The sequence below is a fragment of the Anastrepha ludens genome, chromosome 3 (assembly GCF_028408465.1).
Source record: "Anastrepha ludens isolate Willacy chromosome 3, idAnaLude1.1, whole genome shotgun sequence".
In the NCBI taxonomy this organism is placed as follows: domain Eukaryota; kingdom Metazoa; phylum Arthropoda; class Insecta; order Diptera; family Tephritidae; genus Anastrepha; species Anastrepha ludens.
In genome coordinates, this window is record NC_071499.1 from 101,895,413 (window position 1) to 101,967,501 (window position 72,089).

General features: G+C 38.6%; 2 protein-coding genes across 2 annotated transcripts; both read right to left on the bottom strand.

Moving 5' to 3' along the window:
* Positions 1–8,955: 8,955 nt before the first annotated feature.
* On the bottom strand, positions 8,956–22,806 carry LOC128857623 (piggyBac transposable element-derived protein 3-like). The gene is made up of 3 exons (XM_054093373.1): positions 22,437–22,806; positions 21,925–22,275; positions 8,956–9,077 (listed from the first exon to the last, which is right to left on the bottom strand). The coding sequence occupies exons 1-3, from the start codon at positions 22,804–22,806 to the stop codon at positions 8,956–8,958; spliced, it is 843 nt and encodes a 280-aa protein (XP_053949348.1).
* Positions 22,807–64,604: 41,798 nt separating this feature from the next.
* Positions 64,605–65,615, bottom strand: LOC128856655 (frizzled-4-like). The gene is made up of 2 exons (XM_054091968.1): positions 65,387–65,615; positions 64,605–65,325 (listed from the first exon to the last, which is right to left on the bottom strand). The coding sequence occupies exons 1-2, from the start codon at positions 65,484–65,486 to the stop codon at positions 64,841–64,843; spliced, it is 585 nt and encodes a 194-aa protein (XP_053947943.1). The 5' UTR covers positions 65,487–65,615; the 3' UTR covers positions 64,605–64,840.
* Between the last annotated feature and the right edge of the window lie 6,474 nt (positions 65,616–72,089).

Sequence of the window (72,089 nt, forward strand, 5' to 3'; positions counted from 1 at the left end):
TGGCCAAACAATATCGTGTAATCTTGTGCTGGGTTCCAGGCCACAGAGATATACAAGGGAACAGTAGGGCAGACCAACTTGCAAGGGAAGGTACCTGTATGCCAGACATAAGTAATTTTATGGAGATACCTCTCGCAACTTGTAAGCTTCTCATTAAGGACGCACTAATCAATTCTGCAAATCAGAGATGGATTGGCGTTAACACCTGTGAAATTGCTTGGCAAACATGGCCAAGGCTAAATTTACGTCTGTCCAAGAGTGTTATAAAACTAAGTAGACTTCAAATTTAGTAGAGTCCCTCACAGGACATCGTCTCATAGGAAATCATGCAAGGAGATTAGGCGCTTGCACGCATGATTTCTGTCGGAGCTGCAGAAATGAGGAGGAGTTGGAAACAATTCAACACCTTTTTTGCCCATTCCCGGCTCTAGCCAGAAACAGGAAACGATTTTTAAAATCCTACTTCTTAACGAATAAAGATAATCTATACACTTTAGGCATCAACAACCTTTTACGCTTTGTCAAAAGCTCAGGATGGTTTAATATGGAGAGGAAAATGTAGCCCAGCCCCCGCGGCTCCCAACGGACCCATTCCGTGGTCTAAGTGGCATCGTTGTCTCTATGTGCGATACGGCTGCCAAGCCCACCTGCCTAGAATGGGAGATTGCTTACTGAATGATCGTTTCCAAACCGATTTTGACCATGTTCGCTGGCAGGCCTTTCCATACATACATACATTTCCCCAGAACTAGGGTGCAAATTGCATTTGACACACGTTTTAAATATGGGTGGTGACAAGTAGATGCAACTTCTGACGTATTGCATCAGGACAGTAACGGATGTTGAGCTTAGTGATAGGTAGGAGGATTAATTCAGCTTAAAGTCTCACACTGACGAGGTTAGGCTTTCGACTCTTCCTGCTCATAAAAATACATGCACGCATACAGTTTTTCTCAATGGCCCAAGGCCCTTGGACAGAAGCTAGTTTCTATTTTATTTAGACAACTTCTACCAAGACCAGTAACAGTCTATCTTTCCACAGTCCAAACCTGCTATGAAATACTAAACCATCTATGCGAATGGCTGCATTTTGCACTCCTTTTCCTGAATGTACGGTGTTAACATTACTAGAGAAGAGCATAGAACTCGCAAAGATTCCAAAACAATCGCTCAGTATATGACATAAAGACAACAATGCCCGTTCGCCCTTCTCGCTCGGTGGTGAGTTCGCTAATATGATTTGTGCTATTGAGCAATTTGATGCCTTTGCGCCATGCCCCACATCCAACGACACAATCACTTTATTGAAAATGAAAATATCGGTAATAGTTTCGTGTGCTATTTTATGTGGGTCATCTAAAAGATAGTGTTTATATGAATAAACCGAAAACGACTGAATTTTTCAACCTAAGTTGCAGCGAAAATTTCATTACTCGATAGTTGTCCGGGCTTCTCCACTTTTTGTAAATATACGGTATTGACCAGACAGAAATGCTATATACCAAGATCCTTTAACATTTATTGGGGAGCTTAAGTTGGGGCGTAAGGGTTACATTAGATTAGATTAGATTTTTGGGGGGGTTGGACAAGTCCAAGCACTCAGTCAGTAGACCATTGTACTACACCCGGATAGAAATCAGTAAAAAGAATAGAGATAGGAAAGATAGAAGGTGGATAGTAAAAACGGATAGATTAGTTTGAGGTCACTCTTCCGAAAATCTCTTGGATTCATTGATGAATTTTAAGAGATCAGGAAGAGGAAGAGTATGAACTTTGCCCATACTCAATGTATCGCAACCCAATATCCTAAGTCTGATTCTGGCAAATGCAGGACAGCTACTGAGAAAATGCTCTGCAGTGTCGCCATTCTCAAGACAGGATAGGAACATCGGGCTGTCCAAGACCCCCATGGTAGCCATATACTCACCACAGACGTTGTGTGATTACACTCACCAGTACTCTCAGGTCCTTCCTGCTGAGTTTTAGGAGGAAGTTTGCTGTTTTCCTGATTGATTCTTTGACAAAGCACTTGGCTACTGTGCACGAATTCAACTCAGACCAACGACCTCTGTGAGTCGACCTCATGAAGTCGTCAATCCATAGTTGAATCGATGCGGAATTGACACCTAGAAAGGGTTCAGGGCCTAGTGGCATACTTGCAGAGCCCTCATTTGCCAATTTATCAGCCAACTCGTTCCCTGCAATACCACAATGTCCAGACACCCAAATAAGACTAACTTTGTTGTGTTTTGTAACACTGTTCAGTTTTGTCTTACATTCACCGACCAACTTCGAAGAGCAGCATGGGTTAGCAAGGGCTTTCAGTGCAGCTTGACTGTCCTCAACCAGTAGTTTGCTTCCTCCAGGGCCCTGAATTTCAGCCCTGATCGTCTTGGTGGTGAATGAGTTTTGGGCCTGCACATCCGATGCCCAAGCCGCTGGAGATCCAGCGGGAGGATTGCCACTAGTGTGGGTACCCCATGCAGAGTAGTCCTTGTTTGAACTTATTTCCATTTTTTTGGCCCTATTCTTCAAGGGAGCCACTGTTGAAGAGGAACCGCTATCGACAGTTCAAGTCTAGATCCGTAGTGTCCTGTTTTAACTCATAAATCACTCTATTTGTCATTCGACAGCAAGGGATCTTACTGAGTTAAGTAGCAGGGTTACCTCGCGCAGGATCTGATTCTTCATCACGCACTAACGGTCTCGGCTTAGTAGAGGCTATCCACGCCCTGTGTCGTCCTCATAGTAGTCATACTCAGTCCTAAGAAAGACTCATACAGTGAGAACAAAACACTTAGCCCCGTAAGGGTTACAAGGATACAAACCCAATTTTTTTGCGTAGTTTTGTATTTATCTATCCATCTACACATAACTAGGTCTACTGTCCATTATACAAGTAAAAACTAAAACTGATTTTACATAGCTTTTTTTAATCCCATTTTGGGAAATTAAGTCCGAAGATATTACTTATGTGAACATATTATATGGGTGCATAGACTTGACATTTTGCTACGAGGACTCAAAAATTATTTTCCATATACTCCAAAGTCATCCCTTTCTGATTAAACGTGTAGGTAGGTAGGTTAGATGGCAAGAGTACCACAGGCGCACCACAAGTAGAACTGGAGTGACGTTTTCATACCAGAATGTAGACCACTACCTGCGAAATACACAACTTAACGGAAAAAAAACCATCTACAGCCATGTAGTGGAGGAAAGAAACAGGATGTAGGCTGGAGAACTGCCTCAGGCTATCCCCAAAAGTCACACTAAGGAACCTCAAGCGCCTAGCTGCCAAACTCAGATATTTGCAAAGAGGGTTCAACAGTCTCTTTTTCGGCAGGATCCACACAGCTTCTGCAATGAGGGTTGTATGGAAGTCCAAGCTTCTCTGCATGAATCCCGTTCACCGGTTAACACAGCTGTAAGTTGAGAAATGGAACGGCGGGTATCCCCAGCACTTTAAGCTTCCTACCTCTGACGTACTCAGGCCAAAGTATTTTTGAGAAAAGGCCACGATAAGATAGAACTCCATCTGTCCCATGCTTGTTTCAGAAAGAAATTGTGCTGTTTTCCTTTAACAACGGTCAAAGGGGACACCGATGTCTGAGATGTGGACAACTGAAATCGGTTCCGTCGACCACTTGCTGGGAAGCTAATCGGCAATTTCATATCTCCCTATGTTCTATACCCTCGAACCCAGATAGGGGAAATGTTTCCTGCACATTCGAGACATATGATCTCCTCCAACGGCCCTAATACTTGAAGGTCTCCCGAGAGGCGACCACCATTAAAAACAAACTTTTGCTGTAATTTGATCTTTCATGTCCACAAGCGACAGACAAAACCACACAAAACCTACTCATAGCTGAGCTGACAGCCACTTCTACTTATGACAATAAACGGAATTGACTTGAATTGACGTCCAAAAATGTATTTGATTCGAACTTAAATAAGGAGCTCGTACTTGACAGAATCTAGAATCTATGATGTCTTTCCTAGCTTGAAATTCACCGACGCCATGCAATATTTTGGTATCTATGTATCTGATGCCTCGTAAAAATGCCAACACCTTCAATTTACTATTCTCCACTTCACTATCAGCTTTCGTACTATGTAGCTGTAGCAAACTCTTCGACGTACATACATAAGTCCATATGCATGTAAATTACGTGGAATTCGAAAATACATACGTGCAGGCTAGCACTGAGTGGAAAATTTATTGTTCATAAAAGAGCTGTTGGGCATCACTTTCGCCGAAAGTACAGCGATAAAAAAATATAACCAAAAAACCTTTTCGTATATTGAGTTTAGTGATGTGTGTATCGATTCTAATATAGAGCGTTTCCATGTCAAGTGTTTTGGACATCGTCCATGTCGGACCGTAATTGAGATACACAGAAAGGCAATTTATTTGCTAAATTTCCCAATCAACAGTTAATGATAAGATCTCAAAATATTTCTTCACTTTGAAAATATCTGAATAAAGCTTTCCTCTATGAATTAAATTAAATTTACGTATGTATATTCTTACTTAGCACATCTTGGGCTAATAAGGCCATTTTTGAGAAACTCCTAATTTCTATTTCAAGAAGTTATAAAGGAGTCAAGTGGGCCCCGAATTTTCCATCAAATTCCCGATTTTAAAATCAAATGCATTTTTGGCTAGAGAACTTGTCACATAATAATTGCTGTGAATAGTTTTTTTTATTTCGCTTTTTGTTTATGTTATTGACAATTGAATTTTTTTACAAGATATTCTTGTAAAATCAATATCTCAGAAACTACAATTGATAATTTGATGAAATTTATTTCGGTTACCGAAAAATGTTTACTCTATCGATTTAACGTTCATAGACTGTGTATTTGTTGAAACAATAGTTTTTAATAATACTTTTTTTATAAACAATCACAATTATTTTTGCGTTCTTCACGCTCTAAATGGACAATATTACATTCAGATTAAGCGCACAATGCTCACTTTTAATATTATGTAAAAAAACTTTGTTCATCCAATCCGTTCTGAAGATATCGAATTTTTTGTCAAACTGTGTAAAGTTTTGATGCGCAGTATAGTCTGCAACGCGCCGCGCTTCGCAGTTGGCCTTGTATTGTCCCATGGGATCATACGCTAAAACGTATAGCACTTAAAAAGGCAAAAACGGATTAAAGATTCAAAAATGAGGTGTTTCATTACTAGAACTTTTATTACATACATCAATATCTACATGAAAACATAAAGAATTTAATTAGCAATAATACTCTCGAAACAAGATGTGAAGAGAAGATTTTACTTCGAATCTTTTTGTTACTTGCAGGCTCGAAGTGATGAAATTGCCGCGTTTTTTTTATAGCTATTGCCTCATTGAAGCTTTTGGAAAATCTTTTTTCATGTGCATCATGATCTTTTTGCGAACAAAAAACAAAATCTATATCTATCTTGTATAGTATACCTATATTATTACTCTAAGATACCATAAGCCGAAGGCCCTGGCAGCCAGTGCTTATTTCGTAAGTGGAATAGTTATTAATAACTGTTAGTCTTTTAAATAAATAAATAAATAAAATGTTAATATTCTTTAAATTTTTGTATGTGAGTACGATACACTTGGTGGTGGAAAGCTCTAGAGAGAGAATGCAACATCAAAATACTTGGCAGGATACAAAGATCAGTCTCTGCAATAACAGTCGGTGCAATCAGACCATGTCCTAGGGGGGACCTGAACGCACTGACACACGTTATTCCTGTAGATCTACATATGAAGAAATTAACAACAACAATGAATGACAATGAATGCATTTAGGTTAAATGAAGCGGGTCGCTGGAAGGAAAAAACTCATGGCCATGCCAGTCTATTACTGCGACAAACCCAGTTAACCTCGGCGAGCATTGACTACATCGTCCCGACGGTGACATTCAGCAGAAATTTTGTCAATCTCTTTCCATCTCGCAAAGAATGGAATAAGGGATTCGCACTAAACAAGTTCGACACTACAGTCTATACAGATGGCAGTAAAATTGATTGTGGTGTTGGAGCTGGTTTATATTCTCATATACTTAAAATTGAAAGATCTGTGCGTCTCCCTAATACCAGCAGTGTCTTCCAGGCGGAAGTACTGACGTTTGGGGAAACTTGCAGGCTACTAATCGCAGATTTCTCTTTTAAGGGTACTATCGCTATTCTCTCGGATAGCCAAGCTGCAATCCAGGCACTGGGTTCGGCCACAACAACCTCCAAAGTGGTGGAACAAAGTAGGAATAGCCTCACCATCTTGAGTGAAAACCATAAAGTTACCTTAATCTGGCTCCCGGGACATCGGAGCATCGAATGTATTGAAAAAGCGGATGAACTGGCAAGAAGGGGATCTGCCATGAATAATGCTCTTGCAGAATCGGTATTCACACCATTAGGTGCAGTCAAGGGTGCAATTTCCCTAAAATACCTTCGAATCGCGGATTGCAGATGGAGAGACCAGACGAAATGCAAAATTAGCAGAACGTTATGGCTCACCTACAACCTTACGCAATCGTCAATATTGATAAACATGAAACGACGGGACGCCTGGAGACTAACGGCAGTCATAACTGGCTTTTGGTCTGTGGGAGAACAAGCAGCCAAAATGGGCATCCCTCACAACACATACTGTCACAGTTGTAAACAACCGGAGAAAAAGGAAACAATCTTCCATTTCCTCTGCGAATGCCCTACCCTATGGAAGGACAGAATGTTAACCCTGGGCAAACCGCTGTTCGAGAGTCTTGAACAGCTGTCTGCCTGAACCGCACAGACCGGATATAGTCATGCTGTAAATAACTCGTAAACAAGTTGGTAACGAGGATGTGGCAACAAAATGAAAGCGCTAGTTGGTTTCTGGAAGAATCACCACTTAAACCAACCAACGATATACTTAATTAACAGCACTTTTTTGTTGTTCTTTATTACATTGGAGGAGCAGAGTAACCCACAACGTTTAACTGAGAGTAATTATATATATATATATATATAATTGGCGCGTAAACCCCTTTTAGGTGTTTGGCCGAGCTCCTCCTCCTATTTGGGGCGTGCGTCTTGATGTTGTTCCACAAATGGAGGGACCTACAGTTTTAAGCCGACTCCGAACGGCAGATATTTTTCATGAGGAGCTTTTTCATGGCAAAAATATACTTGGAGGTTTGCCATTGCCTGCCGAGGGGCGACCGCTATTAGAAAAATGTTCTTCTTAATTTTGGTGTTTCACCGAGATTCGAACCTACGTTCTGTCTGTGAATTCCGAATGGTAGTCACGCACCTCATCCATTCGGCTACGGCGGCCGCGAGTATAATTGCATACGATTATTATAGGTTTCGATAGATGCTTAGCATTGTTTGAGGTTTGAGATAGCAAGCAGAGATAGCAACAATTAAAATTAAGGCGCACATGGAAATTTAAATTACAAAGAATGTGCGGAAACACAAGATACCAGCTTTTATGATTTTTTTTTTAGTTTATTTAAAAATGCAAATAAAATTAAAATAACTATCAAGCATTGCAGGCGTTATAAAATTCAATAGATAAAACGCTCATCATCGGATTAGGTTAGGTTAGGTTGAAGCAGTTGTCCTGTGGGACACACTCACTCCCTATTTCTCCTAAAACCAGGGTATGCTTTTCAAAAATTTTAGAATACCTTCTATTTCTGCAGAACTGAGATCCTCCAATTCGTCAAAAAATTATCCGCCTTGAAAAGCAAATCTCCGTCTAGATAGAGTAGGTCAATGGCACAGAAGGTGCAAGATTGTTTCTTCTTCTTCCTCATCGAGACAACTTCTACAGAAGTCATGTTTTTGCACACCCATCCTTTGGGCGTGCCTACCTATTAGACACTGTCCTGTTATGACTGAAATCAGTGTGCTAAGACTGTGTTTGTTTTGGCTTAGCAAAGATTTAGTATTGAGAGTTGGTTACAGTTGAGGGGGCGATTTTGCAGGTAGCTTCATTACGCCATCATCGGTTTGCTTTCCTTACGATTTCTTCAAGGATAAGTAGATTACATGTTTGTAAGGGTATGCCTATGTCATTGTCTATGTACTCATCGGTCAACTTGGTGCCGAGTCTCGCCAGTTCATCGGCTCTGCAGTTACCCTCAATGTCGCATCAGATTTAAATAATTAAAATGTAAATACAATACATTCATCTGTGCTTATTGAGACAAAGACTCTACTCCGAACTCTACTATAAGCAATTAAACAGATTAAAGCAGTCGACTGACTAGAAGCTTACAAAATGGGCGAGTGAGATGGTGACCATTGGTCATACAAACCTTCAACAAAGCGCTAGAAGCTCTAAGAGACTAGACATGATTTATGGCCCTCGCCTCATTTGAAATGGTGTTTTTGGCGTGTAAAACGGATCGAAAAAAGATTTTTGTTTTGAGTATCTTTTTTTTCTTTTTTTTTTTGTTTTGATCTATTGTTAAAAAATAAAAAATTGTTTGGCCATACGAAGTTCGTTCAAATATATTAATATAGTTGTCAACCTTCAAAAAATGGTCTTCCAAAAAAATGTATGTCGCTGGCGTCACGGATTCCGGGACTCACACGTATCTGAAATCAAAAAGACAAAAAGGTTCTTGTTCAGTATGAATGTCGTTATCGTGTGAACAACGATCTCACAAAAAACATAAAACTTTACAAAACGGTGGAGATGATTTTTCAACGTTTTTTTATCCTATTTCTTACTATATGGTTCAAGAAAAATAATGAAAAAATTGTTACCAAATGATCGTAGTTCGCAGGATATCGACATCAATTCTACGTCATTGAAATTTTATTTTATCAAAATCGGTTCAGTAGAACCGCCAGCTCGAAAAACGTGGTGTCGAGAAAGTTTAAAGTTTTCGATTCATATTTTGCATAAGTCATAAGAACAAATGTAAAAATGGCCATAAAATACTTGCATATCGCTAATCAACTATCCTGGCACCTCGTTCATAAAAACTGGCTTCTGCTGCTTTTTCAATTCGGCGAGCAGATCTACTCTCTTTTGAGCATAACGCGGCATCAACATCAGAGCGGTGTAGACGATGTTCATCGCTTTTTAATGCATATGAATATGGATTATGTCCAATTGTAATGCTCATAATGGCCATGCTTTAGAATTTGCATGAAATGATCATTAAAAATGGAGGTGGCGAGATAATTAGCGACTTCCACAGTATGCGTCTCAATGTGCTTTGGAGCAAATATCCAGAGCAACGATTTATATGACTCATTATTATTTTGCATATTTCAGCGTAAGCACCTCCGAAGCAAATTTTCTGAGGACAGTGCTATATTGGCTTCAGCGCTTGTAGCACATTGTCTTACAGGGGTTTTTATGGGTGCACGGAGTCATCGACCGTACCTTCTGCAACAGATTTTTGATAAACGCACCAACTGCTCTCACCAGTGAGGCAATTCGCATGTTGTGGGCTAGTCTCAGTTGAACTTTTATGGAAATATGTGACCCATATTGCCTGCGCATATCCTTTGCCACCGATGGCTTTATTTCCTAATGAGAACTGCTTTTGAAGTTTTGCTGTAGAGGTTGCGTCATTAAAATGGCTATATCTCAGCAAATATTGGGAGTTTCGAAAAATCGTTTGGGGACGATATTTTTGAATATTGACTCTACATAAATAAGCAAAACAAAAATCGAGTTTTTTTTTTTCAAATAAGGCGAGGGCCTTATATCGCACAAGATGTTTAGTCCAAATTTGGCGCCTAAGACCCTTTCAAGCATTTGCAAAATTTTTTTAAAATATGATACAAAGCTGGCCTTGAGAGAGTCTACTATTTCTCCAATAGGGACGGGAATTTTGTCAATCATAACATTATGATGTTTCCTTGAAAACGGGCAAAAGTTATCGAACCCAACGACGTACATTATGCAACGAAAATTCCTCAAAATAGGACCCTTGAGCGTCAATATACCGCTGGTAGCGGTCCTTCCACCGCAGGAAACATTTTTTAAACACTTTTAAAACTTGGCTGTCACAGTTTTTTGGATCGCCTTGATGGAGTCGAAACGCCTTCCCTTCAGCTTTCTTTTTAGGCGCGGGAACAAGAAGAAGTCCGGAGGAGACAGGTCTGGGCTGTAGGGAAGGTGGGGAAGCACCGGAACCCCCATCTTGGCCAATGCAGAGGTGCAGAGGAAGGCGGTGTGCGCCGACGCATTGTCGTGATGAAGGGTCCAATTGTTGACGAGGTCGGGCCGAACCCGGGCGACGGGGTTTTCAGCTGAAGGAGCACTTCTTTGTAAAATGCCGCGTTTACAGTGCTTCCTGGAGGTAAAAATTCCTTGTTTGTCTGTTTGCGTTGTCGAAGGCCTTCCAGATCGCTGTTCGTCTTCGACGGCCTCCCGGCCTTCCTTGAACGACTTGTGCCACTGTTTTACCTGGGCACTGGTTAGAGATTGGTCCCTGTAAGCCTCCTTGAGTAGCCCAATTGTTTCGGTACTCGTTTTGTTTAGCTTTACGCAAAATTTGATCGAGTAACGTTGCTCCAACGATCGCTGCATTTTCGCCCCTCCAAAATCCTAACACACTTTTAAAACAGCTTTCACGTGCGGAGCGATGTTGACTGCACCGCTGTTGCCAGCAAACTGGGACCGGTTTCTAGTGGAAGGGGAAGGTCCAACGATCATTTTCCCCCACCAGCCGATTCGGTTGATCGCTTGGCAGACGCTCCGCGCGGGAAGGCTCATTACTTTTCAATCAAACCCTGTATATTTCATTTAATACGGATGATTCTAACAGCATACTTATGTGTCATACATTCATAGCTTTATCGTCAAAATAAAGCGAAAAACTGTTCAGCACCATTCACTTGACTTAAATGTATCTAAGATAGCAATTGACTGTGTATTGCACCATATTGGAAAATAACGAAGGCGATAACTTTGATGTTAATATACCAAAATATGTAATGCCATAAAAAAATGGACAAATCATTAAAACAGTTCCAGAATTCTAACTAAGTCTGAATTTGTATTGCTTGACAACGCATAGCCAAATACATGGATCACATTTTGCTTCCAACTTAACTCGCCTGACTCACTCGCTTTGCCCATTTGCGTGTTCTCTTTGTGTGTCTTTATCTCTTCATTAAGAGTCTTTTGTGTTTGAATACATTTATACCATTTACGCCTTTTTGTTGTGCCACAGTGCAATGCCGGCAAATGAAATGAGTACACAGAGTGCACACAACTACGAACGCACAGTTGAACAGCTTTAGAGCCACCAAGCCTTTTGTACTACATGACAGTCGCATATTGAAGGATGTATTTCATGTCACTAAGTTACTCATAACACTGCGAGTATAATGTAACACACGTACATTTCATCGCCTGCTTAGTCCTGCTCTTGCCATCTTATATATATATAATCTCATCAATTAATGCACATCCGTCGCGTCGGCTCGGTTACTTCGAAGTCGGTGATGCAAATATTCACCAAAATATGAACGCTTGCTTAGAAACCATATATTTTGCCTGTAGTGTTGTATATAATTTCTGCAGTCGACTCGATGAAACTGAGTGCGAACGTAAAATTTTGAGTGGAGGCTGCGCAAACTCGAGTGAAAACAGTTCGACCCAATTGTTCACCATCATTTTCTGTTGGTAAGTGCAATATAGATTTTTTATATGAAATTAAAAAGGCGGAAAAGTGGCTAAGCAATGCTATATTTCAGACTGAACAGAAAAATCGAGACCTTACAAACTGCACTCCTTCTAAAAAGGGAAGACTGCTAGTGAAAATAATTGTATAATGACTTCTAAATTATAATAAGCTTTAGCTTTAAACCTCCGAGCACTGATATGAATGTACAATGTTACAAGAATTATTACTCCACGACACATAAAGCATTTAATAGAAGTAAATTGCACTCAGCTGGCACTCATTTCGTTGCCATTCAATGTGTTAAAGTTAATTTCTATCAAAGCAATAATTCTAAACACCTTGGTAATTTATGTTGGTACCCGTTGGCTATATGCGAACTTGTAGCCTGCGGGTGTCGACTCTGCAAATATCTTAACATACTCGACACATTAGAACGGGCGATGGGTGGTTGATGACCTGATAAAAATTGCAGGCATAACTCGTTGTTAGTAAATAAATTCGAGGGTCGTTTGAAAAGGCTGTGCAAAAATAAAATTTTCTTCACAGTCTCCGACTAACACTCATAGCGATCGGTTCTCTGAGTTCTTGTCTGCGTATTGCTCTTTCTTATGCTAGTCCGCGTGTGTGGTGTTTAAGAATTTTCATTTATTCAACTACTCAGTGCTATTTAATATTTCTCACATAGAGACCTAGTGTATTAGTAAGTGAACGAAATGGCCTCTGGGTCTCCCATTTTTGGGGGCAATCGGTTTGCTATTCTAGCATCCAGTCGCACAGCAAAAAAAAAAGCTTTCCAGTAGCAAACTAATAGACGCTTTCCCTGCGCTCCCCAAAGTGCAATCACCAAATCCGAAATTTGTGGTAATATCTTCCCTCGAGGAAACCAAACCCATATCGGACTTCTCATGTTTTGCAGTTCAGCGATCACTACAATTAATCAGCAAAGAAATAATATCAATTTCCGAGTTGAGAGATGGCAGCCTATTACTGCTAGTGCAAAATAAACTTATCGCCAAAAAATTTCTATCTGCCAGACAACTACACGGACTTTGCAAAATCAAATGCACATTGCATAATTCTCTTAATTTAGTTAAAGGCACTATTTACGCCCCCTACCTCAATAAAATACCCGATGATGAAATCACGAAGGAGCTAAGTTCATAAGGTGTTGTATCCGTATTTAAATTCCCTAAAATCGTTGATGGAAAATCACAACCAAGTGGGGTACTCCTACTTTCTTTTGACCTTTATAAGCTCCCTGACAAAATTGACATTTCTTGGCATTCAGTAAAAGTACGTGAGTATATACCTAATCCAATGCGTTGTCGCAATTGCCAATTACTCGGGCACACCATGAAGCGATGCAAAAACGCATCAACTTGTGCTAACCGCAATCTGCTCAATATTTACAGCCGAAGCTTTAGCTTTAAAATTAGCTACCGATTCCGGAAAAAAAATAAGGGGAAATTTGTAATTCGTTCCGATAGCAAATCCGTAATCAATGCAATACGCAACATAGGCAACGCTAACAATATCGTATCCGAAATCAGAACGACATGTATTAAAAACAGCAATAAAATCCGAATCATGTGGGTACCAGGGTACAAAGGCTTAGAAGGAAATGAACTTGCAGTCCACGCTGCAGATGATACACATTTAACACCTTGCTTCACGTTTCACACAACAAGCAACAATGACATTTTAAACGCAATTTACAGAACATTAGCCCTTGATAAACAAACTAAATGGCTTAATTATAATAATAAGTACACATTGATTAATAAACATGGAGAAAAAGCTATTTTCCCAAGCACATCTACTCGACAGCAAACACAAACATTCATTCGCCTTCGTATTGGCCATACTCACCTCACACATGAACACTTATTACAAAATTCACAACGTACGGCATGCCCCTTTTGCAACAGCACACTGTCCACAGAGCATATTTTAAACGACTGCAGTCAACTAAATGTCTTTCGACTAAAATTTTTCGGAATTATTTCACCCAGCACACTTCTAACTACTATAAACCTTGAAAACATGTCTAAATTCATAAACTATCTTAAAGCTTGTAATATATAGGGTTTTTCAGTAAGAGCGCTTCAACTTTTGAACTTTTTTGAATAAAACACAAACGGTTTGACTTTTTTAACTAATTTTTTTTTTTATTATCGAGTTTGAACATATATATTTAAGTATGAAATTCGATTTCTTTTGCATGACCACCGCGTGCACGTTTTACGAAGTCCAATCGTTGAACCCAATTTTCGACCACTCTTTTGCATAAATCGGCCGAAATTCCAGCAATTTCGCGTTCAATATTGGCTCTGAGCTCACAAATCGTCGCCGGCTTGTTACTGTAGACCAATGACTTCACATAACCCCAAAACGGGACGGCTTGTTAAAAGGACCGTAAAATGGCCGTAATGCTCTAAAAGTAGCAGCAACAGAACGATTATTTTCATAAAAAATTTGCACGATTTGCAATCGTTGCTCAAGTGTGTAGCGTTCCATGATGAAATGTATACTAATGAAGTGCACAAATGACAAGCGAAAAATAAAAAATATTGCGTCGTTCGCCCTCCCTATCGGAAAAAAATTGAAGCGCACCTATTGAACAACCCTATACTACATAAAATCTAAATAATTTTAAACTTTGTATTTAGATATTAAACACAATATATGTATATGTACATTTTACAGGATTAACGAAAACGCAATTTTAAAAGAGAGTCGAAGGCCTTGGCTGCTAGCACTCCTGTTAGTTATTAAGTGTAATAATTGTATAATTGTACCTAATCATAATAAATAAAATAAAAAAATAAATAAAATTTTCCTAATTGTTTGGGGTACATTTTTTTATTTTTCGACATAGTCTCCTTTTAGGCTAATACATTTCGTCCAAAGCTTTGTTGATCCCTCCCCAATGATATAATAATAATAGGATTTGCCTAAATCTGTTAAACGAAAAACTATTCGTTTTTGCAACCTCCTTGTTTGAAAAAAATATTTTCCCGCCAGCCATTTCGTCAAATTAGGGAACAAAGCGTAGTCCAAGGGATCCGAAGGTAGGGATGTGAAATGAGTTGAAACCACATTTCTATTCTATTTTTGCAACCACAACTGCTAAGGCGTGAGCTCGACTTCCTCGATTCAAACGAATTCCAAACACAAAGAAATGAGCCGATCTGGCTGAAACTGTGTGTTTTTCCAAGACCTACTACTAACTAAACATCTCGCTCCATACGGGTCAGTAGTGGGATCTCATAACATCTCCTTTTCTATTTGGTTCATTAACAGATATCCCTGGAAGAAGCCACACTGCCATGTCAACGAAAACTGGATATGTTTGCGATATGGAGCACCTCGCTGTGATTAAATTCTAATTAAAAAGCAAATGCGACGAAACGAATTTTTGAAGAAGGCACTCTCCACTTTGATATATGGACTTGTATAAAGGCAAAAAAATTAGATTTGCTATTCAATCAACGAGAAGAGACATATAAAGACTGCCCAGGTTGCTCACGATTTTGTTTCGTTTAGTTTTATGTGCCATTTAATGGTCGATTCGGAGATTTTATTTAAATAAATTATAAGGTTTTGATTGAGTCAGCCTGAGTTTCTCCTACCGATGAATGGTGTTCATTTTTAAGATCAACTATAAACTTCTTCTGCAGGAGTATATTTTAAATATACACATAGTAGAAAAAGTCTGCGTTTACCTATGCAAATATTCTTTGCATTAGAAAAAGTTCAAAACAATAAATATTTCAGAAATTTTTTTTAATGAGTTTTATTTAATTCACTTAAACGTAACTATCATACATATTTCGCTACCAATAACAAAATCAAATTTAAAATGAGATCACATAAAATTAAAAGGCCATTCAAACTAAACGGAAAAAGTTTGCGTTCGCTTCAATAATAATAAAATAAAAGGCTTAAGATCACAGAAATGTTTTAAAATTAATAGCTAGTTGGATATCCACGCCTTTTTATGACTTCTATGGTAGAAGGCGTCTTTTCATTGGTCCAACTAGTTTGGCTGTTATTTCTGGACTTATGGTTTCGCATTCCTCTTTAAGCGCGTTCTTAAGCATTTCCTTGGTAGTTATTGTACGCTCTCGTATTTTTTTTTCTAGAATATCCCATAAGTGCTCAATGGGGTTAAGGTCAGGTGATTGTGGGGGTGTGCGAAGTTGTTTTGGAACATTAAACATTATACACAGCCTAACAATCTCTGCTGTGTGTTTCAGGTCGTTGTCCTGTTGGAAAACAAATCTTTCACCGAGTCCCAGTTTGATTGGACTTTCTCTCAAATTCGTTTTTAAAACATCGAGATAATCATGTCTGTTCATTATCGACTCAATAAACTGTATATTTCCAACGCTCGAACTAGCCATACACCCCCATATCATGACACCTCCTCTCCCATGCTTTACCGTAGGTACCAGATTTTGCTTTCCAAGTGCCGTTCCGTTTTTCCTCCAAATAATTTTACGACCTTTTATTACGAAAATGCAAAACTTGCTCTCATCTGAAAAAATCACACTATTCCAAAACCCAGGTGGCTTGTTTACGTATTCCTTGGCGAAAGCCATCCGCTTAAGTCGATTTACTCGCGATATGAAGGATTTTTTTCGGGCCACTCTGCCGTGAAATCCGATTCTTTTTAGAATTTTTCTTACTGTATCTGGATGTACTTTCTTTTGGTATTTTACTTCTATGTCTTTTGAAATTTGGCTTGCTGTTAGTCGTGAATTAGACTTCACAAGAATAGTTATGTTGTGTTCTTCTCTTTCCGTCAGTTTTTTTGGACGCCCAGAACGAGGCTTAGACTCCAAACAATTCGTTTGCTTGAAGTTGTTTATCACTCTTTGGACCGAGGGGTATTGCCTCCCAACAATTTGCGCGATTTCCCGATAGCTCTTACTATTTTGCCACAAACTTACAATGATTTTCCTTTCACCAATATCTATTTCTTTTCGCCTTTGGTCCATAGTAACAAAAAATGTATTTCTAATACCAATTTTTCCCTCTTTAGATTTGTTCTTAACCGCGTCAACTACATGAATGATTTAAAATTTAATTTAACGTAATTGCCATGCAAATAATCGTCACTATTCGAAATGAACGCACACTTTTTCTTCTTAGCCTATTTAAGTAACTGTACTACAATCCCATTGTCTGAACATGACGCAGCTCAAACTCCAAAAAATTTTGTTCATAACCTCTATGAATAATTTTCTTTGAAATAAGTGAAAAGAAATAACTGAGAGTTTTAAGATAAACACGTTAAATTATTTTAATACAGTAGGTTCTGTTTTTATGCGGTAGATACGTTCCGCAAGAAACAGCATAAAAAAAACAGCATAAAAAAAGCTACTAGTTCTATAGTAAAACTATAGATACGTTTCAAATGCTAAAACCGCATAAATCTAAAATAATGTAATAAAAACGCATAAAAAAGGGCACTAGTCCCATATTATAACTATCGATACGTTCCATAGACCGCATGAATCTGAAATAATTAAATAAAATCGCATAAACAAAATATTGTATTTTTGAAAATTATATCTTTATTTAAGAAACGTCAGAATCGAAAAATAAATTTAAGTTAGAAATAAAATCAGACAATACCCACATGTTGCGCGTTCGTTTAGGATTTGGCGTAAAATCACTTTCGTCACTTGAGGAAATGTACACGTCTGATCTAGATAGTTATGCAGGCGGTTCCATACTTGTAGGGTTAGCATTTCTGATGTAATCTGTGATGAGTTTTTGCTTAGCTGGTTTAGAATCTTGTTTATATGTACAATTCCCGATAGGTCGACATGCATTTTGTAATTTAAAAAAAAACCGCACTATTTCAAAACCGCATAAAAAAAGCCGCATAAAAACAGAACCTACTGTACTTTATAACAGTGGGTGAACGCAGACTTTTTCTACCATGTGTAATTAGTGTGTAGCCCGAAATATTGAATTCCACATAAGGCCTAAGCTCCGTTTAGTAAAGCTTGCCTTTATAAGAATTTATTACAAATTTTGCTCACTCTTTAACTACATCACATAGTACATAAAGAACATAACGATGTGATTGTCAATTGTGAATACACTTATCCGCCGATGTGCTCTGCTTTTCTACTAAAATGTTCATTCGATTCCTATCCTAAACCGGTACAAAATTTAGTTCGTGCGGATGCTAATCCAGGTGGCGCTGCTTTAGGGCGGAAACACAACGCAATATATCACAACCTACGAAGAAAAAGGTTCACCCATAGGTTCCATATGCAATAATAAAAATCGCAATTGTAACTTATTTGTATGTATGCGCTGCACTCAGACATTAAAGAACACTGGCATTAACAATTGAAAAAAAGGAGAAAATCCTGTAACAGAATAGCAGTTGGAGGTTGAATGCTAACTAAAAACAAATTTTATTGCTTTCTAAAGTACTTACTCAAATTCGATCAAATTCACACAGTTAGAAAATGCAGTTGACCAATCATGATAGATTTAAGAGATTTGCTCTTTACATGGAGAAACGATTTTTAGAGCATTCCGCTCTGAGCGAGTTTGACAGATATGCCGACGTCATTAATTTTGTGTTTCACTAAGCTAAAGCTAAATTTTGTGAAAAACAAACCGAGTGACATAAAATCCAAAGTTCCCTAAAAAAATTTTTTTTTCACCATACCTAACGAGCAAATCTGTTACCTATCATCCTTGGCTCTTTAGCTATGGTAAAAAAGAAAATTGTGGGGGGAGCTTCGGCTGCCATGCCACCTGGCGGATTCGGCAGTCCAATTATGCACGATCATTTCACGTATATTACATTCACACACTCGTCCAATCAGTCGTTGATAGAGACGAAGTGTCATTGGCTAATTTTTTTCATATATCACCAACACAATCTCAGTTTTTTGTAAACACATCCCATCAGCTGATTCTGTAAAATTTGCTCAGAGTGAAATAACGGTATGTTAAAGAGCACACCTTCTCAATTCTTTTCACCCTGCACACTCGTACAATAAAAATTCGCTACTGCAAAATAAACTGCCGAGTCACGGTATTTTACTCTCAGACCTCAGTAGAATAACCAGAAATATATGTATGTAGTATCGGAATATGTGCCTTAGGAGTTCACATGCATAGGTCCTGAGTGATATTCGGGATCCTGTAATACTTAGTGTGCTGATTCCGTGTCAGTTTCTGCCTTAATCAATCGACGATCTGAATTTTGAGATTATTTCAAAAACCGTTTTTATATCAGCTCCCAAGGCAAACACCTTCACTGTGGAGCAACGTCTCCTCTGAATATTTGCTGCTATTTAATTTTGCCTCTGAAAGGGTGATGAGGATTATGTCACAAATCTACTAAAGCTTTCACCAGACACCAGCTCATTCAGTGACCATGGTGACATTGCAAGATAATGCGGCTGATACCAACTTGTAATTATATTTTTTAGGCAAATATTTTTTAAATACCAGGATAAAGTTTCGCCAACAGTTTGTATGAAAAGCTGTTTTATTCTCTCAACTGGCAGATATGAAATCCGCATTTTGCCGGAAACAGAAAGAATACAATAAATTTGACGCTTTGAAACTTTCACGCTAACTAACCTAAAGGGGTAATTAACCCAACGTTGCTTGGGTTGAAAAAGTTACAATATGTAATCCGTGCGGTGGGATTTGCTGCACTCAACAACCTAATACGACTTAAAAGAAATGAAACAGGGCCACTAAAGCGTAATTGATTCTGCTTGAGCAAAGCAACTTTTATATGTACAGACTTTTACACTACAATAACAGTAATAATATTATTTTAGACACTTACGAAACTACTTCAAAACATTGAGCTAAAACAAGGAAAAGAAAATTAAGATTAATATAGAGCTTTAGTTGATTTGGCTGAAGTAAGTCGCTACGGTTTGATTCATCAATAATCGAGTTTTTGTTGTAGCCAAATCCAGTGCTGATATTGTCCTTAAAGGAGAAACCTGCGATTGGTAGCCTACAAGTTTCCCCTATTGCCAATACTTCCGCCTTGACGACATTATTAGTATTAGGAAGACGCACAGAGTTTTCAATTCTAAGTCTATGGAAATGCATACCTGCCCCAACATCCTAATCTATTTTTGAATCATCCGTGTAGACTGTTGTATGTTGTTGTTTAGTAAAATACCCTTCTTCTATTCCTCACGAGATGGAAAGAGAGAGGCAAAATTCCTTTTGAATGACACCGTTAGGACGATGTAATCAATCCCCCCGGAGGTGAACTGAATTTGCCGCAATAATAAACTGACATAACCATACGTTTTTTCCTTTCAACGAGCCGCGTCATTTAACCTAAATACACATATCATCATATCATAGTTGTCATCTTCTTTTCATGTAAGTCTATTGGAATAACATATGTCAGTGCATTAAGAGCCTCCCTAGGGCATGATCTAATTGCAAAGACAGCTTTTGCTCAGACTGATCTTTGTATTCTGCCAAGCAATTTGATGTTGTAATCTCCTCCAAGATTTTTCCACCAAACTACCAAACCGTATGATAAAATTGATCATGTAACCGTCTTATACAGCCTTATACCTACCTTACGAGTACTTTAGGTTGAACACCCAGTATTAAGTGTGAATAAGAACAAACTCAGTACCGCTGTTTTGGGAACTTGACCACTGCGAACTTTCTGCAAACGAAAAGTCGGCGCTAAAGAGTATTTTAGATCAGTTTCATCAAGGGTTGTCCTGGAGCTGGAATCATTTTGTGGTCTTGGCTGATATATATCTAAGTGGATAATAACAGAATGGATATACTCCGAGCGCGCTAAGTACTGGGATTCATTAAGGGTCATCAGGCAAGCAAACCCGAGTGAATATGGCTAACCTTAGGTGTTTTACAGGTTTGCCTTATCGAAAGTCGACTGCATTTGCATTTGCATCATATAGGTCTGCCTGTATGAAGATTAATGGCATCTTCTACCGGTAATACTATTATAGATTCCGTGTAGATAAGTGCGTGAAATTTTGTATGGTTGGTATTAAAGGACTCCTGATCACCTTTACAAATTTTCAGACCGATAGGTCTTCCGGATGCACCAGGACAGACTGTTGCGAAAACGCAACGCTTTTTGAAACGCTGTGATCTTATTCATAGAAATTATATAACTTACGCAGAGTTGTAGTTGGGTATTTTTTTGAATTCGCTTTATTAATATAATTGTATTTTGTTAAGTTTACAATGTAATAGTTTTGCAATATTTAAAAAAAACATTATTTTATTCTTATTTCCTAAATCTGTATAGTATTCATCAAAACATTTTGGATGTAATCTCAAAGTACATTTTTTACATTCATAAACAGTTTGTGAGTGACACATAGCACATCTTTTACGTTTGTTGCCTGGAGGTTTCCATACGACATAATCACGAACATTTATGCGAGGTAAATGGACTGGTCTTTCTGCTTCTTCGATGTCTGATGAATCACTTATTTCATCAGAAACTTCTTGACAATATAAAAGTAAAGATTCTGCAATTTCAGTTTTAAAAGAAATTTGAGACATATGGCGAGTTCCTTCTGCCTTACAAATCAGGCAATGAATTTTCAATGCGTTAACAGTGGTACTATTGACTGAATTAGTCCATAACGGCCACCACCATTTTTTTCCACGAATACCAATAGTCATGAATAAGTCCAGGTTGTTCAACAGATACTTTTTTCTTCTCGACTTTGCACCAACGTTGTGAGACAGCTAGTGGGTCGACAAACTTGAAATTAGAAATGACTGTTACTTCTGCATTATCTTGCCAACGAGCAACAAATAGTTTATTATTTATCTCTGAGCAGTAGTCGTATTGGTGTTTTTTCAGTTTTTTTCCAGTGCTTAGCAATTTCTCTGCACCTCTAAGACGATTTGATCTTACAGTTCCTGTTGCTCTGAAAGGTTTTTCACTCAACAAACAAAACAAATAGTATGACGAAAAAAAATTATCAAAATATATGGCATGGTTATCTGCATTTCGAACGTTTTCTAACGATGATAGAACAACAGAAGCGCCTAAGCCTACATTCTTGTCATAAGGTACACTCGATCCTCCATATGGTGCTACTGCATATAAATAACCGCTGTCTGAACAAAGAGCCCAGTACTTGAAACCAAATCGAATTGTTTGTTACGAATAAACATTTTGCACGAATGTCGACCAAAATATGGTATCATTTGTTCATCAATGGACAGAAACGTTTCAAAAACTCCAAACTGCATGTACTTACGATTCAGTGCATCAATAAGTGGACGAACTTTGACAAATCTGTCTGTGGCATCAATGCCATAATTGTCCATTAGATGAAATATTCTTTTGATCAACTGGAAGCTATTACGTGATAAAGCTTGCTTTACTATAGGTATACCAAGTGTTTGCTGTGTACTCCAATAATGTTCAACGTGATGTACTTTATGATAACCACTTAGTATCAAAATTCCGATGAAACGATATATCTGTTGTTTGCTAATATCCACTACGATATTATTTTGGTGAGCATACATATTTGTATTCACGACCAGCATTTCCATTATTTCGTCGTCGAAGAACTGCAGAAACAATTCAAATAGTGTTTTGCCACCTGAAAGAACAATTTTATGAGCCAAAAATTATCATAGGAATAAAATATTCAGACTCACTCATAGAATCAACAATATTGCTTTTTAAAGATTCCACACCTGATTCGTCAGGGGGTCCAAATTTAAAATCAATTCGTTTGGTTTTTTTCCCAGTTTGGTGTACCGAAATCTTTTTCTGCTGTGTACTTAGTTGTTTTTGCAGAACAGGATGGTCCATCATCAGGTATTCCAACTAAGCATGACGGCGGCGACGCAAAATCTTCCACATCTGATTCATGTTCGACCTCCAACTCTCCACAAACATCCGTCATAGCTGGTACGTCTGTTATCACCTCATTATCGTCAATAAGTTCTTCGTCACTTACGGCATCAACATCTGCTGGTGGAATATATACGACAGAAGTTATGTTTTTCGAAATAGGCTTAACAATTTTCATTCGTTTAGCTGAAACTACTTCGCCTTCATCCCCACTGCTCACAGTATTTATGTAGGATTGTATTTCGACAATGGTTAAGAAACGTCGACGATCCATTACTTTTCAATAAAGAATTAAGTAAGGGTACAAAATTTGGCAAAAAATATCAAAACGATAAAAGCTTTCAACGAAATACTTCTAAATGTATTTTTACTTGCACAAATAAAAATAATAGCATTTATGGTACAAATTGCCATATGAAAATGACATAAACATCAATTTTCCCGCCAAAAATAATGTCATCAAAACGTTGAAGTCATATGAGTCGTTTCAACCAGCGTTGCGTTTTCGCAACACCTGTTTTTAAGAGTTTATTATGTTATTATTTCATATCTTATTTTTAAGAAACTAGTAGAAAACGTAAAAAAAAAACTATTTTTAGTTCTCAAACAGTTTTTTGAAAAAGTTATTATTTTGCACACTTTTTTCTACACTTGTCCTGATTTGGAACAAATCCGCACACAAAAAATCTTAGAGCATAATTCTAAAGTCAAAAGTCCAAATTACAATATAAAATACGACATTTTAGAGATTTCTTTTTTTTTTTTAACGTAGCCACAAAGGTTCAAAGTTGCTGTTGCGAAAACGCAACGGCGGTAGAAAATGGGTTAAGGGCTTAACAGTGTCCTTGAGTGCGGGCTGGTTATGTTGTATTGAGATTTGTATATCTTCTAGCTCACAGTATTCCTCCGCTCTAGGGTTACTCAACCACGTAATATGCCATAAATGTTAAATCAAAACCTAAAATTCATTGACAGTAATTTGTTCATGGCACTGTAAAATTTAATACAAAGTGCACATTATATCCTGCCTTAAATTAAAATCTGAGAATCTTTATACAAGTTGAAATAAAAATACTCCATGACAGGCGATGATAGCATTCAACTTACAAAATAGTTTTCACCTTTCATTTTCATTGAAGTATAAAGCGGCTGTATAAATTCTCGAGCACATTCATACAGATCCGCGAGCATAAATTTAAATAATCCTACGTATCTACGTATACGAAAACCAATCCCACAAATTTAATTGCTTTGGTTTGCATTGTTGAAATTATTTATTCTCGCAGTTCAACGGGAATTTTTTCATGTCAAGTGTGTCACCACTGGTTAGCCTTTTGATGTCAAATAGTAGCTTATCCAGAATATTTTTCGAAATAATAGCGGACGCACATCGAAAATTGTTATTACAAGCTTTTCACATATCACTCGTACGTGCATGGGGGTCCGTTAATTCATGTATGGATAGGCAGGCGTATGCATGCGAGGGTGTATGTAATTGAAATAGTGGCTGTTCTGAAATTTGCCCCGAAGATAATTTGTAATTTTGTTTCTGATTTCCCCATCGCTTTAATTTTTAAAGGACTTTAAAGCTAGAAAGGACGAATGAAAATTACATTTACTCATTACTCATTTAATGTCTATATTAATATAATAAAGTGAAGACAAATACAGGGTGCGTACAGAACAGAAATGGTGTTATGAGAAGCCTTATTGGTTGCACTCAACTACGCATCATACATAGTAATCCAAGGGATTGATGTCTGAGGAGTGAGGCGGCCATAAGCTCGGTGTTATTTAGTTATGGAAAATTCCAGCCATCCAATCTTGTGTTGACATTGCTTTGTATGAAGAAGCAGAGTCTTGCCGAGAGACGTTCGGCTATCCTCGCATACACTATCAATCCAGGGTTTCACTACTGGCCCTCGCTGCTCAAAAACGGATCAGACTACACAGTCCCCGACCTCAACTTCAAGAAAGGCTTTACGGTACGTTTTCCACCGAGAACCGATTGGAGCAAAGGAGAGGTGATTGGAAGACACGATATCGAAATTTATACCGATGGATCTAAGATGAACTGTGGTGTGGGAGCTGGCTTCCATTCAGAGCCACTCAACCTATCTCAGCCAATTCGTCTTCCTGATTATGCCACCGTGTTCCAGGCAGAACTTTTAAGGATCAGAGAAGCATGCAAAATCCCTAGAGCTCTACAAGGAACTTGGTGCAAGAGTAGCTATCTTCTCAGACAGTCAAGCAGCTATTAAGACCTTAGACTCCAACTCCATTTCATCCAAACTGGTCTTACAGTGTAGAGAGGAGCTGGAACTACTCAGCCATTGGCTTGAAATTACTCTGATATGGGTTCCTGGTCATAGGAACATACGGGCCAATGAGATAGCGGATGAGCTAGCAAGAAAGGGTTCGACACTAGACATAGCAGAGGCGGTGGCAGTCTCCACCCCACTGAACACTCTAAAAGCATCATTGCTTCACACTATCATGCTTTAGCCGAAAGAAGATGGAAGCAAATACCTACATGTATTACAACAAAAAACACATGGCCGTCATATAAAATCCAAAGGACGAATGACCTGCTAGGATGTTCTCGGCCAAACATTTCACGCATCACTGCAACCTTTACAGGTCATTGGAAAGTAGGGGATCATGCAGCTAGACTCAATCTACCCTTCAATCCTATCTGCAGAAGCTGTCAAGCGGAAGAGGCGAAGGAAAGTCTTTTCCACTATTTATGTGAATGTCCGGGACTAACCAGGGCATGACTCCGATCCTTCGGTAAGCCATTCCTACAGCAAATTAAGGAGATCTCAGACATCGAGATAAAGGATTTGCTGTTATACTTGGACCTCACTAAATGGAAACAAAAAAAAAAAAAAAATACATCATCACACGAGATAGTGGTAGTAAAACGGTGCTAGTCACTAATTAGCAGTATTTCAGTGGAAATGTTCAACCACCTCAACAACAGCAACAACTGTCGCAACAGAATTAACTCGAAATCCTGGAAAAAAAGGACTGTGGTGCAACGCCATGTCCTTTTTTTGCTCACAACATCTATAACCACAACAGTGGCTGGAAGCTTCGTGTGCATCGAAACAGGAACTTCTGTAAGATTGGAACACATCCGTCTATCATTTCTCACAAGGGCTCTCATTAAAATTGAGGGGTCCTCGTCATTGATCACTTGAACTTGTTGAATAAATTGTGCAGAACGGGTAGTGTCAGAACGTTCCTCATATTTTTTGTATTTTGCTACAGATTCTGCATTGCTGCCTGATGCATCCAATTCACAGCGAACCTCATAAATGAATGAATGGAAGCACTTAAGAAGATTTGAGATTTGTATATATAGCAATGATAATTGCATTTCTCTTCATTTCTTGAGTTAAATTGTAGACCTCTATGTCTTATCTGAAAAAGAGCAAAATGAAAAATAATGATTTCGGGAAGTTACAGCCTCATATATTCTGCTATACACATCTAGCCACACACCGTATGCACCCTGTATTTAAAAAAAAATGTTTTTAAAAATTTTAATTAAACCTGCGTTAGAGATGGAATTAGTCGAGTGGTCAATGAAAGTTGTTTTTGGATATTTGAATATGATTTCGCGACCGTAAACCAAATTAGCAGAGAGAAGAGTGAGGAACAGTTATTAAAAGTGTGGATGGCGGGCGATGTTATTATTGCTGAATATGCTCACTCCCTGCGACTGTTTGTTACACCCCAAAATGAAGGAATAAGGTAACTCATCATTTACTTACATGTTTGTGATTTTTGATATTGTTAGTTTTTGAAATTTTATAAGTAAATACCTACAATTAAAAACAAATTTTTCGACAAATATTTTTATTAAATTATTGTCTCACGAGCGTAAACGCTATTATAGTGCACTGCTTCTAGTAGCTTTTATGTTTCATGTCCGATAATTTTGAATTCAACTAATTCGAAACATATTCTCATCTTTCACCCTATTATTAAGTGCCAGGAGCCCATCAAGAGTAACCTCTTTTAAACTATTTTACCTATCTATTGAACGTTGGAGTCAAATTCGAGTGGGCCGACAGCCCCTCAGTAACCTCATGAATCAGGGCGACTGCATATATTTCTGCACACACACGCAAGCATAGCTACATAGAGCATAAATATGATAACATAGGTACGGTATGTTAGTTTATGCAAATGACATTTGGTGGTGTGGTGAGTGATGCGCTGAAATCCGACACCTCGACCATTTGTGGTGTTACGCATTATTATGTTGTTATAGTTTGCAAACGGGAAACCCTAATTATACTATTCGTGTCTGATCCAATGCTTTTGAATAATTTATTGTGCATGGGTGGGAATTTCGGATATGCTACATATATGTAGAAAAGTACAGGGTGGCGCACGAATCGTGCTACAAAAACAAAAAGTAATAACTTTTTTTCCAATCAATGTATTTAACTTTTTGTTTTTTTATTGTATAAATAATTCAATTTTATTTTATGTAACTAATTAGTTTTGAAAATAATGGAACGTAAATGACCTCCATGCTCATTCACGCATATGCGACACCTGATGAGAAAATTGTTCATTGCGCACTGAAGGGTTGAAGTCGGGATCGCCTCAATTATTGTTGTGATGGACTGCTTCAATTCAGTCAAATTACTTGGTTTTGCTTTATACACCTCTTGTTTGAGATAACCCCATAAAAAAAATCTGGTGCAGTGAGGTCAGGTGACCTTGGGGGCCAGCGGAAAGTGGAATTTCTGGATATCAATTTATTTCTAAATTTTCGTTGGAGCTCCTCCATAACCGGTCTGGCTATATGTGCAGTTGCTCCATCTTGCTGGAACCAAATGCTGTTAAAAGGGATACGTCTTCGCCGCAGTTCTGGATAAAAAAACTCCTTCAACATGTTTAAATAACGGTCCCCATTTACAGTCGCTGTTACACCGTTTTCTTCGAAGAAGTATGTCCCGACAATGCACCTTGATGAAATTGCGCACCACACTGTGACTCGTTCTGGGTGCAGTTCCATCTCATGGAGTATTTGCGGATTTGATTGACTCCATATACGGCAATTTTGCTTGTTTACATTTCCGTTTAGATCAAAATGGGCCTCATCAGACATAAACAAGCAATTTATGAAGTTGTTGTCTTCTTCGGCCATTTCAATAATTTTTTGGCAAAATTCCAGGCGAATAGGCAAATCCAGAGGGTTTAATTTGCTTGTGATTTGAACTTTGTACGGAAACAAGTTTAAGTCATCATGAACTATCCGCTGCAATGACCGTCTGCTAACTCCAATTTGCGCCGACAAGTTACGAGTCGAAACTCTTGGATTTGCCTGAATTGACGATGCTACGGCCGCGATTGTGGCTTCGACCCGAACATGGGGATCTCGATGGTACGGTCTGCGTGCGGTGCTTCCAGATTCAGCAAACATGTTCACCAGCCTCATAATGGTCCATCTGCTCGGGGGAGTGCCGCCAAACTCCCGCCTAAATTCCCTTTGGACGGAAATGATGGACTGCAAAGCATGGTACCGCTGCACTATCCAAATCCTCTTTTCGGTATCCCAAGCCTCCATTTTTTGTAAATCTAAATACTAATCTGCAAAATAAAAAAAAAAAAAGCCGATTACTCACACAGAAAAAAAGTTATTACGTTTTGTTTTTGTAGCACGATTCGTGCGCCACCCTGTATATAACACATAATATATGGAAGTAGATTACATACGTATTTACGCTTCACGTAGATCAAAAACTCAAATATCTAAAAGGAAAAAGTTTAAGTCAAACATATATTATAACGTCAAGAAAATAAAAAATAATAATTTGGTTCAACCAAATTTTACTGATTTTGGCAATTTAGTTGTAGCTCATTTCAATTTGATATCCTAAAGCAGAAACTTCCCTACTTATTTATGCATGCATTGGAGCAAGGCATACAAAAACGAGGTAATGAGACTTCTGCTGTAGAATATTTTATTTAGATTTAATACACAAGTATTTGCTAAATAAGGTTGAAAAGTAAAGCATCGATCCAGCTTATCTAAGAGCTACCTATAAAATGTTAAATTTGAAAAGGAAAGGATAGTTTACAGGAAATGTGTCTTTTATACTTAACCCAATGCCACTTTTTAAATTCAAATATTTGTGTGAATTATAGGTATCGGCAGAATACAAAACAAAGTTTAATTTAAAAAAAAAAACAAAAAAAGATTTTTTTAGGTAAGGACACCTTTAATGGTATATATCCAATATCCTTAAATTATCTTTCACTCAACCCAAATCTATGTTCTTTCTAATCCTTTGAACACAAATAGGAGTCTAACAGCACTTCTCGTCGAATGAGGTGAATAATCTGAGGATCTAACCGTTTCACAGTTTACGCGGAATGAGCCGACGATTTGAAAAATCCTCACTTTTCCTTCCACAATTCGAGTATTTTTTTTTTTTTAACAAGAACTTGTAGGTAGTATTGTAATATTGACTAACAATTTGGTAATCTAGATATGCTGATCCCGCCCGACTACCCAATATTTTTATTTTATTTATTTTCTATAAATTTGAACTTTTCAATTTTTCGAAGTAAAGATTTATTATAAAGAGAAGAAATACATATATACAATCAGAGGATTAACAACTAAATCACACAAGCAAAGTTGGGCATGTTGAGATATGTATCGTTAAGCAAGCATTAAAAAGTTTTGACACTTTCCGTAACCTTCATGGAAACGTAGCAACGCATTACAAAAACAGCAATCAGAGTGACAAGAGGTGAAGATGGGTTTGACTTTTGCATCCAACTTTCAGCCGTTCACAGGAAAATTAAAAATATATACTTGTATTTGTGGGCAGAAACTTATGTACGTACATAGGTAGATACAGGTATATCATACATATCTGTCAATACATATATACAAACATAAATATCACCGCTTGCATGATGTTTTTATCTGGTGAACATCGAAACAACTTTGAAACTTGCATGTTTTGCTTTATGAATCTTTATGTGTTCGCATTCCAAAAACTCAACAACATGAAAGTGTTGGCAAGCCATTTATTTGCCAAAAATATGTGCATGGGATTGCAAGGAATTGCAAAAATTCGGCAGAGAATAAACTACGGAATGTATCAAGAAGTTGACGCGATATGAAATTTCGTTTGTCTACATTGTGTTCTGTAAAGTTCAAATCTTTTGCCATGATTTAAAAAAAAATTTAATTTTGAACTACATGCACACATTAAGATGATGTACACTGCTGGTCTTAGGTTAGACGCACCATCGTTTTTTTTTTTAACAAAATCAATTATTTATTATCATGCTTCTTCTAATTGTCCAAAATGCTTTTCTTATCAAAGTGCGAATCTTGTTCGAAAAAAAAAATGCGGACAGCTGGTTGATTTGCGAAAAAATAACTGTAGATACATTCGGAGATTATAGAAATTTCTATGACAATCACACGTGTTTTCGGTTGGTCATTGAATTAGACACAGCTTAAATTTCTTCGAATTGCGTGGACAAGTGTAAACTTTCGTATTGAAAAAATATCAAAAATAAACAAATAAAGTGTTTTCGAGCTACATTTGAAGAAAAAAATGGGAAAAGCTTCTGTTATGAGCTTATTGGAACGTCAAAAAGTAGATTTTCTTCACTCGCAAGGACTGTCCAATCTGAACATTGCCAAACAAATAAATCGCAGCTCCAGAACTGTTGATAGATATTTGAGGGATCCAGAGGCATATGGAAATAACTTCAAAACAAGCAGTACGCCAATTTGTTAGAAATGCTTCGAATTCGACTAAATCTGCTGCTAAGATCAAGGAATTGGCCGGAGTAAAAGCAAGCCTATCAACTGTTCAGCGTACGATCAGAAATGCAGAACACCTGAAGCGTCTAAAAATGAAGAAAAACCCCCTTTGAATTCAATACGCAAAGAAAACCGGCTTCAATTCGCGAAAGAATACATGACGGGGACTGTTCAATCTGACACTCGACTAAATGATTGGCGTTCAGTTGTATTTACTGATGAAAAACGTATTAATTTAGATGGCCCTGATGGATTTCAATATTATTATCACGATTTGCGGAAAGATGAGCTATATTTAAGTCGCCACCATAGCCGAGAAGGGGGAATAATGGTGTGGGGTGCTATCACGTTTTATGGAACAATTGACTTGATTTTTATCGATCAAAAAATGAACGGCGATCGCTTCAAAACATTGTTGGAGTCCGTATTTCCAAAATTAAAAGATCTCTTTGGACTAATTCCTTGGATTTTTCAACAAGATCATGCTCCTATTCATAACTCTCAAGTAGTAAAATCTCTTATTTCGAGTCAAAACGTTAATATCATGACCTGGCCACCATATTCCCCAGATCTTAACATAATTGAAAATGTTTGGGGCTGGCTAACATGGAAGGTATACGAAGGAGGAAAGCAGTACGAAGATAAGGAAACATTAACTGCAGATTTCAACGTGCTTGGAGCGAGACTTCCTTGAACTACATAGATTCCTTTTATCATTCTATGAAGGACCGGATTTATGAAGTTATTACTAACAAAGGAGGCAGTACTCATTACTGAAATTATTATTATTTTTTATTTCAAATAAATAATAAATTAAATAGTTAAGTTAAAATCCAAATACTTTTCTTATAAAAATTAAAAAAGCCAAAGTGCGTCTATTCTAATGACCAAGAAAAAATCGCCTTATTTTGAGTAGCTTTAAGAAAATGTTTGAAAAACACAATTTTGTTAAATATGTATAATCATTTGAATATTATATTTAAAGTATCATTAAATAAGAAATGTTTTTGCATATCAACTTCTTTTCTTTCGTCCTTTAATAAATAAATATGAAGCAAAGTTGTATGCAACTAAACGTGCGTCTAACCTAAGACCAGCAGTGGTATACTCACGTGTACTCTTCTCCTGGTTGACATCCGCTTAGGGAGCTGCTCTCATAAATAAAAATAATATTCCTTTTTGCGTTTGTATCAGAATCAAATAACAAGGAGTATTGCAAATGAACCTCCTGGTATCAATGTAATTACAAAATACCTTTACATACAAAAACGTGTTAACCTAAAGCAGCTGGAAGTCGACCAACTGTTCGCTTCATTTACGTCTAGCCGCACACTGGCCGCTGATGAAGTCGTACGCCTCTAACTCAATGCACCTTCCAACCCAAGTTCCATACGTATATGCTAGTGAAAGAGTTGATGGACACGAGCAGCCAACATTGTACTTATACTATATATGCTCCAGTGCGAGCGTTGGGTAATTTAATGGACGCGGTAATCATACTGAGTGCATAAATTAAAATGTCTATTCACTGCTATTAGTTATGTATGAGGCCAGCTGCCATAAGACGCCTGTTCATAACTAGGTATGCTTAGCTGGTTTCAATTACATAAGTATCGTTAACTTCCACATATAACTATCTCTGAAATTTAATTGCTAAGCTCTGCTTTCTGGGGAATTTCTAGTCGAGGAGGAAATAGCAAACTATTGGCTTATTGGTGAGAGATAGGAGAAGTATGGCTTAAATAAAAATGGAGGTCGAAAGAACTGATTGAGAGAGATGAACTATTTTCAAAGGAAGCGCAAGTAAGCCTTTATACAGGGTTAGAGGCTATTTGCATATTCCCATAACTACATCAACAAGAATTATGGCAAAATTAGGACTAATCCTTGACTTCCTCTTAGACACAAGTTAACCAGGCTGAAACCCGTAAAGAAAAGGTATTAAATAGCCTACTAACTTGATTAATAACTGTCATGGAAGTAAATATCTACTTCGACAGTTAGCCAATGATTAGGATTCTGATCTTGACGATGCTGCGCTCGAGACTGGTCGGGGAATTCATGATTTCACTTTCAAATGCTTCCCGGATATTTGATCATCAGCTCATCTGGGTTCTTTTCACGGTGATACTGCCGGAAAATGCCGGCCAAATGAGCTGGCTAGGCAGGCTAGCTGTGAGGTAGTTTCTCCGCGAAATGAGAGCATTGGAATCTCCTTGACTACCTATAGTCTGCTTCGCATCAACTCAGCAAGCGCTTAGCAAATATACACATTCGCGAGATTCTTCTAGCCACAGGTGGATGGGCGGCGGTCGAGAGAGCTTAGCAAAGCTTCTGCTCTCGCATTTTGTGGGTGTCCTTATAGTACATCGTCTGCGCGATATCCGAGTATCCCAGATAATGGAGGCTGAGATTGAATCATCTTGGCAGCTTCTGCTTAGCTGCCCTGCTCTAGTGTGACTAAGTTTTAGATATCTTACTTCTTTGCTATACCTGCTGATATATCAGACTTCAATATTAACCGATTAATGAACTTCACCAGTGACATGAAACGGTTAACACAACGTACTTCGATCATAGTTCGATCACCATTCCCATCCCCTCATTGTCTGTCCTTTTGTTCCTCCGTCTTCTCCAATTTTCAATGGTGTCAGGCGAATTTGATTTTTCTTCAAAGTTGGCTTTCTTCGTCTTATCATTTAACCCACGCTTCTTTAGTATATCGTTAATTCATTGTTCACGGTTCACAACATGCTGTACACGGGAGGTGCTCCAAGGTATCTTAAGCAATACTTGCGCTTAATTTTGCGAGGGTGTAGGCACAATCCTGTAAGCATGCCATGCACCAGTCTACTATCTCTACTCTTGAAATTCTTATAGTATGCTTTATATTGTATGAGCAAAGCATTATTTTCACAACCCTTGAATATCTTATAGTAACCCCCAGATAGCTCGCACTTGGTTTACCTAATACGTCGATATACATATATAATGTGTGCGTATACCCTTTCTTGGTGTTTGGACGAGCTTCTCCTCCTATTTGTGGTGTGCGCCTTGAGGTTGCTCAACAAATGGAGATACCTACAGTTTTAAACCGATTTCGAACGGCAGATATTTTTTATGAAGAGCTTTTTCATGGCAGAAATACACTCGGAGATTTGCCAATGTCTGCGCAGGGGCAACCGCTATTGGAAACAACTTTTTCTTCATTTTGGTGATTCACGTAGATTTCAACCTCCGTACCTCGACTTGTACTCACGCATCAACCCTTTCGGCTACAGCAGCTGCCTGCTTGCTCATTACTTTCTATTCCTTTATTCCATTCACCCAGTACATTGTATAGTGGCACGTCTTTATTGGTTCTTCAAAACGAATTAGTCATTTCAGCCAGAATGGGGCCTGTCAGGCTCTCAATGCAGATATTTACATTAGAAATGGGAATGGTTAAATCAGCTCATCTGCTTTGGTTATGGGACTATTGAACATGAAGTTCTGTACAGAAAAAGCGCTCTTGCCCCTTCAGTATTTAAAGATATTGTAGGTGGAGCATGGAGTCTCTCAGTGAAAAGAGTCCTCAATTGCTATTTAATACAAGTACTGTAACTCTAGTGCAATAGTGTGAGATATTTGCTTCACAAATTTGATAGGAAAATGGATTTTCAGTTTCGAAATGAAACAGTGTTAGTATGGTTGAAGGTCCATAATATACCGTTCCTAAACCTAGGGACTCCACTACTGCTAATTGGGAGGCGATTACAATGCAAAGCACGTTCATTAGGGATCGGGGCTTACAACAACAAAAGGTCGAGAACTTTACAAAGCTGCAAGAGAAACCGGTTGTTTCTCCCAAATTTATTAGCCAACAGATCAAACTAAAGCTCCAGGCTTAATTGATTTTTTCAATGCCAGAAAAATTTGCAAAAAACCTTTACAAGTATATGGAGAATCAGGCCTAAATTCAGATTTTCTCCTGTTTATATAAAACTAAGAGAAGTCATTGAATTTATGCAACAAGCGGTTACCTTAAACAACAAGTCTACTTACTGTTAGTATCTCAAATAAAAACTTAACTAAAGTGCTGAGCAACAAAATTCTCTAACGTCATATAATGAACGTCATCGGTGAAGAAGTACTTTTGCTTACCCAACCAATTCAAAATGCTGCGTGGCGTAGCGCATCAGTTCACAGAGCAAATCAAATTGGATTTCGTTATCTGAGTGAAATATTTTCAGTTATACCCGTAAAGAGAAAATTAAAGAAAAAATGGCATCAAAACTGGCAATCAGCACTAAAAACTTTACTCAATAAAATGACCCAAACAAATTACGAATCTATAAAGCCCGTCTTTCAATCACTTTTTAAAGGGTCTAAGGCGGAAAAAGCACTGATTGTTCTCTGTTGAAATCTTCAAAGTACCTAAATAGGCCAACTGTACAAAAGCCTCCTATTAAAAAATTGAATGGATTATGGGCTGAAATCATCACTGAAAAGGCAGAAGTTTTTGCTGCTCGTTTGGAAAAAACCGTTATGTGAGGCTTAACATTATCATACATCAAGTTGAAAATCAATTCTCTTTGACTTCGCTGTTGGAGCTTAAGCATGAAATAAGTCTCCTGAAAACCCAAAAACACGGCTTTTATCTTTTCACCGCAGCAACTTTGAAACACCTCCCACAAAAAACTTTAAGGGGCGAGTTTTCTGATCATTTTTTGCAAAAAACTGAAAGTATTTATTATTTTAAAATAAATTACATACTAATATTCATGCTTAAATAAATATACAAAAATTGTTCTGACATAAAAAAATGGCGACTCAAACGTGGCTCCTTTAATTTTCGCCGTGGAATGTGGAGCCTTTTGTAATCAACTGAAATCAACCAGACAATAATGTTTCACTAAAATAAGTTATTCCGCTTTGCACTTAGCTATTTTTAAGGATAAAAAAACAAAAACAAAAATGTGAAAATTTTAAGTGAAAAAGAAAAAAATGCACTTTTTGTATAAACAAATTGATCAAAACAATATTTTGTCAACATTAAATTTGAGGTACATGCAATATGTCAAGGAATATCCCTGTAAAATTTTAAGTTGATATCTTCACTACTTTTTGAGTTATATTCGACGGCGTGGAAAAAAACGCATTTCGAGAAAAACGCGATTAAAATTTTCGTTCTTACTCATTTTACACTGACGGATCCAAAATGGAGTCTGGAGTGGGAGCGGGGGTCTACTCTAAATCAGCCAGCATTTCGGTCTCCTTTAAACTGCCGGAGACAAGCAGCGTCTTTCAAGCAGAGGTCTTCGCCATCCTGCAGGCATGCAAAATGCTTCGGGATCACTGTTGGGAGGGAGACATTAATATTTTTTCCGATAGTCAAGCTGCAATCAAGGCACTGTCGTCGCCGTGTTCCAGCTCTCTTCTCGTTAACTCCTGTAAGGAGGAACTCAAACGTCTCGAACGTGCAGGAAACATTTCCCTCATCTCCTGGGCACAGGAACATAGAGGGAAATGAAATTGCCGATGAGCTTGCCAGGAAGGGGGCGGCAGAAGCGGTTCCAGCTGCCCCCTTCTCAGACATCGGTATCCCCTTGGCCGTCGTTAAAGGGAAACTACACAACTTCTTTCTAAGAAAAGCGCAAGACAGATGGAGGTCTATCTCATCGTGTGCTGTTTCAAAAGCTCTATGGCCTCAATACGATAGAAACAGAACGCTTAAGGTGATGGAAATCCTCCGTCATTCAATTTCCAAACTCATTGCGGTGATCACTGGCCACTGGGTGATCGGCACTCATGCGGAGAAGCTTGAAATTCCGTACAACCCCTATTGCAGATGCTGTGGGGATCCTGCAGAGAAAGAGACTGTGGAACACTTTCTCTGCAAATGTCCGGCTCTGGTGCTAGGCACTTGAGATTCCTTAGCGTGCCCTTTGTGGATGACTTGTAGAAATTCTCTAGCCTAGATCCCGTTTCTCTCCTCCGCGACATCAACAGCACTGGATGGCTGCAGACGGTTTTCTCTCCTCCCTAAATCCTTTCACAGGTAGTGGTCCACATTATGGTATCAAAACTGCACATAAGTGCTACTTGTAGTGTACATGGGGTACTCTTGCCATCTTACCTACCTACCTACCTACTCATCTTTCGTTCGACGCTCATCACTTCATTGACTTTTTATGGGCTGTTTAGACTTTCTATTCAGCTTAAAACATTGAAAAGGTATTCTTTAGATTGCAAGTGAATTTTTAAATAAAAAAAGGAAAACTTGAAAGTGCTGGAGGATAGCAGAATTCAACAAAAGTCCTCAGAAAGAGTCATCATACCGTTCGATCTCCTTGCTACTAATAACGTCGAAGTTACTCGAAAAAATAATTATTTTCTTCGGCAATTGCAACCTTTTATTGAAAACAAACGGCTGGTTCCTACTCACCAGTTCGGATTTCGGCCAAATCAAGTATATAGATTCATAAGCGTAATGGAAGACTCAATCGAAAAAAAGAAAGTATACTTGTCCATATCTCTCGATGTTGCTCAGGCCTACGATAAGGTATGGCATGAGATACTACTCCATAGGCTAAATATCTTGCTTCCAAAGGAATTTTTGGACGTTTAGCTTCACATCTAAACTGTAAATACTTAAGAATCAAGTGCGATGCAACTTATTCCAGCCTTAAGCCAATAAATTCCTTGCTTGTGGTAGAAGTATACTTGGACCTATTCTTTATGTGCTTTTCACATCTGACCTTCCGGTTGATGTGACGGTAACGATGAGACTCATTCCTCTCGTAAGCCCCAAGTTAACAAAATCGTTGAATGGACTATGACGTGGCGTATAAAACTTAATGACATTAAATCAATCCATGTATATCCTGTAAATGTCGCATTCTAATTAATAAAAAAATATTCGTTGATAGTTGTAGGGGCAACTGAATTAAATGTATTTAAGAATTTATAGCATTTCAATAACAAGAACAAAAAAAATTTAGCAAGGCTTTAATAAATAAAAAATACTCAATAGATGTTTGAATTTCTAATATACATGAAACGGGTTTCTATTAGCAAAATTGTTTGGATTAAATAAATACATTTTTGAATAAATTAATAGCATAAAAGTTATAAACATATTCTTAGTGTCCAAGGGTTAACCCAGAAATGATGCTGCGTTCAACGCGTTGAAGGTAACCGCAAGGTCTGCACATTCCAATTTACTCATTTCGAGAATTCATTAGAATCGCATGTACACTTATTGCGTAAATTCAGTTATGTCTAAATAGGTAAAAACTCAACTTCTAAAATTGTAGTAAAGGCGAATAGTCGCGCCTTTCTTAACTTTGAGTATAACAGGTGGCAAAAACGCTTGCCATCTTCAAACACTTAGTTTTCTAAACACTATTTAGTTTCGTGTTTCCAAGCTATTACAAATGAATAATAAATGTACAGTCTGTGTCGGAAGAAAATAACTGGTTTTCTTCTTGTAACATCAAGATATATTTCGTTCTGCTTTTTGTTGCATAATAGTCCCATTCACGGACTACGACGCTAGTGCTAATTCAGGTTAGTGTCGTTCGAATCTTTCCCGTTAACGCAACCAAACAAAAATGAGTGAGAAGTACCCGAAGCGTTTTGAGGCGGTATTTTTATGCACGCATTCGAAAGAGTCTAACTTTTCTTACGCCGCGGCGTTTGTTGTGATGTGGAATCAGCGGTATAAGGTGTACAAAAGTGTTGATGACTTTTCCGAGCGTGGCTTGAAGCGAGTGACGACAAAAATCAGGATAAAGTGATCGTCCAACTTTTTAAGCGGGACCCTTCTTTGTGACTACGCCAAGCACGATCAGTTCTTCCTAAAAAGGGAAGAGATGTGAGTATCTACTGAAGGAGGCGAACATATCATACCGTCCCACATCATCAAAACCATTGCTCTCCGAAAAACACATCGAGAAACAACTAAACAATGGAGATAATACTTATGAAGGTGAGAGTGATGCTTTCTATTCCGAATCAGACGAAGAATATGCTGCCGTCGAATGCCATTAGAAAGAGATTCTCAAGTTCTTGTAGATCTTCCCAGAGGGTCTACCGAGTTCCGTGCATAATAGAGCATTAACCGATGAACATGAAATAATGGTGTTTTTAGGCGTGGCTATGATTATGCACTACAACCATTTGCCATCATTACATGATTATTGGAGCAAACACGCATCAATGGGAAACGAAATGATAAAGCAAAGTATTTCTCGCGATCGGTTCACTCTACTTTCTTCGAAACTATATTTAAATGATTGCGACAAACCTGATAATGCTCCACAAGATTACTATATTTTCGAAGTCGTTTCATGTATGAAAAAAAATTCATGCGAATACGAAGTGATAGTCCTTTTCAATCAATCGATGAATGTATGGCAAAATTCAAAGGTAGGTCCAGTCTAAAGCAATACATGCCTATGAAACCAATCAAACGCGGTGTTAAAATTTGATTGCGATGTGATGCAAAAACAGGATATACCTACGATTTGAATGTATACACTTGTAAAGATGTCACCACTAATCTTTCTGGAACTTTTGGAGAAAGAGTGATTTTGAAATTAGCAGGTACTGTCCGTGATAATGATGTGGCTGTTGCATTCGACCGATTTTTCACATCAATAACATTGATGAAACTCATTGCATTTCCTGCTATTGGTACATATATGAGAAATCGAAAAGAAACACCGGAGTTCGGGTCGCGACTAGAACGTGGGCAAAGCCAGTTCCAAATAAACTGCGATGGTGTACTAGCTACTCGTTGGATGGACTCGAAAGAAGTACTTGTTGTCTCCAACTGTCACAAGCCGAGCATAGGAGAAGTAGATAGGAAGCAAAAGGACGGTAAGGAGAAAAAAGTTGCCTGCCCCTTAGCTATTGTGGACTATAATCGTTTGATGGGGGGCGTAGATCTAGCTGATCAGAAAGCAGCGGTATACGATATCAACCGGAAATCCCAAAAGTGGTGGAAAAAGGGGTTTTTCAAGATTCTGATGCTTTCAACTGTTAATGATTGGATTGTGCATAACGACCTGAACCGTAAGAAATCAAGACTGATACAGTTCATAGTCCCATTAGCAGAGTCCCTTATTGCGGAAGGAACCAAGCACAAGGAGTTAAAAACTCGGCGAACTGGTGGAAGACCATCTAAACGCCCACGTACCGAGCTCTTGAATATAGGTGATCATTTACCATTAAAAGGTAGTTCTCGACGACGTTGCGTACGATGCACTTCCCTGCAAAAAGAAACGGGAACAAATTACGTTTGCTCTGGATGCAACAATGTTTGTTTCAAATGTTTTGCCTCGTACCATAAGTAAATACTTTTTCTGTAATAAAACACAAAAATACTAAATTTTTCAAATACATTTTTTAAAACTAAATTCGACGGTTTATTAAATTGTCCCAATATAAATCCTTATTGGGACAATATGTCCTAGGATAATGCAGGGAATTAAGGACTTTTTAAGTATGCAGAACATATTTTTTCTATTATATTGTATTTTTCGTCTTTTTTGAGTATGCGTGCAAGAAGTATTTCGGTAGCGAAAATAAAACTCCGGCTCGAAGGGGTTAAAGCAACTCGTCCGTCAAGTTCACAAAATCTAGTCCTGTTTGTTAAACAGCTACGCAGAAGAGATGGTTCAAAGCATGAAGAAGATGCCAGGCTATACTCGATAACGATGGAGACTACACGGCTTATTGAGTAACTGCGACTCGTAGTTTTGTACATACTTTCATGTAAAAAAATTTTAAATATGTATACTATATATCTTTTATACTTCATGAATAATCGCGGATCCTTGTTTCTGACACAGACTATACATATGTATGTGCCTTCGTATATTCGTGTAAACTTATACAGATATTTAGGTAATAGTCATAGCACTCAATGTTGTTTTCACTTTCCTTCTGCATCTAAAGGGATCAGAGAAATTTGGCAAAAGTGGCATTGTCTGTTTATTTGTGCACTGAGTGCATTTCACCGGCATTGAAGGGATTTGTTTTTGTGTCTGGCACAATGTACTTAAGTGCTCTCATAAATGTGCTTTCCACATGACACCGTTAACAAAGAAATGCAGAATTTATTTAACAACAAAAATTTAATTATGCAAAAGAGAGTTAATACTGAAAAGCTTGTTATGTGTTTCTATCACAGGTTTTATGGATTTTTCTGAGCCATGTCGAAGAATCGTGCAGGGAAATCAGAATACCGTATGAAGTGAGACACAATTTTGTTTCAGTATTGGTAATGACCAAATTGCGATACTGACCTACTGACCACATTCTCATGTGTGCAACATATTCAACAAGTGGCACCTACAAATAATTCGCTTCAAGTTTAACAAATTAATTTTTTAGTAGTACTGAATATATTTTCCTGTATCTTTTAAATGTTTTTGATATGCAAATGAGAAAAAGTGAATGTTTGATGTTGTTTTTCCTGCGCTATTATTTCAGTGTGACATGAGTAAAATACGTAATTGGTTATGTGATACGTCTTGTCAAGCGCTTTCATGGGCGAGCGTGGGCGACTTTGAGAGAAAGTCACGTAGCCTCCTTGAGCGTCTGTAACTGAAATGTGTGCATGCGTAAACAAGCATGGCCGAGATTTTTCCGTCAATGACGTAATTGTCACATACTCAAATGCATATTTTTAGATAAAAGAAAATCGCAAACTCGCTGATTAACTTTCAACCAAAGTTTGGTCGGTGGCATTATTTATATGTTTAATATGATAAGGAACTCTCCAACTCCTCTGCTAAGAGGCGGCAGTGATGGTTACATTGTAGGAATCCCATAACTTCACGTATGTATTTATTTTCCCCCCTTTCGCATTGAAGGAATTATGTAAAACTTTAAATTCATATACATATGTAGATTATTATGATTAAGAGAAGAATTAGCGCGAAAGGAAAGGTCTAATGTGTTATCTTGCAGTCGAACCTTCAACTAGTTTGCATTGCTTATAGCGCGGCGTTTGGCAGCACACACCGCGGAAGTATTTGAGAGGCACTCAGATCTAGAGGTGTTCCTAAGAAGCCGACAGCTTCAGAGCACAATATGCGGATTTCAAGAGCCTAGAAGAGCGAGTCGACTTCTGGCTAGGCCGGGACAACTGCACAGCAAATGCCTGCTCGATACTTCCTCATCTTCGTCCTCGCAGTATTTTCACAGGTCGTTTTGAGGAACCCCGAGCCGACGTGCGTGAGTGCCCAAAAAGCAGTGGCCGGTGATAAGAGATATTATATGCCTTAGTTCGTGTTTCGAAAGGTTTATAAGGGTTTTTGTCTGTTTCAGATTGTAGGATGCCCAGATTTGTCTGATCGTAACGCAAGTAGTTTCCACTCGCCACCTCCGATCAGCAATGCTGTGAAATTCTCGATCAATGATCATTCTACATGTTGAGAGCGGATGACATTTACTTCTTATCAGTGAAGCACTCTTAGATTGGCAAGACGAAATCAATAAAAATTAACACCGTAAATGACAACTGCTTTACGCTTCATGGGAAATAAATTGAACAAGTCGAAGATTTTACCTACCGAGGCAGTGTAATATCTGCTGAGAACAGTGCGAGAAAGGACATCTTGACCAGAATAAATAAAGCAACAGGCGCGTATGCTCAGCTGCCCCAAATTTGGAACTCATCACAATCATCCTTCCATACAAAAATGGGACAATTTAAACCAAATTTCAATTCAGTACCGCTCTATGGATGCGAAACCTGGCTTGTAACAGAACATCTAACCGAAAAAATTCACAGTTTTGTAAACAGATGCTTCCCTTGTATTCTCAAAGCGTGGTGGCCAAACGCAGCACAAAATTAAACTACGAAACGTATTCCCTCGATTAAAATTTGGAATTTGAAAGTTCAAATTTTGTAATGAATTTAATTCAAAAGGCTTTTTTTAAATAAACAGAATAATAAGAAAGTGTGCAATTTGTTTTATATGAATAAATCACTTCTTTGTTTTTTCCTTTAGGTGCCAGCACTTTTAATGAATTCGCCTTGGTTTGACATGGGACTCGCAAAGTTTTTTTAAATCTGCACAGTGAGTGAAAGGAAATCTAAGCCCCCACATTAAACTAGAATGAAAAAAATTATGCTGAAATAAACATTCAGATAAAGGCAAGTTTTGCTGTGTGTATAGTATATTAGTGTATTCAGTTCCGATCTCAAACTGTATTGGGTATGGGAATGAGTTTCCATCCTCGTAAAAGAGGTGTTGCTACTGATACTATTTATGTGTTCGCTCTGGTGATTTTAAAGTGTATATGTGAGGTATCAATTGCAGTAGCATATAGAAGCATAAAGATTAGGCCGGGTCGATTTGTGGGGAGGCAAAAAAATCGCGCATTTCTCTGTGAAAATCATATTCTAGGGATAAAAATAAGAAACTTTTCCGAAGGATCCATACCTCTATAACGAATTTTGATGTCCCCCAATTTGGGTCGAACTTTTTAGTTTCTTTTCTCATGTAAAGGCCAAAAATTGCGATATTTTGAAATGATGGTATGGGGAACCCCCCAGGGGAGTTCCAGGGGGTATGCCACTGGCATGGGTGGATCGGCCGTCCAAAGTTAGTGGGGGTCGGTCATGAATTTGAATTTGAATTTGAAGAGGTCGAGCCAAGGAGCACCAGGAGATTTGGTGGCTCCTAAAACACTCAGGCTAAAAAGCCCATTGTATTTAAAGCTCTGGAAAGGGGGTAGATAGTTAAGGAGGGAGGGAGAAAAGTATCAGAGAAAGAGATAGGAAAGAATAGAGACAGAGATAGAGATAGTTAGTCCTGTGAGAATTTTCCAGATTCTTTGGCGAATCTGTAAATATCCTCCAGTTTTAGAGAACGAATATTACTCATTCCCATGACATCGGAACCCAATACCCGTAGTCGCGCTCTAGCAAAGGCAGGACACTCACAGAGAAAGTGCTCAGTGCTATCCGCCTCCTCCAAGCAGGACAGGCATACCGGGTCCTCGATGATTCCAATGGTGGTCATATGCTGACCCCATGGGTTGTGTCCTGTAATGATGCCGACCATCAACCGAATGTCTTTCCTTCTAAGTTTTAGTAGAAAGTTTGACAGTTTTCTGTTCGGACTTGTCACAAAACACTTTGCAGTTCTGCAGCGTTCTAGACCGGACCATCGCTCTTTATGTAGATTGCCTACATAATCGTTGATCCAGTTCTTGATTCCTGCGGGACTGATTCCGATTATTGGCTCTGGCCCTTGTGGGGGCACCGCTGATCCACGGTTGGCCAATTCGTCGGCAATTTCGTTTCCTTGAACACCGGAGTGTCCCGGAACCCATATAAGTACAAGCCTGTTTTGTCTTGCGACAGAATTAAGCTTCTTCTTACATTCTTGAACAATCTTCGAGGTTTGCTTCGCGTTCTCCAGGGCCTTTAATGCAGCCTGACTGTCACTGAAGACTCCAATCTGTTTCCCGCTCCATCTCCTCTCGATTATCCATTCGGCTACTTTTAGGATGGCAAAAACTTCTGTTTGAAAAACAGTTGCCATTCCCCCCATAGCATAGTGATACTTATTACTATCGTTTAAGTACCATCCGGCTCCAGACCCTATTTCAGTCTTGGACCCATCGGTAAAGAAAATATCCGTCAAACCTCCCTGCATGCATTCTGGATTGCTCCATTGCTCACGCAATGGAAATCTGACATCAAATTTCCTTCCGAACGAAACTGTGGGTATCAGGTCATCTTTAGGTGCCAAAAACAGTGGATACTGCTCCGACAGCAACTTAAAGATTTCTCTGTGTCCCGAAGTTCCATCTTCGTGCCAGAAACCATATTTATGGAGTCTACACATTGCTTTTATTGCTTCCTGTTGTATCTTAAGATCCAGGGGGAGCAAATTAAGCATAGCATTTAGGGCATCACCAGAGGTTGTACTCATGGCACCCGTGATGCATAAACATACACTTCTTTGCAGCCTGTATAGTTCCCGGATTGTGGACTTAACCATGCTCCGTCGCCACCAGACCACAGAAGCGTAAGTGATGATTGGTCTGATAAGTGCCGTGTATATCCATAGGACCACAGCAGGTTTCAGACCCCAAGTTTTGCCAAAGGCTCTACGGCATTGCTGAAAAATCTTCAATGCACGATTCACCTTCAGTGAAACGTGTGTCTCCCAGGTCAGCTTCTTATCCAAGATTACTCCTAGATATTTAACTTCGTTGGAAAGACCAAGTGTCACACCTTTCAGTGTTGGAAGACTGAGTCCATCCAATTTCCGTTTTCTCGTAAACAAGACTATGGTTGTTTTGTTCGGATTAACGGAAAGACCTTGTCTCATGCACCAATCATCGATTTTGTCAAGGATACTCTGTACTTTCGTGCAAAGCCTCCTTAAGGATTTATCCGATGTTAGCGCACAGACGTCGTCCGCATATGCTTGGACGTGAAAGCCGAGTTCCTGCATCTCCGCTAATAGGGAGTCTACGACGAAGCACCACAGCAGCGGAGAAAGAACACCCCCTTGGGGACATCCTTGCTTGGCCCTGACTGTGATTTGCTCGTCGTCGCTCCCACCAGCGGTTAACAGCCTCTCAGAGAGCATGGAGTATATCCATTTTATAATGGCTTGATTAACTCCGTGTCGTTCGGCAGAAGAACATATCGAGCCGAAAGTGGCATTATCAAAAGCCCCCTCAATGTCCACGAACACGCCCATTGTGTATTCGTCAGCTTCCAGCCCAGCTTCAATCTTGCTAACAAGATCGTGTAAGGCTGATTCACATGATTTTCCACTCTGGTAAGCGTGTTGATTTCTACTAAGTGGACTTCTCGGCAATACCCCCACTCGAATATGTTTCTCCACCACTCGTTCCAGACTTTTCAACATGAACGATGTCAAACTGATTGGTCTGAAACTTTTTGCTAGGGAATAGTCATCTTTTCCTGGTTTTGGAATAAATACTACTCTTACGCGTCGCCATTGGGATGGTATATAACCAAATGCAAGACAGGCTGTGAAGATCCTTTTCAGGGCCTCAATCAGCCTGTCTCCTCCTTTTTTAAGCATTACTGGATATATTCCGTCAGGTCCAGGGGACTTAAAGTTGTCAAAGGAAGATAAGGAAAACCTTATCGATTCCCTTGTCACTATCCGACTAGCAATATACCAGCTGTACCTAGAGGTTCCACCGTTGCCACCGTCATTGTTCATGCCACTCTCAGCTTCAGAGAGAGTTCTACTACCCGGAAAATGGGTTTCGAGTAGAGCATTAAACGTTTCCGATTTGGAAATGGTGTATGAACCATCAGGTTTTCGAATGGAATCCAGCCTTACTGAGCGGTCTAAATGAAGGACCTTACAAAGTCTCGCTGTTTCCCTCATTTCTTCGACGTTACTGCAGAAATTTCTATAGGATTCAAGTTTGGCTTGCCGTACTTTTTTCTTATATTCTCTCTGTGTAAGTCGATGATTGGCCCAGTCCTCTTCTGTTTTGGTCTTCAAGGCCTTATTAAGAAGTTTCCTGGACCGTACACGAAGCTTCGACAGTTCAGGGTTCCACCAAGGAACCGCTTTCCCCTGTCTGCTTTGCCTGAGTGGACACAGTTCCTCAAAGCAGTTGATTAAAGTACCTTCTAATTTCTTAGTAGCATCTTCAATCATTTCTGCTGATTTGAGTTTTTTCAGGTTTGGTAATCGCTCTGTTACAAGCTCACCATACCTGTCCCAGTCCACATTTCGAGGATTCCTACCGGAAGGTATTGATATTGTGTCAATTCCCAGTCGGAATTCGATAAGACGATGATCAGAAAGAGAGTCCTCTTCCAAAACTCGCCATCGGTTGATTTGATTTCCAACTGACCTATTGGTAAGTGTTAAATCAATCACCTCTTGTCTCCTTCTGGTCACAAAAGTTGGTTTGTTACCAGTGTTTTGGATGACCAAATCGGATGACAGGATAAAATCCAGTAACTTGAGACCTCTGGGGTTGCATTTGCTGCTTCCCCACACAATGTTCTGTGAATTTGCGTCACAGCCCACTATTAGCCCCAGATTATTGGATTCTGCGTACTTGACCACTTCTCTTAGCTCCCTCGAAGGAGGTGGCTGTACAGAGTCATAGGGTAGGTAGGCCGAAACTATGATAGCTTCGACACTGTTCCCACTTTTCCAGTACTTTATTTTTGCAGCAACGATATCTCCAGAGCATAGCTCTTTTAACATCGTGTGTTCGATCAACCTCGGCATGATAATACATGCCCGCGGTCTCACATTCCCTTCACAATGAAGTATTTGTCCCCACGACATAGCACTTAGACCACAGATACGCTTGTGACATACCCATGGTTCTTGTATAAGTATTATGTGTGGGTTTGTTTGCAGTTTTGCATGCCTACGGCACAAGAGAGCCGTAGACGCTTTGCTGTGCTGCAGATTAATCTGTGTAAATATTACTTCAGTCATGAGACTGAGTATATTTACGCTTTGTCCTCCACCTTATCCTGGACGCGGAACTGGATCCGCCCCAGATGTAGGTGAGGACGGCAACCGTACTTCGACTTAAGCACCTTGAGGGACCCAAGATCGATACCCAGTACCAGGTGGGAACCCGCCTCCGAAGTGGTAGCGGATTTCTGCCTGGTGCACGAGTATACTCTCCAGAGAGTCGTGTCAAGATCCTTATTCTGAACACGGATGCGTTTGAGGAGTTCTGCTGAATTACAGGAAGGACCCGGAATCCAGACACTCGCTCGTACCAGCCTTTCCTTGCTACTCTCAACAAGAATAAACTTGCTGTTTTCGCAGGCTGGAATCTTTGCTATAACTTTTTCTAGCCATTCTCGGGAAAAAGCATTGGAACAGTGCACCTTTACGATGCCGTCTACCACGCTTTTCCCCTCGAACGTCGGCGCGTCTTTCGACTCACCGATAGCTTTCCAAAGATAGCTGTCAAGATAGTCTTGTTGCCCTTTGGACAGTAGACCATCTTGTTTGTCGGTATGTATCTCCACCGTCATTGCCTTTGCTGCCATTCTCGCGAATGATTCGCCAGACGTTGACGGAAGAGTGTCATTCGACATTTGAGGTCCCTTAGCCTCTGCCTTGTCAGGCAAAGGTTTGTCTGCCTTGGATTGGGTCGAGGATGCAGGCATTTCCGAATTCCGTCTCTCGACTTTCCTCTTCTTTGCCTTTCTCCTCTTCCCGGTCGTTGGCACAGACCCCGTTTCGTTTCCGGAAGAGCGCAGCGCTACAGAGGAATCCTCTGTTCTGCCACGCTTTCCCGTTTCCGTTACAGGTGTCGAAGTTGACGGAGCTTGAGTCCTTGCCTTAGCTAGTGCTTCGGCTTGCCTCGCCTTCTGTCTCCTTCGTTTGATCTGCCTTGCGGTTAGACCAACACCTGCGTTCGAATCTCCAATAACTTCGGTCTTTTTACCGGTACTTACCTGATTCGCACCAGGTTTAACCGTTGTCAAAGACTTACTCGGTACCAGAGATCCGTCTGAGTCTACTGAGAGATTGTCCGCCATCTCCACATCCTCCACAACTTGTTCAGTTGCTTCAGATCGTTTCGACGGCGGTGTATCACTCACACTCACTCGGCTCTCCATTGGCATAGCCAATGTGCCATGTTTCACCACTAGTAGTTCGCTTCCTCCGGAACCCTGGGTGTCAGTTCCGGTCATAGGGGAGTGTGGGGTTCGGGCCTGCACATCCGATGCCCGAGCCGTCGATTGCTCGACGGGAGGATTTCCCAGAAGTGGGTTACCTCGTGCAGAAAGATCCTTGTTAAGCCTCCACATTGTAAGAAAATGCATTTTATACCTCCTGCCAGGTTGTCGGTACGGTACTCTCCACATAGTACTTGGGTGGCCACCAATTCCGCCGTTCCGCGGTTGAGTGGATACCCAATTCCTATATGGAGCTGCCCTCTTAGTTCGTGGTAAGTTAATCTCCATAGAATGGGGTTAACTCGCCACTTAAGCCTCATCCCCCGCGGCAAGGAGACCGACATGACAAGGGGGTCGGTCATACATTTGGATTCGATTGGAGCACTCTAAATGGGTCAAAGTGGGATTTTTCGTTCGACCCAAATTGGGGGACATCAGAATTCGTTTTAGAGGTATGGTTCCTTCGGCAAAGCTTCTTATTTTGATCCCTAGAATACGATTTTCACAGAGCAATGAGCGATTTTTAAATCGACCCGCCCAATAAAGGTCCTTTTTTACCTGACGTCATAAATATCCACGCTTGTTCCGAAAAAACAGCGGGCTTCAATTTTACCTTTTAAAGAAAAGTGCAGCTGCAACGTGTCGTATATTGATCAATATATACGGTAATCACGCTCCATCCAATACAACTTCTAAAGAGTGGTTTCAACGCTTCCAAAGTAGCAATTTCGAAGTGAGGGATAAAGATCGCGCAGGGGCAACGAAAATATTCGAAGATACTTACCTACAACAATTATTGGATGAAGAAGTATGTCGAACCTTTGGTGAAGTGTCTAAAGAGTTGGATGTTGACAGATCAACCGTCGGTAAACGTTTGCACGCAATGGAAATGGTCCAAAAAGCAGGTAATTGGGTGCCACATCAATTGAAGCAGAGGGATATCGAGAGACGTTTGGTGAAAATTGTGTAAAGTTGCATTTCGGGTCCTTGTCGTTTTTAAAAAATCGACAGAAAATATAATTTTATGATACTAGGGTGGGCCATATAGCGTTTGCGTTTTGAACCACCTATTTTTTTGAGAATGGTAACACAAATGACATGTCAAAGGTGTTCATAATTTACTTAAACAATTTACTTGAACAATGGGCAGAATATCGTTTGACAGAAGATGAGCATTTTTACCGAAAAATAATCTTTTCTGATGAAGCTCATTTTCACATCGGTGGCTAATCAATAAGCAAAATTGTCGGATTTGGGGCTCAGAAAATCCACACGTTACTGTAGAGAAGCAAATGCATCCACAACGAGTCATTGTTTGGTGCGAGTTTTGGTCTGGCGGCATCATCGGGCCATTTTTTTTTCGAAAATGAGCGAGGAGCCGCGGTTACAGTAAATGGTAAGCGTTACCGTGACATGCCCAACGAGTTGTTTCCAAATTGAAGAGGATGACATGGACGACATTTGGTTTCAACAGGACGGTGCAACTTGTCACACTGCCAAGGTTACACTCGAACTTTTGGCTACCGTTTTTGAAAACCGAATAATCAGCCGAAATTCCGATATCAATTGGCCGCCTCGGAGCTGTGATTTAAGCCCGTTGGACTATTTTTTATGGGGAGCTGTTAAGGACAAATGTTATGCGAACCATCCAGAGACGATTGATGCTTTAAAACACGAAATCGAAGTTGCCATTCATGAAATTGGAGCCCAAACAATCGAAAATGTGCTTAAAAATGGGGTTGATCGAATGGCCTACTGCAAGGCCAATAGTAGCAGTCATTTGAACGATATTATTTTTCATTTATAAATGGCAATGTTCAATCTTCAAAATAAAAAAAAAGTTTGAAAAAATATTGATTATTGTTTTTTTTTATAGCCGATTATAGCCGAAAAAACAAATTTTACATGGCCCTCCCTATAGCATTACATTACTTAATTTCGCAACACAATCGATTTATAATTGATTCTATAAGTGGTTGCATTTACTCAAATTCGCATTCATGATTGATTAGGAATGTTTCAGTGATACTCGCATTCTCACCTTATCGCATTTCGTCCGCACACTGAAGATTTTTGAACTGAAAATTTTCGATATTTGCAAAAAGTAGCTTTTATATACACAAACAATAAAATTTATGAAATTATGTGACTTAAATCTCCATCAATTGAATAATTTTACTGTTCTGTTCTCTGGTAAGTAATTGGGGCTACGTATACGACATGCCCGCTTCCAAGTGTAAATCACGTATACGACATGTATGGTGTACAAAGCATTTTGAAGCAGCTGTGTAGCTCCTGCAAGTAGTGAAATTTACCTGCTGAAAATAACTGTCAATAATATATCAGTTTAAAAAAATTGTCCTGCGCATGCTCCATTTTGCACTCTAAGGCATTGAGTGAAAATGCCATCATTTCATTATCATGAAGTTGAAAACCTCAAATCTGGTGAATATAAATTCAGTTACTTGGTTTTTTCTGTGAATAAGTATAAGCGCCCAATGTCGGATACGTAGGCGGCATGAATTTTTATTGCCATAATTAATGTCCTCTGTACCAGTCTCGTTCCAGACAAAAATTCAAGAATATCTAGCATGCGTTTGCCTACCCAGTTTTGATGCGCCACATCGTTTTATCTTTTATCTAAAAATAGCAACGGAAATAAAAAAATGTTGCAGCCAATTACGGCATTACTAACTTTTTTATTTATGTGCATATAAATATCTGAATGGTCGCCCATATGGCACATAAGCGTATTTGCGGGCCCAAATATAAATTTTTACCCGAAGACAATTTTAAATGCATTACACCGCAAATGTAATTATCTAAGATGGTGATTTTATCTATATTTCATTCTGCTTCTAAATTATTTGTTCTTCTGTATTTGAAGTTGTCGTTTTTCCTAAAAGAAATGAAAATTTAAGAAAAACTTTAAAAATAGTTTAAAAAATCTCTGTTTCAATAAGTTAAGTTAAATTGGGCTTGGGCCCCAGTAGTCCCACACTAAGCATTTGACCTTTGTGCAGCCGCACTCACTAACGCTGAGCTCTGTCGGTTCTGCACTACCTGAAGCGCCCGGACTTATATTTGGCCAAGGACTGTCACTGCAGCAGTGTTCCACAAACATTTGGGCATATCTTTGATGTAACAACAGCAACAATAATATTACTTCTGTCCCCCAAATCCAATTTCCTCGCAAACTAGACTTCGCTCAGTTTTCCAAAGATGTGTCTATCGAGTACTTGAATCTTTCGCCTAGATTGCCCCAGAGATAAGGCTTTAAAGTATCAGCCTTTTTTCACATCGTGGTGTTCCCTAGGAAAAGCGCTACTGTAGATACCCCTTATACTGAGACAAAGTTGTCCTGCAATTTGGCACGTAGATTCTGCATAATCTGCTCTGCAATTGCTACCTTATAGTTCTCTAAAGTTAGTAATAGATAGGGTAGTAGTATGAAACAGAAAACAGAGGCCGTGCTTATAAGCGCGCGGAAGCAAAAAAGGATTATGAGAATCACGGTTGGCGAACACGAAATATTCTCAAAGGAGGCGATTAAGTATCTCGGAGTCGTGCTCGACACGAGGCTAAGCTTCAAGCATCACCTGGCAGCAGTTAATTGTAAAGCAGCGGCTCTCAATGGCGCACTAGCGAGAATTCTGCCTAACATAGGTGGCCCGCAAGGAGAGAGGAGACGACTCATATCGACGGTGATGGACTCTATCGTATTATATGCCGCGCCGATATGGGCTGAGGCTAAACATAGCCATATGCGCGAGGTAGTTCGCACCCACAGACGCGGCGCACTACGTACTGCATGCGCTTATAGAACGGTATCAGACGACGCAATATGTGTTATTACTAGAAAGATACCAGTGGATATTCATGTGATGGAGCTGTATCGTCTCTATGGAGTAAAAGGAGTGAAACCGACGGTAGCAGCAAAGGCCGTAGAAAGAACGCGATCGATGGTCGAATGGCAAAGAAGATGGGATGAGGCAACCAAAGGCCGGTGGACTTACAAACTCATACCGAACCTTGAAGGGTGGATGAATAGGAAGCATGGCGATATTGACTACTACCTCACTCAGATATCCACCGGACACGGCTGCTTCCTTGAATATCTACACCGTTTCCAGCTGGCCGACAGCCCTTTCGGTAGGTAATGTACTTAATCCAGCTAAGTCAAAATTCGACAGTTCTTAGGAGAAAAGGAAGGAGAAACAAAAAAAAATAGAAAACAACCTTATAAATATAAAGCCTATTCGTTTATTACAAAGTTTTTGGTACCTTTGCTAGCAGGTGGACAGTGGAGATGAACTGTTGCAGACAAACCGACGACAGACACAGACACTTGAGCCAAACACTCACAACAGTACCGAACTGAAGACAAGACAATGGTTTGTGAGTATCGGACTATTGCATTTTCTCAGATGTTTAACTCCCCCCACAACCGCTTTCGAAGCCAGTGGGAGAAGTGAATACTATCGATGGCGTAAAATCTCCATACGCCCACAGGAGCGGAACCTGGACGCAGGAACCTGTTGTGTCAATAGACATAAACGCGGCTCCACCTTGAAGAAATGCTAACGCGGTTCCAGGGTGGAAATAAGCCGAGGAGGAGAATGTTATAGTGTTAGTGGGAGCATGCCCTACATACCATTGGTGTGACGGCACCTTTGATGAGATTGCAGTAGTACCTTCTGCTCAAATATGAACGAGACTGATTTAATAAAACACAAACGGTTAATTATTGTTCACTTTTTATTTTATCTCCTTCAAAGTAATCACCATTGGAGACGATACACATATGCCAACGTTTTTTCCAATCATCATAGCATTTCTGGAAGGCCGATTTCGGTATGGATTTCAGTTCCTTCTTTGAATTCTCTTTTATGACTTCAATTGTCTCAAAATGTTTTCCACGGAGCAGCAACTTGAGCTTGGGAAACAGGAAAAAGTCACATGGAGCCATATCAGGCGAATACGGTGCTTGCGGAACGATATTAACATTATTTTTGTTCAAATAATCGCGAACAAAACGTGATGTGTGAGCTGGTGCATTATCGTGATGCAAGAACCATGACTTGTTGTCCCACAATTCCTTCCTTTTAAGACGAATGTTCTCGCACAAACGCTTTAAAACGTCTAAATAATATTCAGCGTTAACCGATCGGCCTTGCGGAAGGAACTCCGAGTGCACCACACCTTCGTAATCGAAAAAAAAGTCAGCATAACCTTAATTTTTGAGCGACTTTGGCGTGGTTTTTTGGGTTGATGTACGGCCCTCTTTGAACGATTTGTACCACTGGAAAACACGTGAACGCGATAGAGCAGAGTCCCCATAGGTTGTCTGCAGCATTTTTAAGGCGTCTGAAGCCGAAATTTTGTTGGAATAACAAAATTTCAAACAAATTCTTTGTTCAACTTGAATTTCCATCGTTAAATTCGAAAAACACACTCGACCTTGACTTATTTACAGTAGCACAGAAAACAAACTATGTGACATATCACGCTGAAATTTGCCATGTAAGCTTATAACAGTCCTACCATCCAACAGAAAATTTATTTTTGCCATATGTCATCCGCGGACCGTTTTATTGATAAAGTCTCGTTCATATTTGAGCAGAAGGTATGACAAGATATATCGTCTTTCTTGTAATTACCCTCTATCTGAGAAAAGAAAATTGCCAACTATAGCCTTAGGAGGATGTATGAATAACATGGTGATGCAATTGTTTTTATTTTAATTTTTTTTTCAGACAACTGATACTACAGGCTTTGCAGACTTAATGCAATACTCAGTTGAAAAACGCGTAAATGTGATCCAAACGTTTTATGAAAATGGTACTATGGGCTTATACAATCTAAATTACTATTATATATATGATATACTCGAAAACTCCGAGGTTAATGCATATAAAAATTACTTAATAAAAACACTACTAAAACTCGTCCGCTATTAATTTTTCTACAATGTCTATGTTGTCCGTCAGTAATGTCGGTGCGTCGTCTTCGGTATCATCTTCATCAATATCGTAATATTAATATTATTATCTACAAAAAAGTATCTTCCAAAATTTTCGTAACTTTCGGAATTCACGAGATAAACGCAAAAAACCAGTTGCACCCTTATTTCTAAGATGGCGGCCGCGGGACACAACCCCCGACTCCGAAAACTTCAAACTTAAGTTTTACATAATAAATCCATAAACTCGCATACTCCTAAAATTACTTACTTAAATGTTCTTTTTACTGGACTATACAATTTGTTAGAAGATTAACCGTTTTCCTATAAGAAGTGAAAGTATGACTTTTTGGTTTCAAACATGTTGATATTGAAATAATATCGAGTTAAATAATTTTATTCTCTTTTTTATATAGCGGTAAGGCGGTATAGTATAGTAAAAGAATGCTGGGCGTTACTTGGGGTATATCTCCCTCTCTGATGCATTGGTGCTACACAGCAGGAGTCAGACCGATATTGCTGTATGGAACCTTAGTATGGTGGACTGCGACAAAAAAACTGGCATACTTAATGCCGCTAGAAAGGATTCAATGACTCGCTGCTCTGTGCATAACAGGAGCGATGAAGACCACTCCAACGGCGGCGCTGGAAATGATACTCAGCATGCCCCCTATTGACATCATGGCGGAAAACCTGGCAGCGAAATTCGCGAGGAGGCTAATGGCTGCGGAGTATTCACCTGCGGAACCTTCGGTGACAGCTCAATAGGAAAGTGGAGCTCAGGTGGTACGGACTACATGACTCCGTACTTTAATTGGGAGAGAAGGTTTCGCACTACAATTGAAGAGGGGGGATGGCACAAAGGCATGAAGCCTGGCCATAGAACTTTTCACATCTATACAGACGGGTCGAAAACTCTAGACGGAGTGGGAGCGGGTATTTACTGCTCAAAACTCGGAATAAGGCAGTCTATCAAGCTGCCAGACCACAGCAGTATTTTCCAGGCGGAAGTTTTTGCTGTGGGGAAGGCCGCCTACACTAGAGCTAGCCTACACTAGAACAAGAAAGAACTCAACAATCAATATATACGTGGATAGTCAAGCAGCAATAAGAGCAATAAGCTCATATTGTATTAAGTCCAAAAATGTTCGACGGAGCAGGGAGGCTATAGAAAGGCTAGCCGCAAACAATAGACTGCATATCTACTGGGTACCTGGTCACAAAGGCATTATGGGGAACGAAATAGTAGATGAGATAGCAAAAAGTGCTGTTAGACTACCTTTTGGACAAGAGAACGACATACCAAAACCGCTAAACACAATATACAACGAAATGGACGACCACATGAAAAGGCAAGTGGAAGCGAGGTGGACTAACCTGACCACATGCAAAACAGCAAAAGTCATGTGTAGAACTAACGACAAAAAACTGATTCCATTCGTACTTACGCTCTCGCGAAAGGACTGCAGAACTATCATAGGTATGCTAACAGGCCACAATCTATTGGCTGCATATGCGTACAAGGTAGGGATTGCTAACACGGACAAATGCAGGAAATGCAGAGAGGATGTTGAAGAGACTTTAGAACACTTTCTGTGCGTTTGTCCGGCATTATTAAAAACGCGACTAAGATGCCTGGGAGCCCCACTGTTTCAGGGTCTAGAAGACGTCTCAAAAGTGGAGCTCCCAGCTCTACTTAGATTCGCCAAAAGCGCTGACATCCTACATGATGTCTACTTCAGGTATTCATAGAGGTCGGTCTCCATCTGGTATCGCTAGGGACCAAAAGGTCTATGCGTGGCTTATTGCCAACCAGGCTAGCCTAACTTAACCTATATAGCGGCAGCTTGAACCTAATATACTAGTAGTATATCCAGAGTGAATATGTGGATATATCATTTATGCATCGTAGATTATTGCTCAGATAACTCGGGAATTATCAATAAATAAGACCGTACTATATAACGTAGAAACCAAACGAACTTAAAAAACGGTAATTTGCTGTACCTTGCAATTATTTATTAAATTTCTGTTCTTACCTTTTCATCCTTACACGCGCCACTGCTTATTCTAAGTTATGGTATATAAATAATTGCTTTCAGAAATGTATAGAAATACTGGCAGAGCAAATTATTCTCTTACATACTTTCTTAATTTAATTCAATTTTCATATCTGCATGCCTTGAATGCTTCGATAAAATCAAATGCCGCTGCTTTTATTAGGTATGTACAGTTGTGTATGTGTAGTAAATTGTTTATTCACTCGATTAGATGATTGCAAAATTCTCTTTTTTTTACTTCCACGCCTATTCATTCCAATTCTATGCTTAATTAACTAAGTAAAGAGAAAAACCATTGGCATAGAATTTTATTTGAAAACAGAATCGCATAGCGGCTTATATTTACATATACATATAACGGGTGATTTTTTAGCTATTATCTATTTAAACAGTTGGTTTAAACAGCTGACGCACGTTTCGTGTTTTGTTTCACTGTCAAACATCTTCAGTTTGGTCTATAATTTAACCACGAATCGTCTTACAAACGAACAACGCTTGCAAATCATTGAATTTTATTTTAAAAATGTGTGTTCTGTTAAGAAAGTTTAAGATCCACTTTTTTATTGAAAAATTGTGTTCAGCGACGAAGCTCATTTTTGGATCAATGGGTACGTAAATAAGCAGAACTGTCGATTTTGGAGTGAAGATCAGCCAGAAGAATTGGAAGAGCTACCAATGTATCCAGAAGAGGTCACAGTTTGTTGCGGTTTATGGGCTGGAGGTATCATTGGACCGTACTTCTTCAAAGATGCCGCGAATCGTAACGTAACTGTGAATGGTGAGCGCTACCGTGAAATGATATCAAACTTTTTTTCGCCCAAAATGCAAGAGCTTGACTTGCATGACATGTGGTTTCAGCAAGACGGTGCCACATGCCACACAGCACGCGTAACAATGGACTTGTTGAGAGGCGAGTTCGGTGAACATTTTATTTCACGTTCGGGACCTGTCAATTGGCCACCCAGATCGTGCGATATAACGCCTTTAGATTATTTTTTGGGGGGCTATGTTAAAGCTCATGTCTATTCAGACAAGCCTGTTTCAATTAACGCATTGGAAGACAACATTAAAGCATTTATATGTGAGATACCGGCTGAAACATTGCAAAGAGTTTGCCAAAATTGGACTAAGCGGATGGACCATTTGAAGCGCAGTCGCGGTCAACATTTGCATGAAATAATTTTCAAACATTAAATTATATGGACTGTACTATCGATTTAAATAAAATTTTCATGCATTTTTCTGAACTGTACGTGCGTTTTTTTGAAAAGCTTTCCTATAGCTCCCTTCACCCTTTATATACTTGCACGTATTTATTTACATACGTATTGGCATTCAGTTATGAGATAACATTTACTCTTTTAATATTACATTTTTTCCGTGTGGATTTTTAATGGGCTGAATGTGGTTACGGTTTTTTACATTGAATGCCATTGAGTGGTTCAGCACCCCTGTGCTTTGATGCTCACTGTATTTGGCGAACGAATGCACACTAACACTCACGCAGTGGTTACGTGTGCCAGCGCATAGTAGTTGTTTACTTTTAGTTGTTGGCTTTAGAGCACTTTTGAGGCCTTCGACCGACCGAATGCAAACTCCTGAATAAATTTGAAAAAAAAAAAACAAAAAAAAATATACTCCTGGTTTGGTAGCTGCTCTAAATAAACACAAATCTAAATTTGGAATTTCAGTAAAGCTCCCAGGACAAATAAAAAACCACATTCGCTGAAGTGGATACTTCAAAACTGACCGTTAAGCTTAGCAAATGAAATTCTTCGGCAAAGGTGTAATCAACACAAAAACCATGCGCTAGTTAAATAAATTTAAGGAAAAAAATTCATTTCAGTATGAAGCGGTATATACAGGGATACCGGTAATGCCGTCCTGGATACTGAAGTACATTAGTACTTGGGTAATTTCTAATTAATGCGGCTATATGATATGATGTCCAAAACCTAACCGATCTCAAGATATTCGATTTTAAAATTTATTTAAAGAAATACAGTTTTTTTCTTAGCGTCGACTTTTTTTAAATGTTGCCTCAAGAACCCGATTTTCCTGTTTTTATTAGAATTGTATGTAATTAATAAAACCGTAGATAAAATCTGAACTAAGCACTGATAGTTAAGAACAGCTACTTGGTAAAGTTTTGAGTAACAGATTTTTCACTAGGGCTTCTACTTCACACCATTAAAAAATATATTGTTATAGAAAGTACAATATTCTTTCTCGGTAACCCTGTATGTACATGCAGTCCTGTATAGTATATGCAAATGTTATGAAAATTTGATTGTATTATGAGTTGCTTAAAAAAATTACATTTAATTAAATAGCAACATTTCCTGTGTTTGGCACGTAAAAGTATTGAAAACCAAATGTAATTCCTCTTTTCAGTGGTATATTTATCCTCAAATAATGATTGTTTCAGGAAAGAGTGGAAGCATGCATATTAGAGCGTATCACCAAAAAAAAGTCGCCCGTACCTCTCCTCATATGAAGTGTTTTTGAAAAACATTTAAAAACAATTTTTTTCTCTGGCAACCCTAGATGTCGCCCAATTGCATTTTTCTTCATATCTTCGGCATTTATTGTCGGATTTTAAAGTGTGATACACCAATTTTTTTGTCTCATAAAGTGGGGTTTTCCTATAAAAGCTCATTGATCACAGGCGCTCCGTTGTGGTACCTACCCACCATATCTCAGTTGCTACCACCCTAATGTACAGATCTAATAACAGCAAATTAAAGACCGTAAAAAATCGTAAATCTCTTGCGAAAAAAGTATTTCGATTCAATTAGTAGAACCAGAAATATAAACAATTTATTTTTAGTCTAAAGCCATACAAGAAAAAGTAAATTTTATTTATTTTCCTCGCTCGCGAAACAGTTAGTGAATTGTTTGTCCTGTAACGGAAATTTTAGTCCACAAAATTTTGTCGGGATTCAAGCTTGCGGTATTTCTGCCGCCTCTCGAGCTTAGATAAAATGTGGCCCATGCGTTGTTCATCGGTGACCGCCATTGCAGATTCATGAACTGTATGAACAAATCGCTCGGTATTTTGGGAATGACAAGGATATGCTGTGAAAAAGATCAATGAAAATGCCGATAAAAGAGAAGCAAAGAAAAATTAATGGTTTTCGTTGTGCATACCTGGTAATTCAATTATTTCATTGGAATATTGTAATACTTCGAGGTGATCTTTCGCGAAGAACTGCAAGCATGGTGCTTCAGCCGGTTCGAATCTATCCCATGGATGTTTCACTACGTTATAGTACTTTTTCACGTAACACTGTTGTCACAAAAGACGCACTTTCCTTAAAATTTCTTTCTTATAAACTCCCAACTTTCTACGCCGATCACTTCTATGACGAAGATATAACCCGAAATTAATAATATCGCGTTTAGTTGGCAGTTGGTTTTTTAAATCACAATCAACAAAACGCATTTTTAAAGTTTTTGCAGTTTTTAACACGCACCAAGTAAAATGATAATTGATTATGATGTCAAGGGCAAAACATAAAACAGAAAAAAGTAGATAAACAATAGTCCAGTTAATTTATAAAAAATTTGGTGAAGCATTCCGAAAAATGTATAAAGAAAATAAGGCACCTAATGTATGGCTTTCAACTAAAAACAAAATTGGTTTTATTTCGAGTTCTACTAATTGAATCGAAATACTATATGAGGGGAGGTACGGCGACTTTTTTTTTTGCCTGTAGGGCGAGATGCTCTAATACATATGTATGTTTGCCAAGTGACCCAAGTATTTCGCACATGGTTCTCAATTTTGCAGAAAATTGAGTTAATTACAGGCTTCAGTATAAGAAGCAGTAAACTAAAAACAATTTAAAAATAATTTAACAATTGTCAGTCTTTTATCTACACCATTCTCTCTCATGGATTGGGCACAGAGCACACTTAAATTCCAATCGGCAGGCATTCTTCTACTCGACCATATTTTACATAGGGGTTGATGTATGCACCGTGTCAGCTCCTCGCCGCCGGCAGTCCGTTTGTTGTTCTTTAGCCACGTTATCGCTATACTCACCTCGTCATGATCGGGTAGCGGAACGACAGTTCCGTCGCCAACGATTGGGGTATCGGGATATTCACATTTTCTGTGACATGCGCAGCTCTCACTATTTAACAAGTTCAAGAAGTATTTTTTAAGTGTAATTTAAGTACGCTCTGGATGTCAGTCAGCAGATCGCCGTCTTTGTTCTTGCAGGAAAACGCCCCGGTTTTGAAAGTAAGTCCTGTAACTTACTCTGTAAGTCCCCAAACTTGATTTTTATTCCTAATTTTAATTTGAAGTGGCTACTTGGGTGGCACTCGAAACAGTCATTGTTGAATAAAATATTATATTTATACACAAACTTGTGATCGTGTCAATCGGGGCAACAACTACAATCGAAAATATACTGAACAGTAACCAATGCTCTTTGGTACGTCCCAAATGACGATATTCATCACAACCTCAGCATCAATAAAGCAGCAGGAATCATCCGCAAACGCAGCACAAATCTTATTCTCCGTTTAACGAATCATACGATTACTGACATGCGTCAACTCTCGTCAATAGAAAGCCCAAAATCCAGGCGACTCAATTGAGCAACACCAGCTCAGCTGATAATTAGAAAAATTGAATATTATGTATGTAGGGGATACCGGCGGATGGTTGGATATAGGGGCAGGTAGACAAAGTAACAATAACTCGTCATTATCACGTGATTTTCATCAACCAATCATGAATATCGATGCCTCCCCATGACCCGCGAACTTGTGCGAAGTGAACCGCGGCAGTCGCAAGGCGTTCGTGAGTGAAATCACATGTTGTGTTTTTGTTCTCGGTAAGTAATTTTTTTAGCTCGTACTTTTTTTGTTATTGTACCTATGTATCTGTTAGAAACAATTTTGTTCTTATGCCAAATAAAAACATAATAGTTCTATTATATATAACGCAGTATTGCTCCTATGTTAGTGCCAGAGTTTGCATATTATGAGCAATTAAAATGCAAAATGCCGGGGCTGGTTGCCAAATTTTGTTCGGGGCAGGTTGACTAATTAGTCAACCAACCCCAGTCGCTCCTACTTTCATGATCATCTCTCATGGAATTGCTCTATAGTCTCCTGTCACATTCTAATTTACTGTTGTATTTTTACAGACAATGAGGACTTACAAAAGAAAATCTGAAAGGGGTAATTCTACAAAAGATATCATAGAAAGAGCTTGCCACGCGATTATCTTCGATAATGAAAGCATAAACGGCACGTCAAAGCAATACCAAATCCCGTACAAAACGTTGCATCGTTATGTAACTAAGCTAAAAAATATGTTAGAAAGTAATCCTAACCTCACGAAAGCTGATTTGACCCTGGACACGGCCGGGTACATAAGAAATAGGCAGATATTTAGCGATGACGAAGAAAACAAACTGGCAGCTTATTTGAAGACGGCTGCTGATATTTTTTATGGATTGACACCGTATAAGACACGCCAGTTTGCATTTGAATACGCAAAAAAGAACAATAAAACTATGCCTGAATCTTGGAAAACAAAATTAATGGCTGGCGAAGATAGGCTTGGTAATTTTTTAAAACGTCATCCCTCATTATCAATAAGATCGCCTCAAGCAACGAGCCTGTCTAGAGCTATGTCGTTCAACCAGAGAAACGTAAATGATTTTTTTTGGTAATTTGAAAACAGTTTACGAACGATTAAATCTTACCCCAGATGATATCTGGAATGTTGATGAGACGGGACTTACAACAGTTCACGTGCCTAATAGAGTCATAGCTCGCCGAGGCATTAAAAACTTGGGGAAAATGACATCGGCTCAAAGAGGCACTTTAGTAACGATTGCAGTAGCTATATCAGCTCTCGGCAACATGGTTCCTCCTTTTTTTGTTTTTCCAAGGGTTCACTTCAAGAACCAAATTCTTACTGCGGGTCCTGTAGGTTCAGAAGGTGACGCTAACCCATCTGGCAGGATGAAAGAAGAAAATTTCATAAAATACGCAAAGCATTTTGTGAAACACGTCGCACCTAGTAAAGAAAAACCTATTATTCTGCTCTTGGATAACCACGACTCGCATTTATCTATAGAGGTGCTTGATTTTTTCAAAGACAATGGGGTTACTATTTTGACATTCCCCCTCACTGTAGCCATAAGCTACAATCACTTGACAGAAGCGTTTACGGCCCTCTCAAGAAATATTTCAATAAAGCCAGCGACAACTGGCTAGCCAGTCACCACGGAAAAACGATCACAATATATGATATTGCGGAATTGTTAAAAACTTCTCTTCCAATGGCGGCCACAATCGATAATATACAGTCTGGATTCAGGGTCACCGGAATTTTGCCGCTTAATGAAAACATATTTCCTGAGTCTGAATTTAGTGGAGCCTTTGTGACTGATAGGCCATTACCAGACGCGCAAGATGATGCTAGATCCTCGACCATTGTTAGTGCGGTCACAGGTCCATCAAATTCGCAAAATATTGCAAACATTGATAGTACGATTGCTATTCCATCAAGCTCCAAAACAAATTCATCGGTTTCTTTACCTTCTATCCTTGATAAAGAATTGTACGTGCAGAACCAGAAATAGGAAACATACTCGTATATCAGTCAGGTATTGCTGCACATCCATTTGAAATTCCACGTCTACCTGGATTAAATCAAGACATATCTCAACAAATTGAACCATATCCAAGTGTAACACCACCTCCATCTAGATCTAACCAATATTTTTTTCTCCTGAAGAGATAAGGCCTTTTCCGAAAGCAGCACTACGAAAGAATACTTCAAAAAATATGAAAAAAGAAAAAATTACTCTAAAACCAAAAGAAAAAAATAAGGCAACAGGCGAGGGCAAAGGTAAAGAAAAAGGGAAGAGCAAGAAAACTACGAAAGACGATGATTATTCAGATTTAAGCGACGACTATGATGCCCTGGTGAACAGTGGATTCAGTGCATTACATGTAAGTTATGGGTTCATTCTAAATGTGCAAAAGGTAATTTGCTATTTTACCAATGTAAGAACTGTGATTCTGATTTAGAAGACTGATATGAGGGACTGAACTGAAAAGAAAGTACAAAGAATTAATCTTACTTATGGTTATTTTAAGGTCTTTTTTAAGATTTAAAGGGAGAGAATTAAAGATTATTTGTTAGATTTATCAAAGTTTTTTTTAATGCAATCGAAAAAAAAAATTTGTAATAAATTTTATGTATGCGCTCATAATTTCAAAAGTAACAAAAAAGTAAAAAAAAAAGCAATCGCAGAAATAAACGCACCGCGAGTTTTTCCTCGCCACATGTTAGACTCGATATCAATTTTTTTTAATTTTTATTTAATGTGTTCGAAAAATATGTGTGTAATAAAGTTTAGATATTCGCTTATTATTTCACAAATTAATAATTATTTAATTAGTTTAATGTCGAGGTGTGAAATGTATTGTGTTTTGAGGTGAGGGATGTGCAGTGTTTTAATTTTTTGTGTGGGCAAAACTCAGTGTGGTGTTTATAAAGTCGGTGTTCTAAAATCCCTCACTACAAACCTTTCAAATCTCAATTGTACTAAAAATTCTTAACAGTGACATTTGCGCCTTCTCATTCCATTAACATTCTCTGCTGCAGGAATTCAGTTACTGTCGGACAAATTAAAATAACATGTTTACTATTTTTAATAATTATATTTTGTAGACACACACTTATATACATTCAATGCATACAAATTCTGAAATTGTTACATTTATTCCTTAACTATAAAATATTAATAAATAGCACATATAAAGTATTATTGTACATCATAAAATAATTAAATCGCAACAACTACAGTTCAATCCATGATATAAAAAGGAAGATAGTTTAATTGCCACTTTCCGGGTGTGGTGAAACATTTTAATAAATAAAAATATCAAAACATTTTTTATTATTTCCTTTAGGATCTTTTATTTTATTTCCTTAAGGATCTTCTAAAGGAAGAACTTTTGATCTCGTTTTTTAATCACATCATATTGCCATTTTTGATATGCCAATGTCATTCTTGTATAAAATTCCAAATATTTCATAAAAAAAACACCTTCATCTAAAATTCTAATGCGGCAAAGATAGGTTTAATGTTTACGTCTGGAGAAATGTCAAAAATCTGCTTTATAACCAAAAAATAATCGTAATGAAACTACCTTTTTTTTGTATCATGATTGAATCTACAGCTTTGTAGTGGAAATTTACAGAGTTTTATACATAGACGGGAAGCGTTAGCTGCAGTGTTAAAAGTGCCTCATAATCATCAAATACGTAATTCTGAGACCTGCCTTACGGAACAAAATAAACTACTTTATACGGTCATAAGTGGGGTTAGAATTAATGGCACTTTTTAAAAGTAATACAAAAACTAAGTACATTTTTTCTAGGCAGTACATAACAATTATATCTAAGTAGTACTCCATAACCAGAAGTTTGAAATATTTTTATACTGTAATGTATATCACAGTGTTATTGTCACACAGTTTGAGGCAAGAAAGTTAAATATACAGTTACAATATAGTTTCATCTCTACAACATTCAAAATGCATTTGTGCTGGACTTAAATAATAAGGATCTTTCTGTAATTGTTTTGGGTGGTGGATACTTTGGGCAATAACCTTCTTGTGAGAATATTTAGATAATTGATTCATAGAAATACTACCTGGCGAACGTCGTTGTGAATAAGCATTTAATGCGGGTCGTATAGTATGATAAGATGCCGTGCTGTAATTATAGTTATGGTTTGTATTACGACTAGTTCATTGTGAAATTGTAGAAGCTGGTACTTCTTTTACATTACGAATCTCCAGCTGTTTTTTATACATCATGGAAATTCTCGGACCTAGAAACCATGCAAAACATATAATTCCCAACATTATTTCCGTAAATGCTCGCGCCAGAAATGGCCACATTGGTGTTGTAAATCCCTCTGAGGCAACCAAGTAAGGTGGTATGTTAAGCCAAATGTCAATGTTTGCAAACTCATAGATCACCGAAAACAAAAGTAAAGCACAAGGAACACAATATATAAACAAAAATGTACCAAAATCGTAACTTGGGCATATAGCCTGGAGTTGCTGCTTCATCAAAGGTGTTGAAATGTTTCTTAATATAGCCTTATAACGACGATATACAAGATAACCCGAGCCAAGGTTCATTGAACCAAAAATCCAATACCAAAAGAGCGGTGTCGCTACCAATATTTGCAGCCCTTTATCGGATTGATTTCCCACAAAACAAGCACCTGTAACAGACATAACGTGGTGACACAGCAACTAAGCCAATAATTGTAAGTAATTATTTACCGAGTAGTTCATCAGCATCAACAAGTCTAGCCACAATTACTGCAGCAGACTGAAATGCTGGAAGACCCCAAGCTGTAAAACTAGCCAAGTTGCTCTCCATTATAGTCTAATTCTCATTTCGTTTATCGTTATTTGTTAAATTACTTCTGTTAATTCTACTATGATGCAGGTCTGTACAGGCATTTGACCTGTCATGAGATATGCATTCCAAATCCTCTGGATTGATACGTCGCACATCTCGATGCCAAGTAAGACAAAGAATCGCCCACCTTTAAATAATTATAAATTGTATTGAAATTTGCTACAATCATTTCCAGCGAACTCACCAAGCACAAGAGGCCAGGAAAAAATAATACCGAAGCAAAAACGTTGTAGCACAAGCTGCATTTGAAAGCCCATCCACAAGTAAAAGAAGAACATTTGGTAGTTGCGGATCATATCCACACGATGTTGCTGTTCTTCCCATTATAAAACGTACAGTCCATCCCAAAGCAACCATAAAATGGCACCACACAAAGGGAGTATGTGTAATTGTGACCTGAAAAAGGATCTTGAATTTAAGTTTGTTCATTTTAATTAAAAAGTTTCTATCATTTAGTAAATTTTTGTGTTTTATTTTATACCAATCCTCTTAATTTATACTAATTACTGCCTAAGTCAACCTACCCCATGCCCCGGATATGGGGTAGGTTGACCAAGCGTCAGAGGTTTATAAAATCAGCCAAATAAGTATTATAATAGTGAATATATAGGTCATATTATAGTATTTTAGGTACCTGAATAGTTATTTTATCGGTAGCAATTGTTGTTTTTGTTATATTAAATTAAACATCAGAGATATACGAGCTTAAGTCAAAAGTTAGTCAACCATCCCCGGTATCCCCTACATCGCAAACTCTCACAAATAATCAGCCAAATTGTAACATTGGTAAGGATTAATATTATGAAATTTAAGCTGTAAAAAAATTAGTTAGTGTCATAAAACAGGTGTAATTAATAAAAGAAGCAACTAAAAAAATATCCTGGAATGCTTCGCCTTCTCACGTTAGCTCACTCCCGAACGGGTGGAGAAGAACTTGACTTCACTTGGTGTGTCCAACTGGCGCCGGTTAGCACGAGAAACGACTGGCGCGCTTTGCTAAACTCGGCCAAAATCGCGTAAGCGGTTATCGCGCCAATTAAGAAGAAGAAGAAAAAATATGCAGTTGTTTATGTTTTGTACTGATGGTTTGAATTTTCACTGAACACTAATTCAATTTTTTTGTTATAAAAAAGAATTGCTTTTATTTTATAAATACTTATGTAATATGGATTTCATTATTACTTCTCTTGAGAAAATGTTTAGAGTTCTTTCATCATACACAATTAAAGCTGTGGAACAAATCACCAAATTTACCATATGGCGCATGTACTTTTTCACACGATTTTATTTTTATTTTTATTATTATTAATTGTTAACGCATCTCGAATATCTTTATGCGTACCTTAATATAGTTTGCCAGAAAAACTCTACCTAATTATACATCTGCGCTCAATTTTATCCACACAATTGACTTTAGGATCAACGTAACTTATGTCGGCGTTTTCCAGTTGCATGGTGTCAACTTATACTCGTATAAGTATATTGGCGATAGGTGTCGGTCGATATCTACAATTTCATTTCAAGTAAAGTACTCAACATTAAATTTTGCTCTACCAATCAATCAAGATAGCTTGCCAATATGTGCTTGTAGTACGATCCCAATAAAAATTCAAGACACATCTGTTACTTGCATCTGCTTTTACTATATACACGTATGTACATGCATACATGCTTACACACATTAAAATTAAATAGTAAATATCTTTTAATGACTGAGCGCAAACGTGCACGCTTCAATCAGTAATCATTATTGGGAAGGTAAATGTGATTTATATGAAATAAATATAGGCTGCAATGATGCAGTGGTGAAGCCACGAGTTGATGGTGCATATTGAAAAATTTATAAACACACAAACATTTGCAAGACACATTCAGAGACTGTCGTGAAAGTAAAAACTCACATCGTTCTTGAAGCCAAGTGAATGTGTACGTTCCCTGCAGTAAAAGAATTAGTATAGAAGAGGCGCGAAACTAGTTGCATAACCACCAGTACTGGGGCTCACTATTAGCACTAGACTATTCTTCTTTTCACTTCTGCAGAGCTTTGGAAATTTCTACTTCGAGACATTTGTTTTCAGTCCAGAGAGTATAGAGAATTGAAATCGATTTCGGAAAATGTATTTATAGATGTTTTGGTGGTTGGATTGCACTGTACGACAAAGTGGAGGTCAATGTTTTGTGGTCAAATTAAGATTTCATGTTAGTGACCCAGATTGTTTCGAAAAATAAGAAATAATATTCGAAGCATCAATTTGGGTTAAATATTATATAATATTAATTTAGGAAGCAATTTCGTAAACATTTAAACCCATTTTTGTCTCTCACAATGCATCCTTTAGCCAAATACTTAAGTAGAAAGTTAACGGGTTGTACAAATATATACTTACTTAGGTGGCCATAACAACCCGTTACCGAGTTACGACTGACCTCACTAGCTCTCTCCAGGCGCCTCTGCTCTGCGCGCGCCTTCTTCAATTCTGTACACCAAGCGAGCATAGGGTTTTCTCCACCTGGTTTTTCCACTGGAGCAATGGTCTTCCTCTGCGTCGGCTCCCTTGGACTTCGCCCTCGAACACCTTCTTTGCTGGAGCTTCTTCATCCATACTCACGACATGCCCTAGCCAACGCAGGCATTGGATGGCGATGCGTTGAACTACGTCAATGTCGGCGTAGAGCTCATACAGCTCGTGGTTCATTCTTGAACGGTAGTCTTCGCCAACGCGCACAGGACCGAAGATCTTACGAAGAACTTTTCTCTTGAACACCCCAAGAGCGGCTGCATCGCTTTGTGACACTATCCATGCCTCTGCGCCATAAAGCAAAACGGGTATGATGAGCGTCTTGTAAAGTGTCAGTTGATCATGCGAGGGAGGGCTCGACTACTCAATTGCCTACTTAGCCCATAGTAACACCTATTAGCAAGAGTGACTCTCCGTTTAATCTCCAGGCTGACATAGTTGTTGCTGTTAACGGCGGTGCCAAGATAAATAAATTCTGGCACAACTTCGAAGGTATAGTTGTCCGCAATGACGCATATACTTCGTTTTACCTCGTTCACCACCAGACCCACTTGCGATGATTCCTTTTCGATAGCAGAAAACGCAGCCGTGACATCTCGCTTACAGAGGCCGATAATGTCAATATCATCGGCGTACGCAAGGAGCTGGACACATTTGTAGAAAATAGTGCCATTGCGATGAACACCTGCTCTTCGAAACACCCCTTCCATCACGAAGTTGAAGAGGTGGCATGACAGTGGATCGGCTTGTCTGAAACCTTGAACGGTATTGAATGGCTCGGAGAGGTTATTTCCTACCTTGATGGAGCTGGTTGTGTTGCTCAACGTCATTCTGCAAAGCCGTATGAGCTTCGCTGGTACACCGAACTCAGACATGGTGGCGTACAGGCAATCCCTTAACGGGCTATCGAACGCAGCTTTATAGTCGGCAAATAGATGATGGGTGTCGACTTGCTTTTCATGGGTCTTTTCCAGGATTTGGCGTAATGTGAAAATCTGGTCGATGGTGGACTTACCACTTCTGAAGCCGCACTGATAAGGCCCGATCAGTGTGTTGGCAAACGGCTTAAGGCTAGACACGACCTTGTAAGCGATTGTGCAAATATATTCCTTGCGAAATTTAAGGATGGGTTTTTTCTCACAAAAACTTCGTGCTGATATTTATTTAATATTTTTATAACTCTGGTTACTTATACTTATTTTTGCTTTCGATATTCAGTCGCACAAATTTGTATTTCGAAAACGGGACACTCTGTGTTTTATTGACCAATTTCAGGTACTTCTTGGGCAGAATATATTTATTGAGCTTGAAGATCTGCAGCACTGCTACACCACGATTGGAACTAACAATTTATCGCACTTCTAATTTACTCACGAGGCTGCTGTCGCCATGTGCTAGAAAGGGGATTCTGTACCCTCTTAACTGACAGTTGTGCCAAAAATGAGATTTGCTCACCGAAAACACCTGGCGTTAATTCTTATCCATTCAATCATAAAAATGTATTATGAAACTACCCTGAAATATATTTGTTTTATAAAATAGAGAATCGTTTGCAAATAAGACAGTTTTTACGATCTCCTGTAAAATGTGGGTAACCTCACCTTCTGCTAGGGAAACCCTACATCTGTCTCAATCTGCTGCCGTTTTGGTCTCAAATGGTCTTAAAGCATGTGGTATGCATGCAGCGCTTTAGAAAACTGGTTTAATGTTTTACTGTAGGGGTTTTACATACTTCCTACCTTTACAAATGTTTATATTTGCACAATCGGTGAATGTATTTTATGTATACAAGTGTGTGTGTGTATGCGATTGCACGTGGCTGTATTTGTATTTGCGAATGAATGTATCTTTATTTGCGCTTCTCTTTTGGAAAGAGATAAATAAAATAAAATGGAATAAGAAGTGCGAGTTTGGTATAAAAGTTTTAAGGCTTTCATGCGAATAAAAGGGCGGGTGAAAGTATTGCGAAACTACATGCCAAAAAAGCAAATAAGTTCTTACGTAATCTTACTTTTACGACCCATTTCCAATCAGTATAAAATATATCTATACTGAACAAGAACCTGGTCGTGAGGAAGTCGTCACAAAACCTAACTTTTGTTACATGCCCGATTAACAGGAATAAAGCCCACCTTCAGGAATAAAACGAATGGTGCAATTCATTAGACAGTCTTGGATAAAATGTGCAAAACCCGACCCTTGAATTTTAAGTTTATGTTGAGAAGATTTCGGCGCCATAAAAAAGTTGCCATTTTTAAATAAAATGCAATCTTATTCCAGATTTTTGTACAATATTGTAAATACTTTTAGACATAGATTATCAGAACCCTTATAAAACAGCAAAATGGTCATCGAGCGGGCGCTCAGTCGTACAGCTTCATACATTTTCTTTTCTTTAAGTAGGAGTAGTCCTCGGTTAATGAAATATTGTATGCAAGTCCTCTCTAAGCTAATTAAAAGAATTACACCTTTAATACAAAATTTTTAAGTACAGTTTGTCAAAAAACTGTTTGGACATATTAAAATATTCCTGCCCTTTACATTTCTTTAACCAAAGCCATCGCCTCTTATTGAATTTGGAAAGCCTTTAAAAATTATTGCGTTAACTCCTATAGCTGCCAGTACTTCGTAACGCTAAACGCTGAATTCACCAAAGCAAGCAAAAACAAAAATATAAAAACGGAACAAATACTTCTCTCAGCTGTCAAAAACAAGTTTTTGCATGTAGATTTTCGGCATCGTTTGCTAAGATGATTCCTTAGTCATCAATCGATCATAAAGTGATCGTAAGAGTGATTTGTTGATCAAAATATCTAATCGTGCGTAAATTATAGAGAACGCATAAATGCCCGGAAATAGGCCATCTTTGAGGTGATTCAGTTGATATATTATAATTATCCAATAGAAATTATCAGAATGTTTTATTTATAGCTTACTTATAGCGGATAGCTACTGGAATGATGTGATATTCTGCGATGAGACTAAAATCATACCGCATTACAACGATGAGCCCAATAGAATGTGGAAGCAGCCATTGAAAGAATATTATACCGACAGTGAAATCTGACAAACTCTCAGTCATGGTGTGCGGATCCATATCCAACAAGGCAATGGGTGATTTGGTGTTTATAAAGGGTGAGTTTTTAGCTATTATCTTTTTAAACAGTGGGTTTGAACAGCTGACGCACGTTTCGTGTTTCGTTTCATTGTTAAACATCTTCAGTTTGGTCTACAATTTAACCATGAATCGTCCTACAAACGAACAACGCTTGCAAATCATTGAATTTTATTATAAAAAAAAAGAGGTTGTCTGTAAAGTCGGTTTACTGACGATAGTTTAACGTGACAACGTCATAAGAAAATATTGATGGAATGGTTTCAATTTTCAAAACTAAATTTTAATTTTATTTGTTTGATAGATATTTTGTATGGATATAGAGGAGGAGATAAATGGAATTGCAATGTAATAGGTCAAGTAACATTTACACAAACGTGAAAAATGACGAAACATTTATCAAATTCATGAAAGATATCTTCAATTTCGATTGTGCATCAGACGTTAATAAGTCAACAACACTAAGAGGCACCATCATAGATTTGCCTTTTTCAAGACACTTTACACTCGAAACACTCCCTTTCATTTCCAACTTTTCCTATCATCGTCCTATTCTCAACAGAGAAATGGTTCATTACCATGCACACAGGAAGAAGGCATATGCAAATACAAGTATGTGAATTTATATATGTACATTTGCGCACATAGATACATATACCTACATACATATATATGCTCACTCAAGTAGGACAGAGCTAGATGTCGAACGTTGCCGAACGCGGGGGCCGATTGTGCTCTTTGTCGTTCGTTCCGCGCTCTCGCTTGCAGTTCAAGCACATTAGCTTACATTTGCTTGCATACGGAATAGATTCGTATATTTGATATGTCCATATGACTTGTATGCATCTTTACATATAGATTTCTTTCTTTTTGAAAATTGCGCGAAATTGTATATGTATATGCATGTTTATATACATATATTAGTAT

Coding starts and splice junctions, on each gene's coding strand:
- LOC128856655 (XM_054091968.1), bottom strand. CDS start 65,486: ATGGAGAGCAACTTGGCTAGTTTTACAGCTTGGGGTCTTCCAGCATTT. Junction 65,326..65,386: donor TGATGCTGATGAACTACTCG/GTAAATAATTAC, acceptor TGTCTGTTACAG/GTGCTTGTTTTGTGGGAAAT.
- LOC128857623 (XM_054093373.1), bottom strand. CDS start 22,806: ATGGATCGTCGACGTTTCTTAACCATTGTCGAAATACAATCCTACATA. Junction 22,276..22,436: donor CACAGCAGAAAAAGATTTCG/GTACACCAAACT, acceptor TTGTTCTTTCAG/GTGGCAAAACACTATTTGAA. Junction 9,078..21,924: donor ACTTATTGATGCACTGAATC/GTAAGTACATGC, acceptor TGCATTAAAAAG/CGATGAACATCGTCTACACC.